The 72089-nt window shown below is 38.7% G+C and overlaps 3 protein-coding genes across 3 annotated transcripts; 1 reads left to right on the top strand and 2 right to left on the bottom strand.

Moving 5' to 3' along the window:
- Positions 1 to 36450: 36450 nt before the first annotated feature.
- Positions 36451 to 36804, bottom strand: LOC138894820 (secreted RxLR effector protein 78-like). The gene has a single exon (XM_070179550.1). The coding sequence runs from the start codon at positions 36802 to 36804 to the stop codon at positions 36451 to 36453; it is 354 nt and encodes a 117-aa protein (XP_070035651.1).
- An 800-nt stretch (positions 36805 to 37604) lies between these two features.
- LOC104101734 (probable serine/threonine protein kinase IREH1) lies at positions 37605 to 64623 on the top strand. Its single transcript, XM_070177865.1, has 18 exons — positions 37605 to 38504; positions 41374 to 41444; positions 41529 to 41711; positions 41801 to 43165; positions 44957 to 45129; positions 45327 to 45570; positions 54944 to 55036; positions 55115 to 55255; positions 55339 to 55431; positions 57009 to 57213; positions 60791 to 60876; positions 61904 to 61992; positions 62576 to 62627; positions 62733 to 62789; positions 63031 to 63204; positions 63360 to 63437; positions 64096 to 64284; positions 64374 to 64623. The coding sequence occupies exons 1-17, from the start codon at positions 37898 to 37900 to the stop codon at positions 64177 to 64179; spliced, it is 3795 nt and encodes a 1264-aa protein (XP_070033966.1). The 5' UTR covers positions 37605 to 37897; the 3' UTR covers positions 64180 to 64284; positions 64374 to 64623.
- Positions 64624 to 65358: 735 nt separating this feature from the next.
- Positions 65359 to 68813, bottom strand: LOC104101735 (probable inactive receptor kinase At1g48480). The gene is made up of 2 exons (XM_009609233.4): positions 67212 to 68813; positions 65359 to 66111 (listed from the first exon to the last, which is right to left on the bottom strand). The coding sequence occupies exons 1-2, from the start codon at positions 68623 to 68625 to the stop codon at positions 65519 to 65521; spliced, it is 2007 nt and encodes a 668-aa protein (XP_009607528.1). The 5' UTR covers positions 68626 to 68813; the 3' UTR covers positions 65359 to 65518.
- Between the last annotated feature and the right edge of the window lie 3276 nt (positions 68814 to 72089).

Genomic DNA, 72089 nt, shown 5'->3' with positions numbered 1-72089 from the left:
CCGGCTGAGGAGCTGAACGTACATGGGCGGGCGCTAGAGTTGGTGCTCCTAAGAGCCCTTCGGGAGAGGGCGGGGTATGTGAAGTATGAGATGGAATCTCACTATGAGACTCTCCCCTATCCATGGTAACTCGTGGAGCTCGACCAGTAGTCTCACCAACCACGGACTTTCCCATCTAGGCAGTTGTAGTCTTCGGAGGCATCGCTGAAAACGTAACATATCATTAGGAACATGAATTCTTATATCGCACGATCTAAGATAAGAAGAGAGGATAACATCCTATATGTCTTGTAGCCTCCTGTTTATAAGTGTGATGCACAACACACCCATAAACAAGACTCTACTAGACACGGTCTGTAGACAACCCTAGGACAGAACTTCTCTGATACCACTTTTGTCATGACCCAAACCGATGGGCCGCGACGGATGCCCGAGTCCTACCTTTCGAACACCCTTAAGCATGCGTCTAAGATATAAACATGATTAGTGTACATGAGGGAAACCTGTCCAAAAGACATATATACATAAACATGCGGAATACAATGGGGCGAGCCCGCAAGGCTGCTATAGACAACTATATATCCAAAACCGGAAGCCGGCGAGGCCACATACTATCCAACTATACATACTATCTACAGACCTCTAATAGAATATACAACTGTACAAGGACGGGATTTGGCCACGTCATACCCATACATGTATACAAGCATATCATACCAAAATCAAAAGCAGCTCCGGATCAAATGGAGCACGCCAACTCTCGCTGACCAAGGATCCTAAGAAGGGGGACCGTCAGCTTGCCTACCTGCACCTGCGGGCATGAAACGCAGGACCAGAGGAAATAGGGCATCAGTACGAATAATGTACTGAGTATGTAAGGCATAAAAATTGGTACATAAAAGACATAGATGAAATATGGAATAAAGAATTCCACCTGTAAGTCTAAATAACTTTGTAAATCCTGAAACATTTATAATGTCATGCACGTTTGTATAAATGTCGTGTCATGCATAGGTATAGGTGTACATAACATCGTCAAGCCTCTAAGGGCATCCCATCATATCAACTCGGCCATTGTGGGCAAAATCATTAACATATACCAGCTGATCAGGTGGTGGTGCATATATAACGTTGTAACCTTTTTTCCATATCCCATATACATATTATATATATATATATATATATATATATATACGCGTATATAATGCTATCTGATCATGGGTCAATGTAAATGAATGCAATGCATGATAAGTACGTCAATAAAATCTTTCGGAGTGTCATAAGACCATTATGCCTCTAATTAATATCATCAAATAGACTTTATCAACTTACGTATTTTCTGAGACCCATGAACAGACGATAGAATAATAAGACTTATGGGAAAACAAGAATATACGCATCTCTAGCGTTTCTACGAATAGAGTAATTTATGAAAGTTGTACATTTGCTCGTTTCGTTTGTGTCGTATAGATCATGCCAAAAGAAAGAAGGGGTAGGCTTAAAATACCTGGAGTAGGGAAAATCAATGTGATATTCTTGAGAAGGGTTACACTATACTTTCTTAAAATTGCAAAATCTCACGTTGCTTAAAATACTATGAAATCTCTATTTAAATATTTGAAGGTCTGTACCCTTCTGCGTTGCTTCAGATTGCCTTCTACGTTGTTATTCTTTTAAATGGTGAAAGATGTGTATCTACTTTGAATTACAATGCTTATCTTTGAATTGTCCAAAGAAATATAGCCTTCTTTGATTTAAAAATTCTTATGCTTGAATTGGTTGCCACCTACCCCTAATGACTAAGAGTCATTTGTTTTGATAGTGGCTTGCTGCCACGTGGGGATGGGGTTTTTAATCTTATCCCATAACTCATTAATTAATTAGGTAATATCCCTTTATTCGATAATTAACCAATTACCCACATAATTAAGAATTATCTCAAATTACTTAAACTACTACTTATTTTTAATACACCTTATACATCATACTATCATGGTCATATGGTACCTTGTATGGTACTAGTTCATAAACACCGGGTATTATGGCTCGGATCGTATTATATCCCAAATTGACTACCTTCGACAAAACTCATTTTCTTTAATTCGTTTACCCATTATCCTTCACGGCACATACTTATCGCTTGTTATAAATAGCATAAATACGTTAACCTCAAGATAATCTCATCCCCGAGTCTACGTCGATTAACTCACGATGAAACTTTTATGTACAAAAACACGAGATGTAACAGCCCGGCCAGCTAGGGGCAGGGGTCAGACAGCTAGAGGTGGAGGTTAGGTTGTTAGAGGTGGAGGCCAGCCAGTTAGAGGTCGTCCCAGAGGTGTAGCTCCGAGTGGTGGGGCCCAGCCCCGATTTTATACTTTTCCAGCTAGGCTTGAGGTCGAGTCATCCGATGCCATGATCACAGGTATTGTTCCAGTTTGCAATAGAGATGCTTCAGTTTTATTTGATCGAGGATCTACTTATTCCTATGTGTCCTCCTACTTTGCTTCATATTCGGTTGTGCCTCTTGATTCTTTGAGTGCTTCTGTGCATGTGTCCACACCGATGGGGGATTCTATCATTGTAGATCATATCTTTCGTTCGTGTGTGGTTACTATTGGGAGTCTTGAGACTAGCGTGGATCTTCTACTTCTTGATATGGTAGATTTTGATGTCATCTTGGGTATGGATTGGCTGTTACCTTATCATGCTATATTGGATTAGCACGCCAAAACAGTAACCTTAGCCATGCCGAGGTTACCTCGATTAGAGTGGAAAAGAACTCCTGGAAATTCTATAAGCGTTATCTCGTATGTAAAATCTCGATGTATGGTCGAGAAAGGGTATCTAGCTTATTTAGCTTATATTCATAATCCTAGTGCGGATGTTCCTTCTATAGATTCAGTCCCAGTCGTTCGTGAGTTTCCAGATGTATTTCCTGCAGATTTGCCGGGGACGACACCCTACAGAGATATTAATTTCTGTATTGATTTGGCTTCGGGCACCCAACCCATTTCTATTCCACCATACAGTATGGCCCCGCCAGAGCTAAAGGAATTGAATGAGCAATTACAAGACTTTCTTGATAAGGGATTCATTAGACCTAGCGTCTCACCTTGGGGTGCACCAGTGTTATTTGTAAAGAATAAAGATGGTTCAATAAGGATGTGTATAGATTATCGGTAGTTGAACAAGGCTACTATCAAGAACACGTATTTGTTGCCAAGAATCTATGACTTATTTGATAACCTTCAGGGTACCAAGGTATTTTCAAAGACTGATTTGAGGTATGGTTACCATCAGTTGAAGATTAGGGCATTTGATGTCCATAAGACAGCTTTTCGAACTCAGTATGGGCATTACGAATTCCTTGTGATGTCATTTGGGCTAACAAATGCCCCAACGACATTTATGGATTTAATGAACCAGGTATTCAAACCCTATTTGGATTATTTTGTGGTTATATTCATTGATAATGTCTTGATTTACTCCGGATATCGAGAGGAGCATGAGCAGCACCTTCAGATTGTACTTCAAACTTTGAAAAATAATTAGTTGTATGCCAAATTTTCGAAATGTGAGTTTTGGTTAAACTCGGTTGCCTTTTATGGGGCATGTAGTATCGGGTGAAGGCATAAAAATGGATCCTAAGAAGATTGAGGCAGTTCAGAATTGGCCTAGACCTACTTCAGTTATAGAGATCCAGAGTTTCCTGGGTTTGGCTGGTTATTATGGCCGGTTTGTGGAGGGGTTTTCATCCATAACATCCCCACTGACCAAATTGACCCGGAAGGGTGTCCCATTCAGATGGTCAAACGAGTGTGAGTTGAGCTTTCAGAAGCTCAAGACTGCTTTGACTACGGCGCCAGTGTTGGTATTGCCCATAGGTTCAGGATCTTATACAGTATATTGTGATGTATCTCGCATTGGGCTTAGTGCAGCATTAATGAAAGATCGCAGGGTGATTGCATATGCGTCGCGACAATTGAAAGTTCACGAGAAGAATTATCTTGTTCATGACTTAGAATTGGCAGCCATTGTTCATGCGCTGAAAATTTGGAGGCATTACCTTTACGGTGTCTCGTGTGAGGTATTTACTGATCATCGTAGCATAGAGTGTCTGTTCAAACAAAACGATCTCAATTTGAGGCAGAGAATATGGTTGGAGCTGTTGAAAGACTATGATATCACCATTTTGTATCACCCCGGAAAGGCCAATGTGGTGGCCGATGCTTTGAGTAGAAAGGTTGTGAGTATGGGTAGCCTAGCATATATTCTGGATGGTGAGAGGCCGTTAGCTGCATATGTTCAGACTTTGGCCAATCAATTCGTGAGGTTAGATATTTCAGAGCCCAGTCGGGTTCTAGCTTGCATAGTTGCTCGATATTCTTTATATGAGTGTATCAGGGAGCGACAGTACGATGATCCTCATTTGCTTGTCCTTAAGGACACGGTGTGGCACGGTAGTGCCAAGCAGGTTGGTGTGGGATATGATGGAGTTCTACGGATGCAGGGTCGTATTTGTGTGCCTAATGTGGATAAGCTTTGTGAACTAATTCTTGAAGAAGCCCATAGTTCTGAGTATTCTATTCATCCAGGTACCGCCAAAATGTATCAAGATTTGCGGCAACATTATTGGTGGGGGAGAATGAAAAAGGATATAGTTGCATATGTAGCTCGGTGTCTAAATTATCAGCAAGTCAAGTACAAGCATCAAAGACCTGGTGGTTTGCTTCAGAAGATAGAAATTCCTGAGTGGAAGTGAGAGCGTATCACTATGGATTTTGTTGTTGGGCTCCCACGGACTCAGAGAAAGTTCGATGCAGTATGGGTCATTGTGGACAGGTTGACCAAGTTAGTACATTTCATTCCAGTAGCAATTACTATTATTCAAAGCGGTTAGCGGAGATTTACATACGCGAGATTGTCCGCCTTCACGGTATGCCTGTGTCTATCATTTCTGATCGAGGTATGCAATTCACCTCGCACTTCTGGAGGGTTGTACAGCCTGAGTTAGGCACGCGGGTTAAGTTGAGTACAGCATTTCATCCACATACAGACAGACAGTCAGAGCGCACTATTCAGATATTGGAAGATATGTTTCGTGCTAGTGTTATAGACTTTGGAGGTTCTTGGGATCAGTTCTTGCCACTTGCGGAGTTTGCCTATAATAATAGCTACCAGTCGAGCATTCTGATGGCTCCATATGAAGCATTATATATGCGATGTCGTTCGCCAGTTGGATGGTTTGAACCGGGAGAGGCTCGGTTGTTGGGTACCGATTTGGTACAAGATGCCTTGGATAAGGTCAATATTATTCAGGATCGACTTCGCACAGCTCAGTCTAGGCAAAACAGTTATGCCGACCAAAAAGTTCGTGATATTGCATTCATGGTTGGAGAAAGAGTATTGCTCCGGGTTTCACCTATGAAAGGTGTAATGAGATTCGGATAGAAAGGCAAGTTGAGCCCTAGGTATATTGGACCCTTTGAAATTCTTGAAAAGGTGGGTGAAGTAGCCTACAAGCTTGCATTTCTACCTAGTTTATCAATAATTCAACCGGTGTTCCATGTGTCTATGCTTTGGAAATATCATGGTGATCCGTCCCATGTGTTAGATTTTAGCTCAGTACAATTGGATAAAGATTTGACTTATGAGGAGGAGCCGGAAGCTATTCTAGCCCGGTAGGTCCGACAGTTAGGGTCTAAGAGTTATTCTTCAGTTCGGGTGCAATGGAAAGGTCAGTCGAAAGAGGCAGCTACCTGGGAGTCTGAGTCGGACATGCGGAGTAGAAATCCACACCTTTTCACCAGCCCAGGTACTTTTCTATTTCTGTTCGAGGACGAATGTTTATTTTAGAGGTGGAGAATGTGATGACCCGATAGATCATCTTTAAATTTAATAATTATTTCTTTGTTCTAAAACCTCAAATAGTACATTTCAGTATTTTTCGACTTACGTGCGCAGTCCATAAATTTTTTCGAAAAGTTTTTATGTGAAAAATTGATTAAAATATGAAATAGAGCTTTAAAACTCAACTGACTTGACTTCGGACAATGTTTTGAGCAAATAGACCGGATCAGTATTTTGACAGTTCCGGTAGGTTCCTATCGTAATTTGGGACTTGGAGTATTTCCGGAATCGAATTCGGAGGTCCCTAACTCAAATCACCGCCATTTAACGGAAACTAAAAATCTAAAGGCTAAAGATTTCTAAAGTTTGACCGTGAATTTGACTTTATTGATATTGGACTCGGATTGAGATTCCGAGAGTTGGAATAGCTCTGTTATGTCATTTGGGACTTACCTGCAAAATTTGAGATTATTCCGGATTGAATTGACATGTTTCGGCGTGAGTCATAGAATTGAAAATTTCATAAACTCATAAGTCTAAATCGAGGTGTGAATTGTAATTTCGATATTGTTTGACGTGAATTGAAACCCCGAGTATGTCTGTATTATGTTACGGGACTTGTTGGTATATTTAAATGGGATCTCGAGTGGCTCGGTGAGTTTCAAGGTGAGTTTTGAGCGAGTCCGGGCATTTCAGCTCTCTCATGTTGTTCTAGAACTTTTGGAAGTGCGGGGGCACAATTTTGAGTGCTGAGGCAAAGGAAAAGTGCGGACCGCAGAGAAAAAGTGAGAACCTCACAACTCTTCTCGCAGTCGCACTTCAGGGGGTCTGCAGGTTCGCTAGTCCGATTTCGGAAGCTTATATCTTTCAATATATAAGGAATTTAGAGATGATTCAAAATTAAAGTTGTAGTCCTTTGAATCTAGTTTCCATAAAGGTATATCATTAATCATTTGGACATTTGTGGAGAAAGTTATGGCTAATTTACTGAAGCCTGGTAGTGCAGCCACTATTGAAGTGTGGCCGCACAAATTGGATCGCGGCCGCAGAACCCAGGATGTGCGGCCGCAAAAGAAAATGTGTGGTCAGCACAATGAGAGGTCAGATTGTGTACTATATAACCGAGAGTTAGGGTATTATTTCACATTTGGATTTTGGGAGCTCAGTTTGTGACGATATTTCGTGAGTTTTTCAAGGAATTTATCGAGGTAAGTGATTCTAATTTCAATTTGCATTTTTGAGATAGAAATTTGGGAGAAATTGTAGGAACTTCATAAACTATAATTTTAGGATTCGAAGGGCAATCCAATGTCGGAATTCGATAATTTTTGTATGGTTGAACTCATATTTGAACGGGTGTTCGGATTTCGTAATTTTTCGTCGGCCCCCGAAAAGTGGGTCCCATGTTGACTTTTGGTTGACTTTTTCCGAAAATGACTTAAATAAAGTCTCTTTCGAATTGTGAATAATTTCTAAAGCTCAAATTAAATCGTTGGTAAATAATTTGTTGGGTTTGATTGGTTTGGAGAATAATTCGAAAAGAAAAGTTGTGGTCGAGTGATCATTTGAAATTGCAGAACAAGGTAAGTGTCGTGGTTAACCTTGACTTGATATAATAGAACCCTTGAATTATTTGTTAAGTGAATTTCACGTGTAATGATGTATAGGCGAGGTGACGAGTGACTATACGTCGTCAAATTGATTATTTGCATATATATCTAAAAATTATAAATTATTTTAAATCGTGAATTAATTATTATATTAATTATTTCTCTCATATTCCTCGTCCAATATTATGTCCTGAATTCATGCTAGAAATGTTACATGCTTATTTGAATTATGTGTCTTAATTGCTACTTGAAATTTAGCACAATAATTATTAAATTGCCTATTTTCTCCCTGATTTTCACAATTAATTGCTACTTGGCACTACTTGTTTCCTAAATAAATCATAATAATTGTATGCTTTGTTGCATAATACTTTCTTATTAAATGTGGTATTTATTGGAGTATTTTTACATTTAAGAGTTGTTTAATTATATTGTTGGAGCGGGTTGCACGCCGCAACAAATTTGTTTAAGTTTATATTGTTGGAGCGAGTTGCACGCCGCAACAGATTTATTGAAAGTTTATAATGTTGGATCGGGTTGCACGCCGCAACGGAATTAAATTGAAAGATTATAGCGTTGGATTGAGTCGCACGCCGCAACGGATTTTATTCTAAGTTTATATTATTGGAGCGGGTTGCATGCCGCAACGAAAATTAATTGAAGGTTTATGACTGTTGGATTGGCTTCAATTATTGATATAATTTACCGGTGTTACTTCTATTCCTGTTATTATTATTATTATTGCGTATAGGTTAATGTAAGTGACATGCCTTAGCCTCGTGACTACTTCGTCAATGTTAGGCTCGGCACTTACAGAGTACATGGGGTCGGTTGTACAAATACTATACTCTGCACTTCTTGTGCAGATACCGGAGTTGGTCCTAGCGGCGTACTGTAGATTTTCTCGGATTCAGCTATCAGAGGAGACTTGAGGTATAGATGTACGGCGTTCGTAGCTTTGAAGTCCCCTTCTGCTTTATCTTAGCTGTGTGATTTCTTTCAGACAACTTTATTTTTATTCAGGCCCTTGTTTATATTATTCTAGAAGCTCGTGCACTTGTGACTCCAGTTCTGGGATGGTATTTAGACATCATTTTCAGTTTGGTTTGTTTACTTTAAATTCAGAAATTATTTTGTTTGTTGGTTTCTTTATTATCTAATTAAAATAAATTGTTAAAAATGGTTTAAATTATTCTAATGTTAGCTTGCCTACCAAGTAAAATGTTAGGCTCCATCACGGTCCCGATGGTGGGAATTTCGGGTCGTGACAATATATTGTAAGGCCCCGTAAAAATTTCCTAATGATTTAAGATTTTAAAGTGCGCCAACGGTATTTGGGAATAATGTATTTGAGTATTAAAGGAGACCTATGGGATAGAGCCACATAATTTTGAATTGATAATGTATGTTTAGGTGTGTTGGAACATACTAAGGAGTTTTGTGAATGGCAAGAACTTGTGTGGAACAAGTTGGATACATTAAGTGGAAAGGATGTTTCAATTGGCACAAGACCCGACTTCAAATGAATAGAACTCCCTCAATATAATGACTTAGGTGATGATATACCTATCAAATTAAAGCCCTTTGAGCCTAGTTTCCAACTCATCAAACCATTTGTCATTTGGATATTGCTATAGAACGTTATAGCCAATTTACTGTACATGTGTCATATGCACGCCCAGATGCGCGGCCGCGCATATTTGAGAGTTTCTGCCTCAGGTGCGCGGCCACTTGCCTAGGTGCGCGTCCGCGCATGTAGGAGCTCATTTAATACCCTCAAGGCCGGGTAGAGAGAGGGGTTAAGTCATTTTTGAGCTAAAACCTAATATTTTTAGAGAGAAATGAAAGTGTTCTAAAGAGAGAAAGAAGCTCAAGTATCTTGTTCATCAAATCTTGCTCAAGCCTTGAAATCCAACAAGAAATCTCTCAAGTTCTTCATCTAAGATGTAAGATTTCATACCGTAGTTTTCAATTTTGGATTAGGGTAGAAGATGGTTGATTAGGAGTATGATTCTTAGGTGTAAGGGTATTAATTATACATATTTGTACCAATAAGGTTTGTGGGAAGATTGTTGAGCTAAAATAAGTAAAGATTGGATTTTTTGAATGAAGGAAATCTTGTAAAAGAACCTTGTAGCCAAATTTTCACACCTAGTGTTTGATAAAATTCTCAAATGAGCTGAAACCATGAATATCTTCCTAATTTGTGTTCAATGTTGTTATGTCTCAAAATAGATTGGGATTACTAGAATTTTCGGAATGTTGTAGTAATTTAAGGAAAGGTAGTCATCATAGGAAGGAAATGAGATGACTTGGTCAGCCTATCCACAATCACCCAAACTGCGTCAAACCTCCGCTGAGTCCATGGGAGTCCAACAACGAAATTCATAGTGATCCGCTCCCATTTCCACTCCGGAATCTCTAACTTTTGAATCAATCCACCTAGCCGCTAATGCTCACACTTTACCTGCTGGCAATTCACACGCCGAGCTACATATTCCACTATGTCCTTTTCATTCTTCTCCACCAGTAATGCTGCCTCAAGTCTTGGTACATCTTTGCGGCACCCGGATGAATGGGGTATCACGAGCTGTGAGCCTCCTGGAGAATCAACTCACGCAAACCATCTACATTGGGCACACATAGCCTGCCCTCCATCCTCAATGCACCATCATGTTACAACCCAAATTCGCATACCTTAGATCATGCCGTAAGTTAGTCGACGTAAATCCAAGAAGAGATTATCTTTGAGATGATAAGAAGTTAATCATTTTGGTCTCAAATGATACAAGGGTGTATAAGAGTGGTTAACAAGTATTAGAAGTTAAACGAATCAAGGATGTTGTAACTCGTATTTTTGGATAAAACTAGAGGTGCTTAATTGTCCCAATAAGTCATGTTTTAATGTATTTGAATCATATAATATCCATATCATAAGTCTTGAAGTCAAGCGAGTTATGAAACAAAAGTCGACAAAAGTTGTCGCAACTTACATTTATAATTTTACTTAAACTTTAGGTCAAATGTTACTATGTTTTTCTCCCAATGTACTTGGAATTACGGGGTGATCTACCCATCAAATTGAATATCTATGAGTCTAGTTTCCAACGCATCAAACCGTTTGTCGATACGATCTTTAAATAGAGAGATATTCGTGTTTTTGTGAGACTGTGCCAAGCAGCTCTCTATGGGGCCCACATACGCGGTTTAAGACATATGGATATATATATGATGACTCAACCCCATTTTAAGTCATTCGTTTTCAGTATAGTCAGACCTTAGAACCCTAAAAATACTCTCAAGGTTCTCTCATGATCCAAGACCCAAACAAAGGGCAAACAACACAAATCAAGTGTCGGGAATCCCATGGCGCTAGTAAGTTTCTTGTTCTTCTTGTTGTTGCTGATTTTTGTGTTGTTCCAGCTCGTGTGGGAGGTTGTTTTAAGTGTTTTATGTTCTGTGAATACTCCCTCAAGTTTTTAATATCAACCTTAGGTGATTTCAAGTTTTCTAAAGTAATTCTAGTGCCGAAAAACCCGAATTGATTGCTAGTTTCGCTTCCTTGTTCTTGTGGAAGAGTTGAAGGGATATTTCATGGACAATTAAGGTCAAATTGGAGTTTTTATTTCCGTTTAAAGGTAAGGAACATCTTACTCTACATGTATTTAAGATTATCCAAGTTGCGGCTAAGTCGTTGAAGCTAGAACTTGTGAAATATATATCGAAAGGCTTGGTAGTAATATTGTTGGTTGGTGGACTATTTTGGGAGGCTCAATATGATTACTGTTGATGTTGTTTGGGCTGTTTGGTGATTGTCTTTACTTGTGGGAAGTCATATAAATAGGGGAGGTGTTGTCCGTTTCATCATAAAATAGGTTGCGGTCGATACATAATAGTTACGACGCTTAAACGATAATGATAGTGTCATTTCTCTTATTGTAGACTAAGGAGTCGTGACATTTGCATAGCTTGAGGTTGGGCAGTATATACAAGGTATGTGAGGCTATTCTCTTCATTCTTTTGCACGATTCTGATTGTACATAATGTAATGAATGAGCTTCCAAAGAATCTCTACTCTTAGAAGCTAGCAGTACTTACATTGCTACCCTTCCTATGGAACGATTGATGTTGATGTTACTTCTCTTATTCTTTTGTTATCAATGTTGTTGGTACTTCCTGATTCTTATACGATTCTTGATGAAAAGTTAATCCTAATAACGTCTACGGAGGATACCGACCTTACGTCACTCACTCACTCCGAAAGGTTCAAAACGTGATTCCAATGAGTCCAGCACGCATCATATATATGTATCTATTTTAATATACCGAGTCGCGCTATAGTCGGCCGGGTACGGCACCTATTGTGTAACCACTGATCAGTTGGATTTTACCGAGCTCCACGTGGCCGGGTACGATTCTACCGAGCCTTATGATGGCCAGGTATGTTTTACTGAGCCTATTACGGCCGGGTACGATATGATGATAATGATGCCCACAGAGGCGTATGTTTTAAGAGTTTATGTGTATATATATATATATATATATATATATATATATCATGTATTTCATGTCAGTAGCCCTCAGAGGTACCCAGATGTCACTGGTTGTATATTTTTTATCCCTGTTTATATTACTATTCTTACTTATGCTTTCGTGCCTTACATACTCAGTACTTTATTCGTACTTACGTCCTTTTTATTTATGGATGCTGTATGTCGTGCTGTAGGTCCTGATAGACAGCTAGACGCAGCTCCCCCACCACAGTAGGCTGTCCAGTTCAGCGGTTATTGGCAAGATCCCTTCTCCGGACTTGCCGTGGTCTTGGTATACATTTTTGTTATAGACATTATGGGTATGTCGGGGCCCTATTCCGGCAATGTTGCAGGACTTATGTTCCTTTAGAGGCTCATAGACAGGTGTCGACTCATGTATGGTTTGGAATGCCTTGTCGGCTGATTTTTGTTGTATAGTCTTTCACGGTAGCGTGGTAGCTCGTACCTTCTATATAGTTTCTTGAGAGTCTTGTCGTCCCATGTTATGTATGTTCATGCCATTATCTTTCATTGTTGGATGTTCATGATCCATGTCTACCATTTATATTGATCTCGTCGACCCTTAAAGATAATAAGGAAGGTTAGATAAAATGTACGTTGGCGCTCGGTAAGTATGGCCCGGGTGCTAGTCATGACCCTCCAGTTGGGTCGTGACACATCATCCCCAATAGTGACCTCCTTAGCATCACCGTGCTGGACCGTGTCCTTAAGGACAAGTAGATGGGGGTCATCATACTGACGCTCCCTGATACGATCATAAAGAGAAGACCGAGAGACCACACAAGCCAATACTCGACTCGGCTCAGAAATATCCAATCTAACAAACTGGCTGGCTAAGGCTTGAACATCCAATGCCAATGGCCTCTCTGCTGCTAGTAGATATTCTAAGCTCCCCAAACTTTTCTCCCTACGACTCAAGGCATCGGCCACCACATTGGCCTTCCCGGGATGATAGAGAATGGTGATATCATAATCTTTAAGCAACTCCAACCACCTCCGCTACTGCAAATTAAGATCCTTCTGTTTAAACAGATGTTGTAGACTCCAGTGATTGGTGTAGATCTCACAAGGGACACCGTACAAATAGTGTCGCCAAATCTTCATGGCATGAACAATAGCTGCTAACTCCAGGTCGTGGACAAGATAGTTCTTTTCATGAACCTTCAACTGTCTGGATGCATAGGCAATCACCCTGCCGTCCTGCATCAACACTGCGCCGAGACCAATCCGCGACGCATCACAATATACAGTATAAGACCCCGAACCTGTAGGCAATACCAATATTGGGGTTGTAGTCAAAACTCTCTTGAGCTTCTGAAAGCTCTCCTCATACTCCTCTATCCACCTGAACGGAGCACCCTTCTGGGTCAGCCTGGTTATAGGTACTGCAATAGACGAGAAACCCTCAATAAATCGACGGTAATACCCCGCCAAACCAAGAAAACTTTGAATCTCCGTAGCTGAGGACGGTCTAGGCCAACTCTACACTGCTTCAATCTTCTTCGGATCCACCTGAATCCCATCACTCGATACTACATGACCCAAGAATGCCACTGAGTCTAGCCAAAACTCACACTTTAATAATTTTGCATATAACCTCTTTTCTCTCAGGGTCTAAGCACAGTCATCAGGTGCTGCTCATGATCCTCCCAAGTCCGGGAGTACACCAGAATATCGTCAATAAACACAACGACGAATGAGTCAAGATAGGGCCGGAACACACTGTGCATCAAGTGCATAAAAGCTGTTGGGGCATTGGTCAGCCTAAATGACATTACAAGGAACTCGTAGTGACCGCACTAAGTGCTGAAAGCAGTCTTCGGGATATCTGGTTTCCGAATCTTCAACTAATGATAGCCTGAACGCAAGTCAATTTTGGAAAACACCCCGGCACCCTATAACTGATCAAACAAGTCATCAATACGAGGCAATAGATACTTGTTCTTCATTGTAACTTTGTTCAACTGACGGTAATCAATACACATCCGCATAGAACCGTCCTTATTCTTTACAAATAAGACATGAGGACCCCAAGGTGACACACTAGGCCGAATGAAGCCCTTATCAAGCAACTCTTGTAACTGTTCCTTCAACTCAGGAGGAGACATACAATATGGAGGAATAGAGATGGGCTGAGTGCCCGACAACAAATCAATGCCAAAATCAATATCTCTATCGGGCGGCATGCCCGGAAGATCAGCTGAAAATACATCTAGAAAATCCCTCACTATTGGGACTGACTCAACTGTAGGGGTATCAATACTGACATCTCTCACATAAGCTAGATACGCGTCACACCCCTTCTCAACCATTTGTTGAGCTTTAAGAAATGAAATAACTCTGTTGGTAGTATACTCTAAGGTACCTCTCCACTCTAATCGCGGTAATCCTGGCATAGCCAGCGTTATGGTTTTAGCGTGACAATCAAGAATAGCATAATGGGGCAACAACCAGTCCATGCCCAAAATAATATCAAAGTCTACCATATTGAGCAATAATAGATCAGATCTGGTCTCAAAACTACTAAGAGCAATCAAACACGACTGATACACGCGGTCCACAACAAGAGAATCTCCCACAGGAGTAGACACATAAACAGGGGAACTCAAAGAATCCTGATATACGCCCAAATTCGAGGCAAAATAAGAGGACACATAGGAATAAGTGGAGCCTGGATCAAATAAGACCGATGCATCTCTATGACAAACCGGAACAATACCTGTAATGACAGAGTCGGAAGCAACTTCCTCTGTACGAGCCGGAAGAGCATAATATCTGGCCTGGCCTCCCCCTCTAGGGCGACCTCGACCTCCCTGACCTCCACCTCGAGCTGGATGAGCAGGTGGGGCGGTAGCTGGTGCTGGAATCATAGCTTGAGGACCCGGTGGAGCATGTTGTGCCTGAGAAGTCTGTGGAGGTGCACCCTCCTAAGTCTGGGGCAATCCCTCACCAGATGGTGAGTGTCGCCACACTCAAAACAAGTACTCGAAGAGCATGACTGATGTGACTGGCTCGGACTAGGTCTGCTAGACTGACCACTAAAAGCACCCCGTGCAGGAGGTGTACTAGATACTGACGGTGCATAATAAGGCTCTTGGGGCCTAGAAGGGACCAGAATACCACTGGCGGCTAGAAGAGCTGAATGACCGGGGCGACTCCCATAGCCCCTACCATGGCAAACTGCAGCTAGGGCACAAGTACCACTATAAGTGCCAGACTCGCGAGACATCTTGGCCTCCCTCTCCTCTATATCCCGAGCAAGCATACCCACCAATCTCCTAGCAATACTCACAACCTGCTGGTAAGAAATATCCATCTCCAACTCTCGGACCACGCTAAGCCTGATACTAGGGTGGAGTCCCTCAATAAACCGACGAACCCTCTCTCGAACTTTGGAAACCAAGGCTGGTGCATGTCGGGCGAAATCACTGAAGTGAATTGCATACTCTGACACAGTCATAGCACCCTGGCGCAACTGCTCAAACTCCGCGCGCCATGCGTCCTTGAGGCTCTAAGGGACATACTCTATCAAAAACAAATCCGAGAACTGAGTCCATGTAAGTGAAGCTGCCTCAGCCGGACTACTCAACTCATAAGCACGCCACCACTGATAGGCTGCTCCTTTAAGCTGGAATACAGTAAAAGAAACCCCACTCGACTCCGCTATACCCATAGTACGGAGAATGCGGTGACACTCCTCTAGAAAATCCCGGGCATCCTCTGACGCCAATCCGCTGAAGGTAGGAGGGTGGTACTTCTTGTACCTCTCAAGTATGAGCTGCTCCGCCTCAGAAATTGCTGCCCTAATCTCGGGCTGAGATGTAGCTACCGGCTACATCGGTAAAATCTATGGAACCTGGTCAACCTGAACCCGCTGCTCTGGAGTACCAGCGACGGGAGTCTGTACTCCTCCCCCTGCTTGAGATGTGGCAGGAGCAAGTGGAATCAATCCAACCTGAGCTAAGGTGCTGAACATGCTCAGAAACTGGGCTAGAGTCTCCTGGAGGGCTGGTGCAGCAACAGGTATCTCAGGTGTTTGCCCTCCAGCTAGAGCTACTGGGGGCTCTTCTGTAGCAGCTCGTGCGGGTGCTCTGGCTGTACCGCATGGAAGTCCTCGGCCTCTACCCCAGTCCTGGTCCCGGCCTCTCGTGGCTCTAGTAGGGAGCGCGGGTGCCTGGTCATCAGATCCACTTGTACGTGTCCTCACCATCTGTGAGAGAATAGAATACAGAAGTTTAGAATTTCGCAGTCAAAAATTTCGCACGACAAGGAATCAAAAAAGTAAAATTTTCCTACAGTTCCATAGCCTCCCGAAGATAAATACAGACGTCTCGGTACCGATCTGCAAGACTCTACTAAATTTTCTTGTGACTCATGACACCTATGAACCTAGAGCCCTGATACCAACTTGTCACGACCCAATTCTCCCCCGTAAGATACCGTGATGGGACCTAGCCTCTACGACTAGGTAAGCCTAACAAAGATGCGGAAATAACAAAAATGGAAACAAAACTTAACAACTAACTATAATAGATAACTAAATAACTGATAACAATGCCGCTCGACATTTATAATAACCAACACTCTAATAATACACAGTATTCCCAAAATCCGGAACATCATAAATCACAAGCTACAGGAGGAAACTAGTATCTCTATACACCAGAGTCTAATAAAAGAAGTAAGGAAGCTAAATGACATAAGAGGGAATTGATGGGGACTCCGAGGTCTACAGACGCGGCAGATATACCTTGAAGTCTCCGTAAAACAGCAAGTACTCTCAACTAGTAGCGGGGCTGATAAGAAGTACCTGGATCTGCACACAAAACATGTGCAGAAGAGTAGCATGAGTACACCACAACGGTACCCAATAAGTGCCAAGCCTAACCTCGGTAGAGTAGTAACGAGGTCAGGTCCGGGCCCTACTGGGATATAATAATAAGACAGATGCTATAATAAAAATGAAGTAAAACAGAGAAGATAACGGCAAGTATTCACAAAGCAATAACAACACCACACAATGATATAACAACAGGGGGTGCTCCCGAGATACCGTCTCGTAGTCCCAGAAGTAAATATACAGGGAGATCTCACGAGGTACCGCCTCGTAGTCTCAAAAGTAAATATGCAAGGAGAAATCCCGAGGAACCACCTCGTAGTCTCAAAAGTAAATGTGCAGGGAGAACTCCTGAGGAACTGCCTCGTAGTCTTAAAAGTAAATGTGCAGGGAGAACTCCCGAGGAACCGCCTCGTAGTCTCAAAAGTAAATGTGCAGGGAGAACTCCCGAGGAACCGCCTCGTAGTCTTAAAAGTAAATATGCAGGGAGAACTCCCGAGAATCGCCTCGTAGTCTCAAAAGTAAACACACAGCTCAAACCGATAAATGCAACTGTTAACAGCAAGAATTCTACAGTTAAGACTGATAAATATCAAGGGAAAACAGGAAATCAATTAGGCATGCTGCATAGAGCTCAAATAAACAGCAAAAGTACGTAGACATGAGATATTAGACTAAACAGGGTTAACTACACATGCTGGTATAACTCAAGTAAAATGAAAAATAGATCACTACTCAGTGAAAAATCCGATTTTACAATAAATAGCATGTGTACGCACTCGTCACCTCAGGTATACGGCGCTCACATATCACAACAATATCAAATCCTAAGGGGATTTTCCCACACAAGGTTAGGCAAGCCACTTACCTCGAACCAAGCTCAATCAATTGGTAACTATGCCTTTTTCCACGAATATCCGACTCCGAATGGCCCAAATCTAGCCAAAATCAATTACATACCATAAATACAACTATAAGAAATTAATCTAATTAATGAAATCAAAGCTAAAGTAAGAAATTAGAAAATCGCCCCAAAAAGTCTCCCCGGGTCCACGTCTCGGAATCAGGCAAAAGTCACAAAATATGAACATACATTCACTCATAAGTTCACTCGTACCAAAATTATCCAAATCCGATGTCAAAACCTCAATCAAAACCCAAAATCTTAGTTGAAGAACTTCTTCCCATTTTTCCCAAAATATCAACCCAAATCCGAAATTAAATGATGAAATCAACCATAGATTAGTGGAATATAACCATAAATGAGTTAAGAATCGTTACCCAAAAGCTTTCTCTGAAAATCCCTCAAATAATCGCCTAATCCGAGATCTCAAAGTCCCAAAATTGGAAATGAGAAATCAACCCTCGAAATCCTATTTTTTGCCCAGCAAACTCGCTTCTGCGAGCCTTCAACCGCACTTGCGGTACCGCACCTACGGAAAACTCATCGCAGGTGCGAAAATGGCTTAAATCGCTAGGACCGCATCTGCGAGCTTTGGGTCGCACCTGCGAGTCCGCTCATGCGGCTTGACTTCCGCACCTGTGCTCACAGACCTTCTTGACCAACAGCGCACCTGCTCCCTTCACTCCGCACGTACGATCCCACACCTGCGGTTTCCCCACCGCAGGTGCGAAAATACCAGAAACCAGAAGCTTCAGCCATTTGCCTAAGTCCAATTCAATCCGTTAAGCATCCGAAACACACACGAATCCCCCGGGACCTCAACCAAATATACCAACAAGTCCAAAAACACCATACAAACTTAGTCGAACCCTCAAATCACATCAAACAAATGCTAAAAACGCGAATCACCCTCCAATTCAAACTTAATGAACTTGAAACTTTAAATTTCTACAACTAATGCCGAAACCTATCAAACCACGTCCGATTGGCCTCAAATTTTGCACATAAGTCATATTCGACATTACGGACCTACTCCAACTTCCGAAATCGGAATCCGACCCCGATATCAAAAAATTCACAACCGGTCAAACTTCCCAAAAATTCAACTTTCGCCATTTCAAGCCTAATTTAGCTAAGACCTCCAATTCACATTCCGGACATGATCCTAAGTCCAAAATCACCCAACGGAGCTAACGGAACCGACAAAACTCCATTCCGGAGTCGTCTTCACACAATTCCAATTACGGTCAAAAATTCTAAGACTTAAGCTTCCGTTTTAGGGACTAAGTGTCCCAATTCACTCCAAAACCACAACAAAAACCTCCCGACAAGTCACATAGGTAGAGAAAGATACGGGAAAAGCAGTAAACATGGGATCAGGTCTAATATACTTAAAACGACCGGTCAGGTCGTTACACTCTATCACAAAGCATAAGTACTCATCACCTCACATATACGTTGTACCCGTACATTAAATCACATAGCAAATAGACAAATAAGTCTTACTCCCTCAAGTCAAGGTTAACCGCGACACTTACCTCGATTTGAAACCAACTCAAGATTCCAATAAACCTTTGCCTCGCGAATTGGTATCTGAATGTCTCGAACCTAGTCACAAACAATTCAATATACTCAACATAAATTATAGAAATCAATTCTATATGAAAATACTAAAATTTTCAATTAATATTCGGAATTTAACTCAAAAATCGTCTGTGGGGCCCACGTCTCGGAACCCGACCAAAGTTACAAGATATGAACGTCCATTCAACCACGAGTCTAACTATATAAATTTTATCAAATTCCGACATCAACTCAATCTTCAAATCCCCAAATCTTATTTTCAAATCCCTAAGACCAAATCCTCGAATTTCGCCTCAAAAATACGTAATCTAGTTGGAATAATCGATGATAATTCAATATTATTGACTAACAATGATCTAAAGTGACTTACCTCAAGTTTTCCCGTGAACTCTCGCTCAAAAATTGCCTCAACCCGTGTTGGAAATGTCCAAAATGACAAAAATGTCGGAATCCTCTGTTTTTGTAATCTGTCCAGTGCTTTCGCACCTGCGGACACTTAACCGCATCTGCAGTTCCGCTTTTGCGGAGATTGTGGTCGCCTATGCAGGCTGACTCGCTTCTACGGACAAGAGTCCGCTTCTGCGAACTCACTTCTACGAAGAAGCGTCCGCTTCTGCGACGAGGCTGTCCATTCCCCTTTTCCGCTTCTGCGATGCATGTGCCGCTTCTGCGGTCGCGCTTCTGCGATGCCCAGTCCGCTTCTGCGGATTATCTGCTTCTGCAATCTCACACTTGTGGTCTAAAATTTGCAGGTGCGATTACACCAGAAGGCCAAAATTTCAGATTTTCCTTAAGTTCAAATTTTGATCCGTTAACCATCCGGAATCCACCTGAGGCCCCCGGGACCTCAACCAAATACACCAACAAGTCCTAAAACATCATACGAACTTAGTCAAAATCATAAATCACATCTAAAATCACGAATCATATCCCAATTTAAGTTTAAGGAACTTAAGAATTTTCAACTTCTACATTCGATGTCGAAATCTATCAAATCAAGTCCGATTGACCTTAAATTTTGCACACAAGTCATAAATGACATAACAGATCTATAAAAAAATTTAAAACTGAATTCCGACCTCGATATCAATAAAAGCCAATTTGTGATCAAGCTTTGGAATCTATAAGCTTTCAAACTTTCAATTTTTAACAAATGGCGATAACTCAAGCTAGGGACTTCCAAATTTGATTACGATCATACATCCAAGTCCCAAATCACGATACGAACCCACCAGGACCATCAGAACACTGATCCGGATCCGTTTGCTCAAAATATTGACCGAAGTCAACTCAGTTGAGTTTTAAAACTCTATTTCATATTTTAATTAATTTTTCATATATAAAAACTTTTCGAAAAATTATACGGACTATGCACACAAGTCAAGGAGTGATGAATAGTGTTTTTCTAGGTCTTAGAACACAGTAATAAATGTTTAAATTAAAGATGACATTTTGGGTCATCACAATGAAAAAGACATGAATTCTGTGGATTAGCTTGTGGAGGATACAATTTTGCTCTCATGCCCTTTTTGATGGTTGAAGTCCTATGCTATAATTTTGTTGTGTAAGCATTCTATCCTTCTTTGTTTTTTGGTAAAGAGACTTTTCAAATGTATTTTTAGTTTTACATATACTTTATTTTCTGTTAGGTATGCATTAAGCTCTTAAAAAACATAACTTTGATGGATCAGTATATACTTCGTTCATATTAAATTATATGGGTAATACAATTCTTCAGGCCAGTGAGGAAAAATGAAGAGGGGGATCGAGGGAGATAAACGTTTGTATATTTACTCTTTGGCTTTCTTTTTCTGTTTTGTTGAAGTTTGATTAATTAACTTTTGTCCAATTATGATTAATATCATATACTAATGATCTTTTTGGTAACTATACTCATTTGCTTCTAAATGACAATGAAGACTTTCATATTTGGGAGAAGTCATTCAATTTCTTTGAAGGACAGAGGTTACTTTATTGTTGACAGCTATTTTTTTTGTTTTTTAATTTTTAGTTTTTAATTTTTGTAATTCGTACAATGGGAATCACAAGGTAAAATCTTAAAAAGATTTAGACCTTATTCAACTACGCTCGAATGTGGAGGATTTGAAGAAGATGGTACAGAAATTTTCATATTGACAAGAGTGTGCTAGAATCATTATTTGTCGAGATAGTAGAGAATTATCATTCTGCCATGTCTTATAGAATTTTACTACTTTAGTAGAATATGTTAAAATTAGTAGACGATCGAGTGGTGTGTCAATAAGAGAAAAATAAACTCGAATTAAGGATTATTTGATTTATAGTCTAAAACTTACGGTGATATCTTGATTCCAACTTATTTATAATAAAGGCATAATAATAAGGTAATATAATATCCTAGGTATGAATATGGAGCACAGCTTACTATTGTGTTTCCCAAAATTATTTTGTTTGAATAGAGAACTGTTTGTGCAGTAGAAATATGAAAATAGCCATATGTCATTTCTTTATTAGCATTACTCATTAGTCAATACAAGTAAACAAATTTTTTGGCCAATTTACGTAGATGGTCTATTGGAAACAGCTTATCTATCCTCGCAAGATAGTGGTAAGGTCTGTGTACACATTACCCTTCCCATACCTTACAGTGTGAAATAATACTAAGTATGTTGTTATTGTTGTTATACGTAGAGTAACATATTGATAAGATACCTGGAAGGATGCTATGTACACACTATTGGTGAAATAGGTGTAGTAGAATATCAGCTTATTCAAAAAAATAGAGAACTTTTTACATTTTCGTGCATCTAATAATTCAAACAAATGCTCTTGGAACATGTATACCATTAAAGATTTACTATTTTTGGTATAAAATTTATAATAATTTACGATATAGAATCACGTGCAACGTACGTGTCTAAAAACTAGTACTATAATTGTGAACATTATCCTTCTATATTTGAACGGCCAAATTACCCTCTATGTAAATGTTAAACTAATTGCCATTAAAGGTTTTTTTTTTAACTACTATGTAGTTTCGTTGGATCAATAATACACAAAATGAAGTTGATGTTCAATTGTTCTTTATATATGTAATGTCTGAGATACGGCTATGAACAATGTAGTCAACACATCATGCTACTCTACCTTAACTTCTAAAGAAAATATTATTCACGTGATTTTATAATTTTTGTACTTATTGATATTGGGTACACGTAATAAGTGTGCGCAGAAACTAGTAAATAAAAAAGAGAATGAGAAAAAATAAACAAAGGAGTAAACCTCCTCCTATGTTTATAGCGGATTAGCGGTCTTAAATGCACCAAACAAAACTTTTACGAAAAGTGTGCTAAGCCGGATTCAAACTCACGCCACTGAGGTGGAAAGATAGTGCATTGCTAGTGGCACCTTTGGTCAATTTGTTAATGAGGGTGCCACTAAAAATATTTGTACCATTTTTTATGTATATACATACTCAATTTCGTTCACTATTGCTCGTCACGTTTTGATTTTTCACGCCCCTTAAGAAATAATAATTGACATGATAATTTTACCACAATAACCCTTTTAATTGATACTCAATAATTGAAACCAAATTCCCGTAAGTATTTATAATAGCCACTATGAAGTTCCAACTTCCAAGTACATTTAATTTTTATAGATAACAACATTTTACATATCCATCTGACCATCTCCTTAGTTTAAAAGCCTGAATTTTTTTTTTTTTGAGCCAAACGATTGAGTAAATTTAGGAGCCAAACCATTCAGAATCCTTCACCAAATTTTGGAACGTCCTTAACTTTTGTCTTCGAATCTTCAATTGCTTCTACTCGATCTCCATCTCTCTTTTTTGAATCTTTAGCTTCAATATTCATGGAATCCTCAACTATTTTAAGTGAATCTTCTACTTTGATATTTGTGGGAATTTCATCTGTTTCCTTTAAAAAAAATTACTTTTTCATCCATTTCTTAAAGGAGATGTGCACAGATTTTTTGGACTAACTAGAGAGTTTAAAAAAAATTGTAGAAAAAAATACTCCAAAGAAGAGAATAAAAGTTTTGTGTTTAACGAAGGGGATAATGAAGAGTTTAATGTGAATTCCAATATTGAGCATTGGAAAGCTACAATTGATCATTAATTATTCAAGAAGTGTAATGAATTAAGGGTAAAATAGAAGAGAGAAAAAATTGACTTCTCTTTTATGCGCAAAGTAACAAATAAAAATGAATCTATTTTTAGTATACCTAACAAGTAAAAGTGAACGGAGAAAATACATGTATGCATACTATTGCATAATTTCGGCCAAAACCTTGGGGTGGCGGTATCACCCCATCCTTTACACATAGACCCCGCCGGTCCTGTGCTGGAGTACTTGAGGATCTCATATTCACACTGAGTTGCATGCATTTGTTTATCTTCTAAAGAATAATAACAATAATAACAATAATAATAATAATAATAATAATAATAATATGTGTAAGAAATAATAATTGCTAGCGGATAATAGACAAGCTTAGGAGGAAGTAATGAGAGTAATTTATCTTCAATTACCTAGCAAATTGAGTCAGAGTTTAATTCAATTCTATTGCAAATCAGATTGTACTAAATTCACTCGGAAATCTATACAGCTGTTTTTTATTACAACATTGAATATATACACGCTATTGATGTTTGGCAAGTGAATCCCTTGTGAAATTATTAAACAATAATTTAACAAAGACTCCAATAAATTATTTTGACGTGAATATAATAGAGTACTAGTTAAATCTGCTTGTTCGCCTAATTGTGAGGTTTTGGACCTAAATACTACATTAGGTCAAAGTAATTGTAAAGTTGTTGGCGAATTTGATGAAAAAGTGGAGAAAGCAAAGCCATTGAAGAAAAAGCAACAAGTTTTGCTATACCCTTACGTGGGGCAACCAAATATATATTTAAAAATTTTCTAATTATTTTATTTTTGGTCCTCAAACTAACTTAGTTGCTCTTTGTCATTTTAGGGAAGTAAAAAAATATTTGTTTTACTGCAAAACGTTAACCATATTACAGCCATTAACTATTACAATGTGTTTCATTATATTTTCTTATGTAACTTTAAAATATAAGAAATTAATAAACAATGAAATTAATAAACTATGTCCCGAACCGCATCGGTAGTTAAATACATTAACCCGGTTAAATCGATTATCGTTGAATTTTCTTATTTTTATTAATCGAAGACATCTTAAAAATTGAAGATATGTAAGATTGAATTTATATGTCTAGCAGCAAACAACAACGACCCAGTAAAATCTACTAGTGGGGTTTGGGAAGGTAGTATGTACGCAGACCTTATCCCTACCCCGAGGGAATAGAGAGGTTGTTTCCGAAAGACCCTCAGGCTCAAGAATACAAAAAGACAAAAAGAGACAATATTAGTATCACCCCATAAATCATAAGAAAAGTAACAACAACATGGGAACAAGAAGATAGATGCAAAACAAAAGCGATAGCCAGTAGATAGACCCGGCACTATGAGAAACGAAAGAGTAGTAAGATACAACATTGCCACTCACGACAAAAACCCTACCAGACTAGCCTCACAAAGGTACGAAGAAAGTAAAGACTCAACTACCTCCTAGCCTACAACCCTAATCCTTGACCTCCACAAATTCCTATCAAGGGTCATGTCCTCAGAGATCTGAAGCCTCGTCATGTCCTACCTAATCACCTCTCCCCAATACTTCTTAGGCCGCCCTCTACCTCTTCTCATGCCCTCCACAATCAGCCGCTCACACCTTCTTACCGGAGCATCTGGGCTTCTCCTATGTACATGCCCGAACCATCTGAACCTCGCTTCCCATCTTGTCATCAATGGGCGCAACACCCACCTTCGCCCGAATATTATCATTCCTAATCGTGTTCATCCTAGTGTGCCCCGCACATCCACCACATCCTCATTTCTGTTACTTTCATCTTCTGGATATGCGAATTCTTAACAGGCCAACACTTAGCCATATACAACAAGGCCGGTCTAACCACTGCTTTATAAAACTTACCTTTAAGTATCGGTGGCACTCTCTTGTCACACAGGACTCCAGATGCTAACCTCCACTTCATCCACCCTACTCCAATACGGTGTGTGACATCCTCGTCGATCTCTTCTCACCTTGGATAACCGACTCAAGGTACTTCAAACTGCCTATACTTGGGACGACCTGTGATCCAAGCCTCACATTCACGCCCACTTCCCTCAACTCAGCGATGAACTTACACTCTGGGTATTCCGTCTTCAGCCTGCTCAGCTTGAAACCCTCAGACTCAAGAGTCTGTGTCTGTCACACCTCCTTTTTCCCGCACGGGGGATAGGGGTAGGGGAGTTTTTCTAATTAAAGTGACATTATTCGAAATATGGGATTATTTATTTCGGTCAGAGTCGCCACTTGGAATAATTTATGGTGTCCCAAGTCATCAGTTTATTTTAAATCTCAAATCGAGGAAATTTGACTCTATTTTTGTGGTCTATGAACACAGAAGACCGGGTAAGGAATTCTGTTAACCCAGGAGAAGGTGTGAGGCACTCCCGAGTTCCGTGGTTTTAGCACGGTAGCTCAACTATTAATGATTGGTCTAATTATCTTATTTAATACATGCTTAAAATTTATTGTGCATTTTTAACTTTTAACCGCTTTTAATTATTTATGAAACTTATTTGAACAAATCGCGATGTCGCACACTCATTTATTTTTGTACATATTGTAAATCGCGTCACGTGAAACGCACCCGCGATTTACAACATGCTTATTTTTATTATTATTCGAAGTTAAAGTCAAGTCGCGTGAAACGCGTACTTGAGTTGGGGTTTACATATCATGACTATGCCACGGGAACCGTACCCATAGTCACGATGATTTATTAATCGGGCCTAAAGCAAGCTACGGATGTTTATGAGTCTATCTTCCTAAACTAATTTGAGATTATTGTGAAGGCCATAGATTATGGAATTTATTTGTGGATGACATGTCTTAATTGCTAATGGATCATTTAGTACTTGATGATTAAAAGGCTCTTTCAATTCATCTTATAATCTATAGAATATGCCCCAAGTGATAGTAATATATTAATTAATCCACAACTACCCCTCTTTGCTTGGAAAGATGAAGAGTTTTCAAGCAAAGACTAGGTGAGCCATGTGACTAATTTTTTATCAAACCATTATTCAAAAGGAAAAGAAATAAAAGATAGGGTGCAACCGAGTCCTGGTTTTGGACAGCCTACATATCCCGGGTTATAGGGGAATCAGGTCGCGTGTAGTTCAAGGAGAATGGTAGAATGATGAGTTGAGGAGTCAGGTGAGGTTCCGTCGAGGCTCCGGTCTGCTATCCTGCTATTATATCAAAATAAAAAAGAAACTAAACAATCCTATCAGTTATGAGTTACAAGATTCCTATCTATGAATCTTCTAAAACTTGATCTTGAGTCCTGACTGGTTCTTCATGCAGACTCTGATCTAAACCTTGATACTCACTAGTTGTGGGTTCCAGTTCATTGTTCTATAGCTTCTTCTAATCAAAACGGGGCTCCAATGCTCGTGGCTTCAATTATGTCTTGAGCATTCCACATCTTTTCAACTGCTTTTGCATTTTGGATTCACTTATTTTTTTTTTCTTTTATTCTGAATTGAGACTTATTCTTTTGGTCATCTCGAACCCTGTGCCTCGAGGTAAAACCTACTCAGACACAAAACAAATAAACGAACGAAATTTTTTTGCCTCAGTTTGCACTGGAAAAATTTCGTGAGTTATTGTAACAAAATTCTACACTACTTCTTTATTGAAAGCGAAAAAAAGCCAGGAGTGGTGTACCCGAAAAAGTCATTTTTTTATGGTGTTCCTTTATTGTCAACAGTATGTCTCAACTAAGGATTGGTGTACCTTATGTTGGGAAAATGTAGCCAGGGAAAGGGATACCCTATATTGGCAAATATATCAGGGAGTCGTGTACCCTGCATTTAAGATCAAATCAACTAGGGAGTGAATACCCTATGTTGGAAGGGAGACTAGGGAGTAGAGACCCTATGTCTAAAATAAAATCAACTAGGGAGTGGAGACCCTATGTTGGAAAAGAAGATTAGGGAGTAGAGATGTTATATCTAAAATAAAAACCAACTAGGGAATAGAGACCCTATGTTGGAAAGGAGATCAGGGAGTGGAGACCCTATGTTGGAAAGGCGACTAGGGAGTGGAGACCCTATGTCTAAAATAACATCAACTAGGGAGTGGAGACCCTATGTTGCAAAAGCAGACTAGGGAGTGGAGGCCCTATGTCTAAAATATTATCAACTAGGGAATGGAGACCCTATGTTAGAAAAGAGACTAGGGAGTGGAGACCCTGTGTCTAAAATAACATCAACTAGGCAGTGGAGACCCTATGTTGGAAAAGAGACTAGGGAGTGGAGACCCTATGTCTAAAATAACATCAACTAGGGAGTGGAGACCCTATGTTGGAAAAAAGACTAGGGAGTGGAGACCCTATGTCCAAAAATCATCAACTAGGGAGTGGAGACCCTATGTTGGAAAAGAGACTAGGGAGTGGAGACCCTATGTCTAAAAACATCAACTAGGGAGTGAAGACCCTATGTTGGAAAAGCGACTAGGCAGTGGAGACCCTATGTCTAAAAATCATCAACTAGGGAGTGGAGACCCTATATTGAAAAGCGACCAGGGAGTGGAGACCCTATGTTGGAAAAGAGACTAGGGAGTGGAGACCCTATGTCTAAAATAATCATCAACTAGGGAGTGGAGACCCTATGTTGCAAAAGCAGACTAGGGAGTGGAGGCCCTATGTCTAAAATATTATCAACTAGGGAGTGGAGACCCTATGTTGGAAAATCACCAACTAGGGAGTGGAGACCCTATGTTAGAAAAGAGACTAGGGAGTGGAGACCCTATGTCTAAATATATCAACTAGGGAGTGGAGACCCTATGTTGGAAAATCATCAACTAGGGAGTGGAGACCCTATGTTGGAAAATCACCAACTAGGGAGTGGAGACCCTATGTCTAAAAAAAATTAACTAGGGAGTGGAGACCCTATGTTTGAAAAGTGACTAGGGAGTGGAGACCCTATGTTTGAAAAATGACTAGGGAGTGGAAACCCTATGTCTAAAATAACTTCAACTAGGGAGTGGAGACCCTATGTTGGAAAATCATCAACTAGGGAGTGGAGACCCTATGTTGTAAAAGTAGACTAGGGAGTGGAGGCCCTATGTCTAAAATATTATCAACTAGGGAGTGGAGACCCTATGTTAGAAAATCATCAACTAGGGAGTGGATACCCTATGTTGGAAAAGAGACTAGGGAGTGGAGGCCCTATGTCTAAATATATCAACTAGGGAGTGGAGACTCTATGTTGGAAAATCATCAACTAGGGAGTGGAGACCCTATGTTGGAAAAGCGACTAGGGAGTGGAGACCGTATGTCTAAAAATCATCAACTAGGGAGTGGAGACCCTATGTTGGAAAAGTGACTAAGGAGTGGAGACCCTATATCTAAAATAACTTCAACTAGGGAGTGGAGACCCTATGTTGGAAAATCACCAACTAGGGAGTGGAGACCCTATGTTGTAAAAGCAGACTAGGGAGTGGAGGCCCTATGTCTAAAATATCATCAACTAGGGAGTGGAGACCCTATGTTAGAAAATCATCAACTAGGGAGTGGAGACCCTATGTTGGAAAAGAGACTAGGAAGTGGAGACCCTATGTCTAAATATATCAACTAGGGAGTGGAGACCCTATGTTGGAAAATCATCAACTAGGGAGTGGAGACCCTATGTTGGAAAAGCGACTAGGAAGTGGAGACCCTATGTCTAAAAATCATCAACTAGGGAGTAGAGACCCTATGTTGGAAAAGTGACTAAGGAGTGGAGACCCTATGTCTAAAATAACTTCAACTAGGGAGTGGAGACCCTATGTTGAAAAAGAGACTAGGGAGTGGAGACATTATATCTAAAATAAAATCAACTAGGGAGTGGAGACCCTATGTTAGAAAAACGCAGCTAGGGGTTGGAGACCCTATACTAGCATGATTTTGAACTTTTTATTCTTTTTTCTTTCTTTTCATCATTTTTATTTTATTTCAGAGAATGAGTAAATACGGGAAATAATTTTTTGGAGGAGACTTCCCTTTTGGAGTGGTTGCTGCAAAACTGTTTCTAGCCTTTGCGCAATTTCTTTTTGGTTGCACCTGCTTCTTGCAAGGTTGCTTTTGGATTGTACTTGTTTCCTATTTTTTCAAACAAAGAACAATTTGTCAGCTTGAAACGGTGGTTGGTTTTGCGGCCTTGAGTGTTTCAGTCACTTGATCTTGGCCGGCTTATTTGATGGTACTTTCAACTGCAACTGGTTGTTCCCTGAACACCGATTTCATTTCTGGCCCCGGAGAACCCTTGGCTTTTCCAAAACTTTACCATGACGGCTAGTCGCGTGGGACTTAACCTTTTTCAGCTTCATTTTGCCTTTGTATGCTTTTCACTTCTTTCCTCTAAATTTAACTTCAGAGCATTGGGGAACCTTTGGCTTTTCAAACTTTGCCAAGATGGTTAGCCACGTGGGACTTAACCTTTTCAACTTCATTTTGCCTTTGTAGGCACTTCAATTTGATTTCCTCCTTCTAAGAGATTTTAATTTTGGAGCATTGGCCGCCATGGCCAGTCGGGATTGACTTGATACCCCTGCCGAGATTGGGTGCCTTTTATTTTGCATAGTGGCTTGTATCAAGTGAGAACCCTATAAATCAGTCCTGCCTTCCCTTCTTTGTCTTAGTTTCGGAACAGAGTTAAACCGAAAAAGATTCAAAGAAAAGCAAATAATGGAATGGACAAATGAATTTAGACAAGAGGTATCCCTTTCGAGGAAAAGAAAGAAGGACTTACCTGGAGTGTATACGGACTTCAATGAACATGACATGCCTCTTGGACTAGATGCCCGATTTGTGTAAACCGTCCAACTCTCAGAAATTCATCACAACTCTTGCCTTGAGACTGAGAAACTTTGCCCCAGGACTGTGTCGATGCCAGTGACTGTGAGGATCCTCTTTTCGATCAGTGGTGCCCTTTGAGGGTTTTCACCAGCTGGCCTCTCTTATTTCTCTTCTCACCATCGCCTTATAGTGCTCTTTATAAGTTTTCACTAATAAGACTCTCTCATTTTCGATTTTTTCTACTTACCATTGCTTTATGGTGCCCGTGAGGTTTTCACTGATAAGACTCTCTCATTTTATTTCTCTCGTTTTGTTGTATCAGATCCGAGTAACTATATCCTCCCTTTTTGAACCTCTCTGCCGATTGATCGGAAGGACTTGAAAAGGATTTGGGTAAAAAGGATTTGGATTGAATTACAACTTTGGAACCTTTGAGACAAAACCATCGCCAAACCATTATAAAATCTGCCCCAGTTTCACTTTTGGGGGAATTTGGGTTTTTGTTTCGGTGTGACTGAACCCCAAAGAGAGGCTGCCTACGTATCCTTTCGGAATCAAGTCGAACGTAGTTCAAGAAACTTTTTATTTTTTATTTTTTTTGTTTTTCTTTTCTTTCTATTTTGCTTTGTTTTCTTTTCACTTTCCTTTTTTTTCTTTTTTTTTTCTTTTTTATTTTTCATTTCTTTTCCTCTTTGTTTAATAATACTTTCAGGTTCCAAAGAGGGTATTCAAAGAAGAGTAACCGGCTCAAAGGGTTTACAAACTGGTTAATGGTGTTTGGGTAGCGAGAATGAAAGCCTTCGTCATCCCAACCGGAGAACATTAATATTTTATGGAGGATCAAACATAGTACCTTTTGACTGCACGTGCATTGACAGTTGTTTCAGGGACATTTCCTTCGATGTTTCCTAGGAGTAACGCACTCTTTTGGCAGTACATCTTGTTATAATGTATGGGCCATTCCAATCTGGAGCCAATTATCTTTAGCTGTACCGATTCTTTATTTTATTTCCTTAAACCTATCTTGATTGCATTCTGATTCTTGATTCATTATTTCAGAGTCTGACAACGTTTTAGGATCTGAGCATGAAATCCACAAGCATGTCATGTTATTGAAATCTGCATTTAACAGAACTGAAGAAAGAATAAGAGAAGTGACAAAATTAAGAAAAGAGACATTCCTGGACAATGAAATATTAATTTCATTTGATTTTTTTTTCGAATTTTTATTTTTTGAATTTTAAAGATAAAAGGGTTTACATCGGAAAGTAAGACAATAAAGTAAAACATCCGGATCACTCCCTGAGATAATCAGGATGCAGAAAGGATAGCAAGGCTGGCTACCGAGACTCCCGTCAGATGGGGAACATTCAAGCTTGGTGACTATTTTTTGGCTTTTCTTCTGTCTCGGCAATGGCTCCAATGGCCTTCAGTGCCGGATCAAATTCCTCATCTTCACAAATCATTCCGACTACTGGCCGATTGTTGTGAGCAGGCAAAGGATTGTTCATCACATTAGGAGCCTTTTCGTCCCGAAGAACGATTCTTTCAGTTTCAATCAAGTCTTCAACTGCCCTTTTGAGAGTCCAATAGTCCTCAGTACTGTGTCTCACTGCTCCAGAGTGGTATTCACCTATAGCATTATCTCGGTGCGAGGGGGACTCGGGGTTCGGCCGGTTCGGGGCCACTGGCTGTAACAGACCTAGCCTGATTAGCTTTTGGAACAAGCCTGAATACGATTCACCAATAGGGGTAAACTGATTCTTTCTGAAAGGCTCTCTTGAGCGAGGATTGTACTGGGGGACATTTGGTTGAGGATTATATGGAGCTTGGTAATGATGGGCATTTCTGGGAGGTGGAGCTCGGTTTTGTGTATAATGATGCGGCCGCGTTTAAGGTTGCGCGTTCATCACCGCATAGGGAGGCGGTGCCACGACATAAGCAGCATCTTGAAAGGGATAATAGTGTGGTGGGACCTTAAGCAATACATATGATTGGCTGAATGACCTGCGGACCCCCTCGAGCTCGAAGCCATCATGGCTCCCTCTTCTCTCTCATTTCTGGTCATCAAACCCTCCGAACCATTCTGAGCAGTCTGTGATGTGGCCTTAAAAGCAGCATGACTCAAGATTCGACCTGTTTTTAAACCGTTTTCAACCATTTCCGCAATTTTGATAGCCTCATCGAACGACTTACCCATAGCGGACATCATGTTCTGGAAGTAATCCGCCTCTTGGGCCTTTAGGAAAACCGTAGCCATTTATGCTTTGTCCATTTGAGGTTTTACCCTGGCGGCTTGCTCGCGCCATTTGACAGCATATTCACAAAAATATTCCGCGGTTTTCTGGACACAGAGTTCTGTTTTTGGATTTTTCACTCTTGTTTTTTTTTTGTCACTCTTTTGTTTTCTTTTTTCTCTTTTTTTTTTTTTTGGTTTCACTCACTTTATTTGATGTCAATGATCAAATCCGATGTGGATTGCCTACGTATCATGACGCCGCATGAATCAGATCTTGCGTAGTTCGGAAAGATAAGGAATAAAATAAATAAACTCACTCTTTTTTTTTTCCAGGATTTTGAATTATTTTTTTAATTTTCGAAAGAAAGACTTATAAAGAAGAAAGAAAATATTTTTTGATTTCGATTTTTTTGTATTTATTTTTTTTGAAAAGAAAGAAAATAGTTTTTTTTTTTTGAACTTTTTGGGAGAAAGACTTATAAAAAAAAGGTAGAAAATATTTTTGGATTTTGATTTGATTTGTTTCTTTTTTTTCAAATGAAAGACTTCTATAAAGAAAGAAATATTTTTTTTGGTTTTAAATTATTTTTTATATTTGGGATTTTCTACGAAAAGACTTCTAAAGAATGAATTAAAGAATTATTTTTGGATTTTTAATTTTTCAATTTCCGAAAGAAAAACTTCTATAAAAGAGCGAAAATATTTTTGGATTTTATGTGTCAAAGAAAGACAGGAACTAAAGGAAAATATTTTTGAATTTTTTTTTTATCGAATGAAAGAATTTGGAAAAGAAAAAAAATATTTTTGGATTTTTTTCCTAAGGAAATAATTCTAAAGAGTTAATTAAGAAAATGGAAAATATTTTTGAATTTTTTGAAAATTGGGGCCGGAACCGATGGGGTTTGCCTATATATCTCACATCCGGTAAGAATTAGACCCGCGTAGTTCGGTAAGTTTTGGCGCAATAGGAAAACACGACTTATTTTGAAAATGACTTTTTTTTTTCAAAATTTCGGCACAGTTTCAGTACTTTTCAAATACCTGAATTTTCAAAATCGGGTAATTTTTTTCTCTCCTACCTCACTCTTTGTTTTTTCTTGATTCCCTTTCCTTATTCTAGAAGCCGGTCAACATACAAGCCGAAACAAACATATGCACAAGTAGCACGTAAAATGCATAAGGATGGTCCTTTATATTGGGTACACCTGTCCTAGACGAACCCAACCCCTGTGTTGAGTCCCCAAAGTCAAATGCACGTGATACAAATAAACGTTCATACTAGGGATCCGGCATGAGGCTATGATATTCTAGGTTTAGATCCTAGGTGTGTTGTTCTAAACCTGGCTTACCCGAGCGGACAACTCGAGCCGAGGGAAGGCAGCATACCGGGAATACAAAAGCTTCACCGGCTTTGCAACTTGTCCGATCCTTATTCTAAAATTAGGGGTATGACTCTAACAGAAAAGAAGTCACGCGAAACGCACGCTTCCCAGAAGATTTAGAAGACTCAAAGAGAAGAGGGTTTCGTAACAGTTTATATACAGTTCAAGCAATATCAAAGCGGTAAAAAGCGGCATTTAGCACATTAGGCTCAAACACGTAAAAATCAGATAATAAATAAAAGCCAAGTATAACAGCTATTCTAAGATCGAATTCTGAACCTTGAACCAGAGATTCTGGGTTCTTTTCCCCAGCAGAGTCGCCAGAGTTGTCACACCTCCTTTTTCCCGCATTGGGAATAGGGGTAGGGGAGTTTTTCCAATTAAAGTGACATTATTCGAAATAGAATTATTTGTTTCAGTCAGAGTCGCCACTTGAAATAATTTATGGTGTCCCAAGTCATCGGTTTATTTTAAATCTTAAATCGAGGAAATTTGACTCTATTTTTGTGGTCTGTGAACACAGAAGATCAGGTAAGGAATTCTGTTAACCCAGGAGAAGGTATGAGGCACTCCCGAGTTTCGTGATTTTAGCACGGTCGCTCAACTATTAATGATTGGCCTAATTATCTTATTTAATACATGCTTAAAACCTATTGTGCATTTTTAACTTTTAATCGCTTTTAATTATTTATGGAACTTATTTGAACAAGTCGCGATGTCGCACACTCATTTGTTTTTGTACATATTGCGAATCGCATCACGTGAAATGCACCCGCGATTTACAACATGCTTATTTTTATTATTATTCGAAGTTGAAGTCAAGTCGCGTGAAACGCGTACTTGAGTTGGGGTTTACATATTGTGACTATGCAACGGGAACCGTATCCATAGTCACGATGATTTATTAATCACGCCTAAAGCAAGCTATGAATGTTTATGAGTCTATCTTCCTAAACTAATTTGAGATTATTGTGAAGGCCATAGATTATGGAATTTATTTGTGGATGACATGTCTTAATTGCTAATGGATTTTAGTACTTGATGATCAAAAGGCTCTTTCAATTCATCTTATAATCTATAGAATATGCCCCAAGTGATAGTAATATATTAATTAATCCAATCGTTCTTATCATTAAAAAGTAATTCCTAAAGCCCAATCATTTCATGTGAATGTCCAACTCATCTTTCAAGATATTAGTGTATGGCCCAATTAGGAAATAATTTATTTACCAATTAAGCTTTGAGCCCATATTCTTAGCACTAACAATCATTCCAAAATAACGACACCGGTGAAGCAAAATTCACGTCTTAACACCAAAAGAATTAACCAAGGACTTCAAGGCATGCTAATTAACTAAAACTAAAAACAGTAAGCAATTAGACTAAAATATCCTTAAAAAATAACAAGTGAAATAGTAAACCAATCGTGAAACAATCTTTAAGCAAAACAGGAAAAAAAAACATTCAAACTTATAGCAAATATAATATGAATTGGAATCCGAAAACTGGAGAATAAGAAATGGACCTTTCAATAGCTAAATATTCTTCGGTACAACATTAACAAAGCTCTGATGGACTTTTGTACGAACTAACCACAACCGGAAACGGTATCGAGAACATCGACGGAGCTTCTAACCTCGACTGAAACTCTTTTGTTTTAGTGTTTGGGTAAGTTTCAGATGGTGGTTCATGGAGGAAGATGAGGTGTTAGGTGTTGGTTTTTTGCTGGAATTTTAGGCTGGATTTTCGAAAGAAAGACGAAGAAAGAATGACACAAGTAGAAATTCCCTTATCCTAGAAGAAGAAAATAAATTTCTCTCAATTCCCTCCTCCCTCTTTTTTTTTTCACATTTATCTTCTATTTATAGAAAAAAATTCGGATTTTTCAGATTTTTTTATTTTTTTAATTAAAAAGAATTTTCACTTCCCATTTTTTTTTATTTTTTTTAAAAAATAATTCTCCACTTTCCTTTACTTTTATTTTTTAATTTCTCACTTTTTTTTTACTTTTAATATATTTAAAATCCCACTTTTTTTACTTTTTTTTTAATTTCCCACTTATTTTACTTTTATTTTTTTTAATTTTCACTTACTTTTACTTTTATTAAAAAAAAATCAGATACCCTTACTTTTATTTTTTAATTTCAACTTTATTTTATTTTTCATTTTTTTAAATTTCCACATTCTTTTACTTTTATTTTTTTTACTTTTTCACTTTCATTTACTTTTTTATTAAATAATTTTCACCTACTTTTACTTTTACTTTTTAATTTTATATTTCTACTTTTTTTATTTTTTAATTCCCATCCGAAATTTTAAAAAAAATAATTAATTTTTAATTTTTTTCGTTTTTGTAATTCATTTTATTTAAAACTAAAGATAAAAATAAAAAATAAAAATAATACTAATAGTAATAATTGATATTTTAAATTATTATTAATTTTTACACTATATAAAAAAAATATAACAAAGCTAAAAGAATATATATTAAATTTATGAAAATATTTACATAATAGAATGTGATAAAAATTCAAATATAGTCAAAAATTAGGTGCTCACAGTGTCCAAACCTCCAGCTTCTCGTTAACGCCGGCTCGCGACTCATCAATCAGAACTATGCCATCAACGAATAGCATATACCATGTCACCTCCCCTTGAATATGGTGTGTTAACGCGTCCATCACCAGGGCAAACAAGAACGGACTGAGCGCAGAACCTTGGTGTAATCCCATAACAATCGAAAAATCTTTAGAGTCGCCTCCTATTGTCCTAACCCGAGTCTTAGCCCCATCATACATGTCCTTAATCGCCCTAATATAGGCAACCGACACACATTTCGCCTCCAAGCAACTCCAGAAAACTTCTCTAGGAATCTTGTCATATGCTTTCTCTAGGTCAATAAACACCATGTGCAAATCCTTCTTCTTTTCCCTATATTGTTCCACCAATAGTCTAACAAGGTGTATAGCTTCCGAAGTAAAACGACATGGCATGAACCCGAACTAGTTGTCTGATATTGACACCGTCCTCTTCGCCCTCACTTCAACCACCCTCTCCCAAATTTTAACGGTATGAATGAGTAATTTGATACCCCTGTAGTTGTTACAACTCTGGATATCGCCTTTGTTCTTATACAACGGTATCACTGTACTCCACCTCCACTCATCCGGCATCTTCTTTGTCCTAAAAATAACATTAAACAACACAGTCAGCCACTTCAAGCCTGCTCAACCCACACACTTCCAAAAATCAACCGTAATTTTGTCTAGCCCGGACGCTCTGCCCCTACTCATCTTACACATAGCTCCCACGACCTGCTCAACCTCGATGGGCCCGCAGTCCCCAAAGTATCCATTTTCTCTAATTTAATATTGTAAAGGTATTGATTTAGTATCTTACGTATCAAACGTTTCAATACAACGATAAGTATTCCTTTATACTTGGTAAATAATACTTACCCTCAAAGTTAGACTTTCTAGTTAGAATCTAGATGAGTTTGGAGTACCGAAGTGGAAAACCAAAATAAAATTCTTTATCATTTTTTTTGTTGTTATTTTTCTATTGCGTGGTAAGTTATTTGAAAAAAATAGATGGACATGTATTTTTTTTCATCTTTTAATTTTTGTTTATTTATATTTTTGTTGTGGAGTAATTGAAATTTGAAACTCAAAAACTTCATATAAATAGAGAAATGGAAGACAGTCGAGTCTTTTCTTTTCCTGGTTGTTCCATTTCATCCCCCATTACTTTCTCAATCTGTCTCCAAAACTTCCATCGGACGCAGTCACCGTCACCATTTCCGATTCAACAGAGAAAAACAGTAGTAAACCTCGAAAACTACAGAGTCTTCCCTCAGTCCAAACTCTGCATCAGTAGTCAAATCTCCATTCTCATGTTCTAGTCCAACTTCACAGCCCCTCATGCTTCTACAGCTGGGGCTGTAATTCACTTCAACAAGAAATAACAAGTAATCAATTAATTATTAATCACTAAACCCTAGCTATGGTATTCAAAGGCCGATTTTTCTCATCTAAGAAATCCGACCCATCAAGCCCAGATGGATCCTCCAACAACAGTCCACGATCCCTTGGGTCCAATTCCCCGATCCGATCCGACAAGAAGAAGTCTAAGTCCACTTCTACTTCTTCTTCCAACTCTCCTATTACCCCATCTTCCATTTCAACCTTTGCTACTAAGAAAAAAGATGTTAAAGGTAAAGAAAGTCCCAGCCCGAGTCCGACTTCCACTAAGAATCCGGCTAAGGAAGTGGGGCCTACGTCTGTATCAGTGTCGCCGATTGTGGCATCATCGTTGGGCTTAAATAAGATAAAGACTCGATCTGGGCCGTTGCCACAGGAGAGCTTTTTTGGGTATGCTAGTAGAGATAAGGGAAATTCACTGGGTGCTAGCAATCTGTCAAAGAATGTAGTGGGCCCGTCGAGTTCTGTTTCGGGTAAGAAGAGTGTTGAGAAGAAGTCAGTGATGGGTTCCGCAGATAATGTGAGAAATTCAGATAGTATGTCTTCTGAGAGTGGTCATTCCAGGGAGCAAAGTCCACGTGTACCTGGTCCATCGAGGCTGCAGAATGGTGAATCATCTACTGAAGCAGGTAAAGTCCTTGCCTTTGCTATTACAAAAGCTACATGAATTACAATGAATTACACACATACATATGTATATATCTGTATGAAGCACGTAAATATTAGTGAGTGAGTGTGGTACTTCACATCCACTGGCTTAAAATGTGAATACTAGTTGCTGTGTTTGAAAGGCTAATTCTATTATCACACAAGGGAAGTAGAAAAGTAGCAAATGCTGATGCAACTAGAAACTCTGATACAACTTTCAACTTGTGTATTTCAACAATACAAGGATCTTAGTTCCAAATCAGTTGATTCTTGGCATACGGTGATCCAACACTCGAACACTAAGACAGATGCCCTTGACGGTGTGATTTACTAGGTTAGGAAACTGAATCATGCAGTACATGGTTTTTCATGGTGATCTTGATTGTTAGAATAGTAAGTTTCTAGACAAAATGAATTATACACTATTTGACAAGGAGGTAGAAGCTAAGGCTTAGTGTAATTCTCAGAAGGTTTTACTTTTGAATGAAATATCTAGTTATGCAGAGGGCTGTCTGCTATTTTCCAAATGAGCAAATGTTCAATTGGAGTCAAATGGAAGAAAGATGGAACATTTTGGTTTGCGGGGAAAAATTGGTTTTGGTATAGAATTCCACATTGTCCTCGGTCACAGTTTAGTTGAAGTGCTTTCTGTGAATCCATTGATACGTCAGATGATAGTGACAGGCGGAGTGCCGGAGGTTTTTCTTTTGGGTGGGTTTTCTTCAGGGACAGGGAGCAGATGGTGGTTGCAGTGTTTCTCATCTTGCAACTTTTCATAGTGCCTTAGATGTTGAAGGAAAATTATGGAGGAAATAAGACTTTGTTGATAATTAAGTCTGATACTACGAACTAAGTTTTGAGGGCTGCTAATACAAAAGCATTGATACTTTTGATTTCTACTAGAAAACATAACGGGATTCTTAGTTGGCCCTGTTTCTTTCTGGTTCACAAAGAAATATTAAGAATGGGGTATGGCAAGATCTATTCCTCCAGGGATGATCCTCATTGTCCTAAGCTATCACAATAAGTGACTAAGATGAAGTGGGTGGGTTGGCTTGCTGCGCACCATCAAAGCCATGTCATGGTTTATCGCTCAGGCTGCTCTGCCCTTGTTGGTACGTGGTTGAGGTGCTGCATGCCCATGTGTTCCACCTTGCCCTATGCTGTCACTTTCATGTGCAGCACTGGGCTCTCCCATGCGTGTCTCGTTGCTGATATTCACCTAAACTGTGCGGTTGACATAGCTGTCCTGCCCACATCCTTGACATTCTAATTGGGTAACGTGGTGCACCACCCCTGTGCCACCATATAATGATAACACCTACAAAACTGTACGGCAGAATTAAAGACTGATGCATATGAAATTCTTTTGGCTTCTGTTTTGGCATTTTTTTCAAGTTTTCTGAAAAAAGGAAATAAAGAACCAAATACACCTGTACTGATAGTTTTAGAAATTTAGCGTACATAATGTTTATTTAAAAATATGACGCATATAAAAATAAGGAAACAGAACAGTTAGCCCTGGAGATCTCAATTGGCCCCATAAAAGGATAACACAATCAAAGATGTTTGACATAGTTAGTGGTGAAACTTTGGCCGAGCAACGATACTAGATAATTTTTTTTTTTTGATGAAATAAATTGTTGTATTAAAAGGCATCAAGAAGATGCAAGAGTACAAGGAGCTACTTACAAGAAGCAGATATACAAAAAAAACAAAAGTGAGTTGCTAGCCCCTATACAATGTCTCAATCTAGGACAAGAGAGCTAATAAACTCCAAAAAGTGTTCAGTACTAACTATTGGGGACAACTTTGTCCAGCACGATACTAGATAAATTTCCCTTTTAGGCTCATGAAATTATCATCCACAAGCAAGAACTGCATATTGAGTTTAGATTATTCAGTGGTACATTATTATTTTTAATTTTCAGGTTTGATTTCTTGTTACACTATTTTGCATGTTCATCCATATTTGGTGTTTTTCCTAGTCTTCTGTGATTCCCAAAGAAGGTGGAAGTATTGGATTTTTTCATTTCCATGATTAAGCAATGCTAAAAGCTTCTGCAATAATTTTATTGTGATTTTATTGTCTTAAGTAGGCTCCATCGACTACTAAAAAAAGAATCTCTTAGGCTCCCAAGGACTACCCTTTCGCTTTGCGGCAGACTGAATCCTATTAGCGGGCTTTGTTTATAAAGTTCGTAAAAGTCCGATGCAAAGTTACATTTGTTTCCTATAGTTTCAGATAAAAATGCACTAGTTTGCGACTCTGATAGGAAATTGGCATTGGTCCGATAAAGGACAAACATGGCTGGTTTCCGATCTTTCTTCCTTCCTTTCTTTCTTTCTTTCTTTCTTTCTTTTGTTTTGTTTCCTTGACAAGTCTGGTAATCCCATGTTTCTGGTCCATACAGTATCATGGAAGTAGTTCTTCTTCACTACTTCAACCAGTTGTACCTTATGCCTCTGGGCTCCCTTTCTTTGCTGCTTGAATGTTGATTACCTCTATCCGACTAAGGATTAGACGTTAGGTGCATATATGGACAGAGATATAAATTGATCATTAGGCATTTTAACAACTGAAGTCCAGTAAGAGCTAGTTCTCCTCCATTGCAGTAAGCATTCTAGGGAATTGTATGAATGGCTTTGTTCTTACTACATGCAACGTTTTGTGTTGTAATCTGGCCAACAAGTGTTCTTCCTTTTCTTTTATTCGACTTAAAAAAGAAAGCTATTCATATGACTGCTGAAAAGTCACTGAATTAGTAATATGTTCTGGGATAGGAAGTTCACGTAGTTGCTTGAGGTTAAAGTTATGCTCTAGTTTCTTATGTTTTGATCCTTATGCAGGCCGATTCAGTTCATCTTGCGGCTATTCTGGAGGTCTGAGGAGCTCAGATGTTTATACTCCAGAATTGAAGGTAAAGAGGATTAACCTGTTGCATTAATTGATTCTTTTGTTGCTATTGTATTATTCTTATTCTAATGTAATTTGTACTTTCTAGGCATCTTATGAATGTGACAACCCAAAGGAGTCTGAATCACCACGCTTTCAAGCTTTACTCCGGGTGACTAGTGCTCCTAGGAAAAGGTTTCCTGCAGATATAAAAAGTTTTTCGCATGAACTAAATTCCAAAGGTGTACGGCCTTTTCCATTCTGGAAACCTCGAGGTTTAAACAACTTGGAGGTAATTCAACTGTTTTGCAAGGTTCTTGAAGTTTGTAAATGATCAGCATACTTTTTCAAATGTTGATCAGTATATTGCAATTTCAACAGGAGGTTTTAACAATGATCAGGGCAAAGTTTGACAAAGCAAAGGAGGAAGTCGATACTGATTTGCGTGTTTTCGCAGCAGATCTGGTTGGAGTTCTAGAAAAAAATGCCGAAACTCATCCAGAATGGCAGGAAACTATTGAAGATTTACTGGTTTTGGCTCGGAGATGTGCAATGACATCTCCTGGGGAATTTTGGCTTCAGTGTGAGGGCATCGTTCAGGAACTTGATGATAGACGCCAGGAACTCCCCATGGGTACGCTAAAGCAGCTGCACACTAGAATGCTTTTTATACTTACAAGGTGCACAAGATTGCTTCAGTTTCACAAGGAAAGTGGATTTGCTGAGGATGAATCTCTATTTCAGCTTCGTCAATCGTTGCAACCTGTAGAGAAACGAAGAGATGGAAAGATATCTGGTCCTCTGAAGTTCCCAAAGTTGCCTCCTACAAAAAAATCTTACAGTCAGGAACAACATGGCTCTGAATGGAAGAGAGATCAAGCTGTACAGCCAGGTAACTTTCAGACCTCAGAAGCTGAAACTGCAAAAAAACTGGATTCTCCAGGCAGTAGGAATCGAATGGCATCTTGGAAGAAATTTCCAACTCCAGCAGGAAAAAGTCCCAAAGAAGCTTCTCCAATCAAAGAGGAGAACACTGATAGCAATATTGAATCTACGAAGCTATTAATGGATAAAAGAGGCCCTTCTGATGATCTAGCTACTGCTAAGCATCCTGATCTTTCTTCTGCTAGGGATTCTCATGCACACTCCTCAGTTCCTTCCAAACACCATCGTAAAGTTTCCTGGGGTTACTGGGGTGATCAACCAGGTGTTTCTGATGAGAGTTCAATAATATGTCGTATTTGTGAGGAGGAGGTCCCCACATTACATGTAGAAGACCACTCCAGAATTTGTGCAATTGCCGATCGTTGTGATCAAAAGGGTCTAAGTCTTAATGAACGCTTGATAAGGGTTGCAGATACTCTTGAGAAGCTCATGGAGTCATTTGCACAGAAGGACATTCAGCATGCTGTTGGAAGCCCAGACGGTGCAAAAGTATCAAACTCTAGTGTAACGGAGGAATCTGAACTTCTTTCTCCAAAGCTTAGTGACTGGTCTCGCAGAGGTTCAGAGGATATGCTCGACTGTCTTCCTGAAGTGGATAACTCTGTTTTCATGGATGAACTTAAAGGTTTACCTTCTATGTCGTGTAAAACCCGGTTTGGACCCAAGTCTGATCAAGGAATGACAACATCATCTGCTGGCAGCATGACACCTAGGTCCCCATTACTGACACCAAAGACCAGCCCAATCGACCTGCTATTGACAGGAAAAGGTTGTTTCTCTGAGCATGATGATCTCCCTCAGGTAGACACTACTATGATTCTTCAGCCTGTAGTTGTTTCACTTTTTTTTGGTGATACGACTATAAAAATTTTATTGCTGCCAGCAGAGTCTGCATGCACTTGCATGTATTTTCTCTGGTTGTGGATATGTTAGTAGATGTAGCCTGTCTTAGAAATTGTTATCTAACCTGAAAATTTCAATTTTGTGCTCTTTTCTCGAGATGCAGTCACGGTGCTTCTTGTGGAAAGTTGGATATCCTTATAGGTTATAATTGATCCAGCTGCCACGAAATTGTTCATCATTTTGGCAATTTTTGCATGAAACTGTTTTTGGTGGCATCCTCTCCATTGAAGTTTCTAGAAGTTGCAGCTTTTCTGTTAGGTCCATTAACGGAGTTGTCAAATCCCTTTCTCCCCTTTTTTCTTTTTCTCTCGCGCATCAAAACCTTGGCCCGAAATGATTTTGCTGCTGCTAGTTTTTCTTCTTCTCCTTTTCCTCCACCTCCTATCCCCTCAACCATTAGTCATATTCTTATTCTTGCCCTCCCATGCTTCGCTGGATGAGACAATAGAGAGAGATGCAACAACAACTACGCCTTAGTCCCAAACAAGTTGGGGTCGGCTATGAACCCTCACTTCTTTCTTTAAGCTCAATTCATATCATCATCATGCCAAAATAAAATCAGAGTGAAAGTGAAAAGGAAGTTTTATATATTATAATAATAAAAGAAATTCTATAACACGTCTAAACCTATATCCAACCAGGAGATATCACCTATATGGATCATTACAATAGAGAGATGAAAGGGAGAAAAAGAAAGTAAAATAGAAAAGAAAATAAAGAGAGAAACACGAACATAAAAGTACTTCGGCTAACAGTTCTGGGCTCAAAAGCACACTCCTTCCTGTGCTGCTCTGGATGAGAGCATAAAAGGAAGATGAATGGGGAAAAAGAAACAAGAATAGAGAAAAAAAACAACGATTAAAATGAACAAGAAAGCAGTCTGCTTATTCGTACTGGGCTTGCTGCCGGCTATCTATGGGTTTGACCATCCTTTCACCGGTTGGTCAGTTATAGGATGCTTTCATTTTCCTACTCTGCTAAGGTGCATAAGTCGAAAGAAATGCTAGTTCATTCCTTCTCCATACACGAATTCTTTTAGTAACTGGAATTACAAAAGTACTTTAGCTTTTGCAATGTGATCATGATAAGCAACAGGCATATTTTCACTGTCCGAGCAATGGAGATGGAGATACAAAGCAATAATCTCTGCCATTGTGCTTTTCCTTCACCTGGCTATTCCCCCCCCCCCCCCCCCCTCAAAAAAAAAAAAAAAAAAAAACTTAGGAAATTAGAGGAGAATAAGAAAGTGAAGGTAGGCAGGGAGGAGAGAAGTGGTCTATCTTATTTACTTTTTCTTTTTGGAAAGAAAGAACCCATAATTTTTTAAATTCCCACTTTGCTCACGGAGTTCCCCACTTTTTTTAAAAACTAACGAAAGAGGATTTCGTACAATGGTTTAAATTTAAAGAGGTTAATACCAAAAAAATCTGTTTGATGGGTGAATTTCCAAAAGGTGAAAAGGTTAGTGTTCTCTGGAGCACTGCTTTCTGTTTCCCAGTGTGAATATACATTTAATTATTGTCGTGGATGGTTTTAATTCTACGGGTGATAAGCTGCCTAACTGTTGACTTCAATAGGTGCAGGATAACTTGTATCGACTTCTTTTATAATGCATCTTTCTTCTTCTCTTTTGTTTATTCGCCTGGAGGATTTTTTTGACAGCTTCATGTTACTTTTTAAATTTTGCAGATGAATGAACTTGCCGATATTGCTCGATGTGTGGCAAATACGCCTATAGATGATGATCGCTCTTTACCTTATTTGCTCTCTTGCCTTGAAGATTTAAAAGTTGTGACGGAACGCAGAAAGTTGGATGCACTTACTGTTGAAACATTTGGAACTCGCATTGAAAAGCTGATTCGGTAATTTGACCTTTCCTGTGTTTTATCCATATACTGCTTGTACTCTCAAAAAACAAATGATAAATAGTAAGAACCATGAAGTGGAGAGGGGGCTCGGAGATAAAACAAAGGAATCTTGCCATCCTTTTTCTTCTTCTTTTTCCTTCTACTCCATCTTTCAAGAAGTTTGTCTTTATCTTGAGTTCACAAATATCCAGGGAGAAGTATTTGCAACTATGTGAGCTGGTCGATGATGACAAAGTGGATCTAACTAGCACTGTCATTGATGAAGATGCTCCCTTGGAAGATGATGTTGTACGTAGCTTGAGAACCAGCCCAATTCATTCTAAAGATCGTACGTCTATTGATGACTTTGAGATTATCAAACCAATTAGCCGTGGGGCATTTGGTCGGGTTTTCTTGGCGAAAAAGAGAACAACTGGGGATCTCTTTGCAATTAAGGTACTATGGTGGTTTGCTGCTTGTGTTTTATTGATCAACATTTCTTGAATCATTCAGTATTTCATTTTTGAAGTGATTTTTGCGTGACCTGTGATCAAGCACATGTGGAATCCCCTTCCGCAATCGTGGTCCCAGGCCAAGGGAAAACCAAAAACAATATCTCTGTCTGTAAGGGATAGCGTCTTGTCCCATGTCTTTAACATCTGTTTTTATGCATGTCTCATCTCTAGCAAACAAATATATGGTGAAATTTTTGGGAGTTTATATATAAGGATTGTGTTACAATTGCATGTTGTCTTGCAACGTTACTTATAAAAGATAAACAACTAAAGGATCTTATGAAACCTCCATCTCCAATTGCTATTGGTGATTAATGGAAAAATTGTCTTGTTATAAATTTACTATTTTCGATATCTACATGTGTATTACATGTATCTCTCTGAAAGGGATGTTACGTGTGTTTACAAAGGGAGGGTTAGGATTCCTCCCTTTCTAACTGTGGGTTTCCCAGTTTTATTTTTCATGGTATATGCTTCTTTTGTTATGTCTGTTGGTTTCTCTGATGACATCATCTACTTCATGGATGTTTCTGGTGTCTGATACCAAGTGAGAAACCAAACTGTTAGTTTATAGATATGTATAGTGTAGTCTTGTCCCACATTGGAAGAGGAGTAATATCTCCTTGTAGTGTATAGCTATAAATAGGGACATCTTGTATTGAATTTATCATCTAATATCAATAACATATTTTCTCCCGTGCCTTCTCACATGGTATCAGAGCATTAGTGAGAAAAGATCGATGTGCGTCATTCCAGCGTTAACCGAGAAGAAAGAACTTAGTCATCGTGTAATTTTTCCGGTGACCTAAGGCTTGTCTAAGTGAAAGTCACTTTCTGTCGGTGTTGTGCTAAAACCAACACCACCACGAGGTAGATCACCCTCCGACTACCAACCCCTGAAATTTTATCCGGCAGAAAAGCCGCCACGCTTCTCCACGCGCCGGCAACAACTTTTCCGGCGAGGGTTCCGGCCACTTTCCGGCCATTTTTTCGCGAAGCTTCTTCAGGACAGTGTGCTCTCCTCAAAATTCCGAGCCTGCCCATCTAATTCAAATCAAATTCCGGCCACTTTTATATTTTTCCGGCGTGAACAGTGACCTTTCTGGCCATTTTTTGAAAATATTTCTTCAGGACAGCTTGCTCGCAAAGGAATTCCGAGTCTATCCATCCTGGTTACAACAAATTCCGACAACTTTGGAATTTTCCGGCGAGCTACAGTGGTCCCCGCGTGAACAGTGTTTCCGGCACAGAACAATGTTCTGTTTTCCTGCTGTAAATAGTGTTTTTCAAGCTATTTTTTCAGTTTTCTCACAGGAGTTACTTATTTCCACTATTTCAAGTTAACCATACTACTACAAATTGTAGCGACATGGGAACCGATGCTTTGAATAGTCGGATGGTTTCTTTAGCAGAGTATATTGAGTTCCTTCAGTATAAAGCATGTAAGCAGACATCTTCTGAGATAGCTTCTGTTGTTCAAACAGGTAATAGCGTGACTTGTTTCTCCCAATCTTCATCCTCTGAGTCTTGGGTCATTGATTCAGGTGCATCAGATCATATTTCTGGTAACAAATCTCTTTTCACTACTATTTCGTATTCTCAATCTCTTCCAAAAGTCACAATGGCCAATGGGTCTCAAACCATGGCAACTGCAATAGGTCAAGCAAGCCCACTTCCTTCCTTACCTTTAGATTCAGTCCTTTATGTTCCCAATAGTCCTTTTAATCTCATAGCTGTTAGTCGCTTAGCCAAATCACTTAAATGCGCTGTTTTATTTCTTGACGACCATGTTTTTATACAGGAACGCAGTACGGGGCGGATCATTGGTACCGAGCGTGAATCAAACGGACTTTATTATCTTATCCTTGCTAAATCACATGGACTCACATCTTGTCTTCCTTCTACAACTTGTCTTGTTACTGATTCACCAGATTTATTATATAAACGGTTGGGACATCCCAGTTTGTCAAAACTTCAGAAAATGGTATCTGGTTTATCTCACTTGTCAGCTCTAGAGTGTGAGTCATGTCAGCTCGGTAAGCATACCCGCTCCCATTTCCCTCGGCGTCTTGATAATCGAGCAGAGTCACCTTTTACTTTAGTCCATTCAGATGTTTGGGGTCCTAGTCGGGTCAGTTCCACCTTAGGATTCCGCTACTTTGTCAGTTTCATTGATGATTATTCCAGGTGCACTTGGATATTTTTGATAAAAAATCGATCTGAGCTATTTTCTATTTTCCAGACCTTCCACGCTGAAATTCAAAATCAATTTGGGGTTTCTATTCGCACATTTCGTAGTGATAATGCCCGAGAGTATTTGTCTTCCCCATTTCAGCAGTTTATGAAATCTCATGGGATTATTCATCAAACATCTTGTCCGTACACATCTCAACAAAATGGGTAGCTGAAAGAAAGAATAGACATCTTTTTGAAACTGCTCGTACCCTACTCATACAATCTCATGCTCCGTTGCGTTTTTGGGGGATGCCGTTCTTACATCTTGCTATCTTATTAATCGTATGCCATCTTCAGCTATCCAGAACCAAGTTCCATTCTCTGTCATGTTTCCCCATTTACCTTTGTTCTCTTTTTCACCCCGTATCTTTGGAAGCACTTGTTTTGTCCATAACCTTACTCCAGGAACAGATTAGTTAGCTCCTCGTGCTCTTAAGTGCGTATTTCTGGGTTTCTCGAGAACACAAAAGGGGTATCGATGCTACTCTCCTGACCTCCGGCGGTACCTTATGTCCGCTGATGTTACCTTCTTTGAAACCCAATCATACTTCACAGGTTCGGGTCATCACTTAGATATTTCTGAGGTACTACCAGTTTCATCTTTTGGAGATTCAGCACTCCAGCTCCACCACCTACAGCTCCAGTTGTAGCTCCACCACCTATAGCTCCAGTTGTAGCTCTACCACCTATAGCTCCAGTTCCACTACCTACAGCTCCGGTTGTAGCTCCACCACCTATAGCTCCAGTGCCTCCACATAATCCAGTTCAACCTTCTGCAGCTCCACCACTCTTGACTTATCATCGTCGTCCACATCCAGCATCAGGCCCAGGTGATTCACGCCCCGCATCAGATTCTGCACCTACTGCGGACTTGTCTCCTCTTAGTCAACCAATTGCACTCCGCAAAGGTGTACGATCCACACTTAATCCTAATCCCCACTATGTCGGTTTAAGTTATCATCGTCTGTCGTCACCACATTATGCTTTTATATCTTCTTTGTCCACTGTTTCTATCCCTAAGTCTACAGGTGAGGCACTATCTCATCCAGGATGGCGACATGCTATGATTGACGAGATGTCTGCTTTACATGCGAGTGACACTTGGGAGCTTGTTCCTCTTCCTGCAGGTAAGTCTACTGTTGGTTGTCGTTGGGTTTATGCAGTCAAAGTCGACCCGGATGGCCAGGTTGATCGGCTTAAGGCTCGTCTTGTTGCAAAAGGATATAATCAGATTTTTGGGCTTGATTATAGTGATACTTTCTCTCGTGTGGCTAAAGTAGCATATGTTCGTCTCTTTTTGTCCATGGCTGCTGTACGTCATTGGCCTCTTTATCAGTTAGACATTAAGAATGCTTTTCTCCAAGGTGATCTTGAGGAAGAAGTTTATATGGAGCAACCACCTGGTTTTGTTGCTCAGGGGGAGTTTAATGGTTGTGTGTGCAGATTGCGCAAGTCACTATATGGTTTGAAACAGTTCCCTCGAGCTTGGTTTGGTAAGTTCAGCACAATTCAGTGTTGTGAAGAGCGTGAAGCGAGAAAAAGCGACAAACCCCATTTCGCTTAAAGCGAGAAGCGAAGCGCTCGCTTTTTTGAAGTGAAGCGAAATTTTAAAAAATAAAATAAAAAAATATTGCATAGACAACACATGTAATTGTAAGCAAATGTTCAATACTTCAATGTAAAAACTAAATAGTAGCATCAATTAAAGCACAAAATGAGCATCCTATTCTTCTACAAGATTGTCAAATTCTTGTATTCCACTATCATTATTATATTGCTCGTCATCTTCTTCAACTTCTTCTTCTTCATCAACTAGGGACAAAGTAGCTGCCTCTTTTCCCTTCCTCTGTGAACTTGAAGTTGAGGTACTCCCCCTCAAACCATAAATCCTCTCCCCAATTCCACGCGCCTCCGCAACATCACCCCAAGTGAAATCAGAAGTTTCCTCAAATACTTCTTCATCTGCATGATCTTCCGGGACTCCAGTTAGCCATTCATTAGCATCATCGATGTTGTCCAAACTAATTGGATCAATTACATTGCGAGCGTTGTAACGACGCCTCAATGTTCTATTGTACTTAATGAATACTAGATCATTGAGACGCTTCAAGGTTAGTTTGTTTCTTTTTTTGGTATGAATCTGCAAATAATAAGTAATTAGTAAGTTTAGGACAATTGAGATATAATTTAATTATCTCAATATACTAAATCTTTCTTCTTAGTTCTTTCATGTTCAAACACGCTCCAATTCCTTTCACACCCGGATGAGCTACATGTTAGACTTAGAACCTTGATGGAAAACTTTTGTAAATCCGGAGTGGAATGGCCATATTGCTTCCACCATTCAACTGTAGAAGTAGAACAAATTTTCAAAACATAATATTGATAAAGAAATAACTTATTAACTATAAAACAACATATAACTTATTAACTATAAAACAACATATAAGCACTCGCTCACCTGGTGACTTCGTCTTTCTTTGTCTAATCGTCATGTTTTTTCCAAAAAGTTGCTCAGCGTTCCTATAAATACTAAATTGCTCTGTTATTTTATCTTGCACGGATTCTTCAGGTATCAACTTCTCAATACATTCATAGTATCCATTCCACAAAGGTTCATCTCCTAGAATCCTTTCTTCATTGTCATAAAACAGTTCTGGGTTCAAAACAAGTCCAGCTGCATGCAAAGGGCTATGAAGCTTACTATCCCACCTTTTATCTATGATCTCAAAGACTCTTTTGTATTTTCTTTGATGACTAAACGAGACTTGAATAGCCTCCTTTGCCCTATCCATTGCTTCGTACAGGTAGCCCATTGGTGGCCTTTGCTCCCCATCCACCAAACGAAGCACTTTAACTATAGGACCACCAATCTTCAATGCATGAACCACATTGTTCCAGAATGAAGGAGAAAGTATAATATCTGCAGATTCTCTCCTCGAGCTTCCCTTCCATAGGCACTGTTAGTGTACTCATCTGAAACAAACAACTTCTTCAAATTGCTTTTTTGCTCATACATCCTATGCAAAGTCAAGAAAGCAGTAGCAAATCTTGTCTTTGCGGGTTTCACCAAGCTTCTTTGTTTAGTGAATCTCTTTATCATATTCAATAACAAAGGCCTTTGAACAATATAGGAATGCACTCTAATTGCCTGATTAAAGATTGAACTAAAGGGTCTTTCCTTGAAAATGTCACCGAAGATCAAATTAATGGAATGTGCTGCACACGGGGTCCAATAAATATGCGGGTACCCAGCAGACATCAAATCGCCAGCTTTAACATTTTCACTGGCGTTGTCCGTGACAACTTGAACAACATTTTCTGCTCCAATAGAGTCTATTGTACTCTTGAACAAGGAGTACATTTTGGTTGAATCAGTCGAAGAGTCGCTTGCATCAACGGACTCAAGAAACAGGCTTCCCTTAGGAGAATTCACCAAGATATTGATGATCATTTTTCCATTTCTCGCCGTCCACTTATCCATCATAATGGAACAACCAAACTTGTTCCATTCTACTTTGTGCTCTTCCACGATTTTGTTCACCTCTGCTACTTCTTTTTTTAGATATGGCCCTCTAACTTCATGATATGTTGGAGGCTTCATTCCTGGACCATATTGGCCTACGGCCTCAATAAAAGCAGAAAAAGTGTCAGTATAATTAACACAATTAAAAGGAAGACCTGCATCATACATCCACCGCGCAAACATTGTAATTGCACGATCCCTCAAAATCGTTTTGGCATCAATTTGAGGATTACCACTTTTTCCTTCCTTATCTCCAGATTTTTGCGAGAAGTAACAATCCATAGGACCTTTGGTCTTGCCAGTAGATCCACAACTAGAAGACATTGGTTGCATCCTTCCCCGCTTTTGTGATTTTGGTGGAAGCGACGAAGCATCGTCACCTTCTTCTGTTTCATCATCGTCATCAAGATTATACAGTTCTTGTTCATGAATCAGTTGAGTCTTTAACTCTCTCTTTTTATGAAGGAATGCTTTCAAATCTTCCTTCACATGCGACGGAACTTTAGGACAAGATGCGACATTTGGATCACCGCCGATTAGATGCGCTTTTTGACGATAGATTCCTCCATTTGAAATCTTGTCACAAAAAAGACATCTAATTGCCATCTTGTTGGTATCGCAAACTCTTTCAGAGTAAGCCCAAGCCGGATCTTTTCTATCTTCTTTTGGCGCCATTAAAAGAACAACTACATAACACATAAGAAAGGCAATAAGAACTAAGAATAAACTATAAAGGATATAAAAAATCATAGGAATTCTCTGTTAATAACTGGAAAAATTGGGCAGTAAAATTCTGGAAAAAATTCGCCAGCATTTCGCTGCTTTTTGGACGTTTAGAAAGAAAAAGAATAAGAAGAAGAAGAAGAAGAATGGAAATCAGAAGTTCAGAACATACCTGTTGAAGTCTTGAACTTGAAGTTGAAGAAGAAGAAGAACAACCCTAGTTGATGATTTGAGATTCTTTCAGAAATCAGAAGTAGATGAAGAAGAAGTCGCTGCTGTTGGAAGTTGAAGAATACGAGTCGCTGTTGTTGAAGATCAGTGTTTAATCCAAAAAACTTGTTTTTAATAAAATAGGGTTGGGTATTTTAATACAGAGAAGCGGACGCTTCTTCTCTTCGCTTCTCTTTCCCCGCTTCTCGCTTTTTACAGAGAAGCGGTCGCTTTTACTGACCTGAGTCGCTTCAGCAAGATGAAGCGCTCGCTTCTCGCTTAAAGCGATGAAGCGAGCGCTTTTTTAAACACTGGCACAATTATTCAGGAATTCGGCATGACTCGTGGTGAGGCTGATCACTCTGTGTTTTATCGGCATTCTGCTCCTAATCTGTGTATTTATTTAGTGGTTTATGTTGATAATATTGTTATTACTGGTAATGATCAGGATGGTATTACTAATCTGAAGCAACATCTCTTTCAGCACTTCCAGACTAAGGATCTGGGCAGATTGAAGTATTTTATAGGTATTGAGGTCGCTCAATCTAGCTCAGGTATTGTTATTTCACAGCGGAAGTATGCCTTAGACATTCTTGAGGAGACTGGAATGATGGGTTGCAAACCTATTGACTCTCCTATGGATCCGAATGCTAAGCTTCTGCTTGGACAGGGGGAGCCTCTTAGAGACCCTACGAGATATAGGAGGTTGGTTGGCAAATTGAATTACCTCACAGTGACTAGACCTGGCATTTCTTTTCCGGTGAGTGTTGTAAGTCAGTTTATGGATTCTCCCTGTGATAGTCACTGGGATGCATTCCATTTTTGCAATATAAGAATTTGACATTAGAGGGATAGCCTAGTGATAAGGACCACCCCCACCTTATTAAATAAGAAAAAAGGACCACCTTCCACCTTGGTTTGAGTCACCAAGGGAATAAATGCGGGAACGGTCACTGGCGGATCCTGAGAAGGACGGTTTGAGTGTGGGGTTTTGTCATATATATATATAATAGCTTCTTGCTATTATATACATTCTTTAATACTCTTTCTTTTGGATAAGGTATACTCCAGTTTTGCTTTTCCTCAAGTTGGAGTGTACATATTGTTTCCACCTAGCTTGTGTGTAAATATATGATTAGGTAGGTCCTAGAAACGATTTTGTAAGTGCTAACTGATTGTTTGAATTGACAGAACAAGTAGTAATACATCTTTACTCGATGTCTAACATGAGCTGTCAGAGGGTTAGATATTAATGTCTAACTTGTTTATACCAAGAGTAAAATACATAAAGGTGGGGGATATGCTACCTTTTCTCCTTGAATCCTTGTTCGTTAAAGATAACATGCCTTGTATTTTTATGAGGTTCACTTTAGTTCTAATAGAGGCACTAATATGTGGCCCTATGGGGAACTAAAAAAACCAGTGTGAGTATTACCAGGTTTGGGAGTACTTTTTCTCCTTTACAAAAGATTGTGTACAATAAAGAATTACATTTAATGACATATACCAAAAGTGCTTCTAGAACTTGTATTATAAGGCAAAAACTGTACTAAAGTACTTTTAAAACTTGTAGTCTTAGATATACCATGACATTTGGCCCTAGGCCTTTGGGACCTTGGTCTAGTGATAAGAGCGCACCACGTGATATGCGGGTTAGGCGCATGTCACGAGTTTGAACCATGTCACAGACAAAAGCGTAGTATTTAAATGGAGAATGGTGGAGGGGCAGACCCATGTTTGCCGAGTTTCGAACCATGCCTCAATGACTCTCGGGGATTTCTCGGTTGTAAAAAAGATGTAATATGCGGTGACACTTCTATGGCTACAACAGTATGCCATTAAGGGTTTTCATGATCTTATACAAAAATAGTATTAAAGGTAAAATGAAAGTTTAAAGCTAAAGAGTTCCCAAATATAAAGTGTCATTCTTTTTGGAACAAACTACTATACTTTCCTCTTCCTAGTATTAAGGGGATGGTAGAGAGTGTAAACCGCAGAATTTGCGGTGACAAGTCAAATCCCTTTTGAAGATGTGTTCTCACTTTTCATTGCTGTGGAGGGACAATTGCAAAACAATCAAAAGCGTGAAGTCAAAAACGTCAAGACATCTCATGGCCATGCACACGAACAAAAAGAAATTTAAGGTTGTCAGACTAAATAAAATGATTTAAAGCACATCCTCACAGCATGAAGTTTCTTTGTATGATGAAAACACATCCCTAACAGTCACGATCATGGTCTTTAAGCTGCTTCCATATCTGCAAGGAAACAAAACGAAAATTTGAAACCATCAAGTGGTATCTTTAGGCAATATATTTTGTCAGAGACACACATCTACAAAGTAGGTATAAAGACATGGAGATGATTGGGCAGCTTTCTGCTTGATTCTATCAGCTCAAGAAACCGAGATTTGATTACTCTGACAGGCGTGGTTTTCTCTTTCTTTCTACTGTATTTCTTATGAGTAAACATATTTTGACTCATAATTATCGAATTTTCAAATTTTGTTCATCATTGGGAAGGACCCTTTGTTGCCATTATCCTAATGGGTAAAGTTCTAATCCTGGGTATGCTATAGCATATTTCTTTGTGGCACTTCAACTTACAAGTTTAGTTACAGGTCCTGAAGAAGGCAGATATGATACGCAAGAATGCCGTTGAGAGTATTTTGGCAGAACGTGATATCTTAATATCAGTTCGAAATCCCTTTGTGGTGAGCATGCTGAAGTGGAAAAGCATTTTACTAAAGAAATGATTATACCTTTTTTTTACTGATTGTATTATGGATTAGGTTCGCTTCTTCTATTCATTTACTTGCCGTGAAAACTTGTACCTTGTGATGGAGTACTTGAATGGTGGGGACCTATATTCATTGCTGAGAAATCTAGGCTGCTTAGATGAAGATGTCGCTCGTGTTTATATAGCTGAAGTTGTGAGTATCTAGGTCTCTGTCTTGCTCTCAAAAGTTTTGCACATATGGTGAAACACCTAAATCTGAAGTTGTGAGGTGCCCAGGTGCTTGCCCTGGAATACTTGCACTCTCTGCATGTGGTTCATCGGGATCTGAAGCCTGACAATTTGTTGATTGCACATGATGGTCATATCAAGGTAAAACTTGCGCCTGAAACGAACCTTTCTTGATAATTATATGTATTATCATGTTCCTTGTCTTAGGTGGGCTTATTTCATCTATCAGGCTTAGATATAAAGCTTAATAGGTAAAATTTGGTGGCTTTTTTTTTTAAATCCACCTGGTTTGCTCTTACCCTATATCAGTAACTATATGTCTGAAATCCAAGTTGTCAGCATCAGCTTTCTTAGCCATGGACGTTATTTGTAATCCTTTGTTTAATTATGGAATTTCAAAATTGGACTTGGGCCGGGCTTGTAACCATGTTCATATTTTGACCACATATGAGAAAATGAAGGCCACATTTTTTTAGAAGCACCATCATTGGTTCTTTTTTGTGAGAACTAAAAGCACCCTCATTAGTTTGGCATTTTGACGTCCATATTGAGCGAATGATGGCCAAAATATTAGCCCTTCCGTCCCAATTTATGTGATGGTGATTGATTGGGCATGGAGGTTGAGAAAGATAGATTTCTTTTTTGAAACTTGTAGTCTAAAACATGCCATGAATATTTCTTTGGCTATAAATCATTTCATTAAGGGTAAAATGGGAAGCGTAAAATAAGTTGTTTCTAAATCTAGGAAGACAAACTAAAAAAGTATTTCACATAATATGGGAGAAAGGGAGTAAAAAAATGAAAAAGGAAAAGCCTAACTTTTTATTTGGATAATAGTTACAGCAATGTAGAGAAATGCTAGAGCTTCAGTACACCAATGCAGGTTCAGATAATTTTGTTGCAGTAAACATAGCTATTTATTCAAATAAATCTAACTGCAATTCTGAGATGATTACAACAGTGATCCAGATGCCAAAGGAAACCCTGCACTACGACATCAAGAGTTTATATTTGCACAAAAAGGTCAACAGTTTAATGTAAAATAGTTTGGAAAATACTGCAATAGAGAAATTAGATGGACATCTAGTGTTTAAGTCAAGATGTTCCTTGAGGCCTCTGTTAGGGGTTTGCAAATCATTCTGCCATTGCTATGTGCCTACTTGTACCCTTATTTTTGTTCCATCGTTTGTTTGCTTATTTATCTTGGGGATGATGATCGGTGTGCTGATGCTAATGTGTTCCCCCTTAAGTGTAAATCATAGAAGTGTTTCTCATGGTTCATATTGGCATAATGACAGAAGTGCAACTTGTTAAATCATGTTGCACATTGTTAATTGCCATTGTTGTATAGCAAGCTCATACAAAAACAACTATGCCTCAATCCCAAGCAGCTCATCATGGGATAAAATTACTCTTATAGTATCCCTTGATTTCTCCACATGCCGTTGATGTTCTTTTCTAGCATTATTATCTATGTTGCTCGGACTCTCCAATAATGTTGTTTTACCAGTGTCGGATCCTCCAAAATGCATTATTTTTGGAGGATCCGACACGCACCCGACGACATTTTTGAAGAGTCTGAGCAACATAGATTATTAGGGTGTTGTTAAAGCTCGCAGTGGTAAACACGTTGATGACCTATTTGTTTGTGCTTTATGCTTTAAATGACATTAGTTTCACGCTGATGAGTTAGTTTTAATTGGTGTAATTTTTTTCAGTTGACAGACTTTGGGCTTTCTAGAGTTGGTCTTATCAATAGCACAGATGACTTGTCTGGTCCAGCAGTCAGTGTGGCATCCATGATGGAAGATGATGAATCTCACCTATCTGCATCTGAACATCAGCAGGAGAGGCGGAACAAACGTTCTGCCGTAGGTACACCAGACTATTTGGCGCCAGAGATCCTTCTGGGAACAGGGCATGGTTTGTATCTATGTTTTTTCAGTCTGTCTTCTTTGACAATGAATAGCTGATTATCCTTGAACATGGCAAATATGCAGTCATTTTAAGTGATCAACTTGATAATGTTGTTGAATAAAGTCCCTTTTCCCTTTTCTTCACAAGTCCCAGTAAAGAAGGTTTGCAGTAGGTTGAGTGTCAGTGTCGAAACTATTCTAATGGTGATGAATTGTCTAAATACTGAATTTATTGGGACGTGTCTACCTAGGCACATTTTGGCATGATAATGATATGAGTTGAGTTTAAAAGAAGAAGTGAGGATTCATATCACCAACCCCAACTTTGAGTGGGACTGAGGTTTAGTTGTTGTTGTGTGTACCTAGGCACGTACGACTCGGCACTTGGGTGTAAACTTAAATATACGAGGAGTTCATTGTGCGAAGGAGCAGAGGCAAGGGTTCTCGCACCATTGAAAGGTGAGGGTGCAAAAAGAGTTAGTCCCGCCTTATCAACACGTAGATGTGGTGCTATATATAGGAAACCTTTTGCCTCATAAAGAATGGCGTAGGAAACTAACATGACTTTGATTCAAATAAGTAGTTGGAACTCGTTGACAAAAAAGTCAATAAAATTGGTGGTTACATTAAAAAGATAAAAGAGTAGATATTGCGTGTCTGCAAGAGACTAAATGGACATGAAAAAAATGTTTGGGAGATTGGTTATAAATAATGTTTTTATGGGATAGATAAGAATAGGAATGTAGGCAGGAACCAAGACTTACGGATAAAACTACATAAGTAAAGAGAATAGATGATAAGTCTATTCCATTAAGAGTGATTTGGAGAGATGAGACAATCAACATCAATAGTGGCTATGCTCAGCAAATAGAATTAGATGGGAAAACTGGGATTAAATTCTTGGAGGATGCAGTTATCTTTGTCAGGATACGTGTGGGTAGATGTAGTTGTGACTAAGTTCACGGAGAGGAAGTCATACTTGTCATTGTTCAAGATTGGAGATAATCATAGCCAAATAGACTTTATATCTTCTGCAAAAAGTGATCGCAAGGATTGTAAGGTTATACCAGGAGAAGTCCTAACCGTTCCACATGGCTTGATGGTCTTAGATGTGAAGTGAACGAGTGGACAAAAAGAGGTGAAGAGTTACATGGAACCAAAAATTCTATAATGGACACTTTAGTCCAATACCCGATATTAATCGTTTGATTAGCTGATGAAGGGAGCATGAGATTTAAAAGTTAATGCAGATATCTTGTTGAAGGTTTAATCTTTACCTTATCAAAAAAAATATCTTGTTGAAGGTGATAATAGGTTGCAGTAAGAAAGTAGAAAGTGAAGTTCTACGTGTGTAAAGACATAGGACTCTTAGCCACAAGAATATTCATGGTGAAAAGAGGATGCACAAAGAATTATCAAAGCAGAAAGAGAGCGGTATGGGAAGTTACCACGACAGGAGTTAGAGAAGCCTCCGGAGAATGTGAGATAGCTAAAAGAGATGCTAAGAGGGCAATTGTCGAAGCCTTAGACAACTTGTACCGGAAGTTAGGGATGCGGAGTGCGGAAGAAGAAATGTTATACGCTAGCATGACTGAGATAGAATGTACTTAAGGACTTGAACCAAGTTGAGTATATTAAAGAGAATTTCTAGCCAAAGTTTTGACCGGAACACACTAATAACTATGCCTCAGTCCTAAACAAGTTGGGTCAGCTATATGAGGCATTATTGCTATCTTAAAAAAGAGAGGTAAAGATGTTATTGCAATCAACTTCTCATCACAAATCACGAGAATAACTTTTGAAATATTTTTACATCCGTGATTAGAAGAGACCTTAGTTAACTTATAGAATTAGGTCAATTGAAATAAAAGATGCCTTGAAAAATATGAGGATTAGGAAAACCTGATGTCTAAATGGTATCTTTGTAGAGGTTTGGAAGTTCAGCGGAGAGGTTGGAGTAGTATACGCCAAGCTATTTAATGTTACATTAAGTAACAAGATGTCAAACGAATGGAGAAAAAGTACCTAGGTTTCGATATATAAAAACAGAGGAGATATTCAAAGTTATACGAGCTATCGTAGTGTTAAACTTATGAGTCATACAATACAACTAAGGAAAAAAAGGTAGAGCAAAGAGTTTGTGAAATTACAAGGGTGACGTTAACAATTTTGGATTTATACCAGGTAATTTTACAGTAGAGTATTTTTTCTCTGAAGGAAGTAACAGTAGACATCATTGTGGTGCCTAAACATTGATGATTTAGATATCTAGACTTAATCTTATGGGATATGATAGACGAACATGTAAGACAATAAAAGTAGGATGACAGAAATAGAGGAATAATACAAAAGTGACATGTGATAGGACATGTCTGGCGAAGTGAAGTGCAATTTAGAACAGTTGTTGAGACCGACAATTAGTGCAACAAATTCATAAGATGAATTTCGTAAAAACGTGAATGTTACGATTGACGTGCAGTTCTCGTACAAGTTTGAACGAGATTAGAAATGATCAAATATGATGGAAGCTGCAAGTAGACACACCTAGAAGTAAAACGAGAGGTCATTTATGCATCAGTTTATAGTAACAACATGATGGTGGAAAACAATAAAAGAAAATAAGGTAGACTAAAAGGAGGGTAGTTGTCTGAAAAAGGATTTGCAATCTCTTGAAATCTATATGGACTTGACAAAATCACAATGGAAGTAAAAGATTCATATAGGCGATACAGACTTGTTGTGTTAACACTTAATTGTTGTTACATCTACATTACATTTGATTTTTGTCAGGAGTATGTTTCCTTCTATATTGATTAGAAACTTGTATGCTAGAGATAGGCGTGTTTCATAATATCTGGCTCTAAAGAATCCTTAATTTGTCTCAAAAGACAAATTACTTAGTATTGGATGCATTTACATGATTAGAGCAGATACAGATAGATAATTGATCCAAGTAACTTGGGTTTGATTGATTACTAAAATTGGATATTGTACTACATAGTTGGGCCTCTAGAAGAAGGCAGAGACGATATAGAACATGAGACTTTTGGTCCCTCTAGCCCTCATGTGTGTACTATGGAAGGAGAGAAGTGGAGAGCTTTTTGAAAGGATAAGAATGACTTTGTACATTTGCATAATAGTCTTTCCTTTTGTTTGTTGTTAATTATGGTGCACCATGAGAACCCTGATTGGGTGTGTTGTGGAGAGGACCATATTTTTTGTATAAGCTCTACTTTTTGGTAGACTGCTTGTATGCAAGAGCTTTTCTCACATCAATAAAATTATTTACCTTGTAAAAGAAAGTAGATATGGTACTATGCACTCATGCATGCCATAGAGGTTAAAATTCTTGGAGAGTAACGAGGATGAGTTGGTGGACAGCAGGACAGGTTTGAAGTTTCTTCCAAATTATTGCTTTTTTATGGAAATCTGGACATTGAACCTTTGTCGACAGTCTCATGTTAGAAGTTTGAATATATGTCTAACCTGGCATTCTTATAAAACAATTGGATTTGACAGCATTCTTTTTTTTTTTGCGCCTTTCTGTTTGCTATTTAGTTCTTAGGCTACATAATTCTTTTCAGGTTTCACGGCTGATTGGTGGTCTGTGGGTGTTATTCTCTTTGAGTTGATTGTCGGTGTTCCTCCTTTTAATGCAGAGCATCCTCAGGTTAATATGTTGTCTTCTTATTTGTATCTTTAGTCCTTATTCTTCCATGTAGTTTTTTAACCCTTAGGTCTGAAGGAGTAGTACTACACTACCCATTTAGCTTTGGATTAGTTTATATATTAAAGGGAAGAAAAAAGGCCCCGAATGTTGCTTATGCTTTATATTATGGTGCGTTTAAGTCAACATAATTTGGGAAGAATCAAGGAAAAGATATAGACTCAAATCCTGTATTTCGATGAAAGTTCGAAAAAGAAAAAAGAAATGGGTTAAGAGTTAAGAAATTTTAGCTCTTTTATCTGATGTCGAGCAGTTCGTTGTATGTAACTAGGAATGGCAATGATGCAGGACAAGACCTTAGCGGGGCAGGGAAGGGCAAGACCTTAACAGGGCAGGGAGGTTAAAATTTAGTTTGAAAATCCGTAGCAGGGCAGGACGGGTCACAGGACCCGCTAAGATTCTGGGCGAGATGCACTGGTTTTAGACTTGGAAGATGCACTGGTTCTGCAATTGCTCTAGGCAGCCAACATGCCCTATTGGCCTCCGTATAATTAGGCTAGTTTCATAATTCATTTAATTGATGTTAGAACTAGAAGAAGGAGCCATAGAGTTTAAATCCTGCCCTGCTCCATTAATATAAGGAGTTCAATACTAAGAATCTTAAAGGCAACCTATAGAGTTTAAATCCTGGATCCGCTTCTGGTTAACATTTTAGCCAGTTGAGGCTTGACCTGCGCTTGTCAAAAAATGTATGTAACACTTGATATGCGTAGTTTAGTATTTGCAATTCTGATACCTTTATGCTTTTATCGCTTACCGTAGAAATTCTGTGAGCAGTTCTTTTTTTGATAACATACTCTGAGCAGTTTCTTTTTTGATAACGTACTATGTGATTTTTTTGTTTTTTTGTTTTGATAACGTACTCGGTGAGCATTTTCTCACCTGTGATGTACTATATTGATGAGGTTACTGTTTTATGAAGCACTTCTGATGTATTGCTCTTTCTCTTTTTACTTTTTGTCATTTGCAGAAAATATTCGATAATATTCTCAATCGTAAGGTACCTTGGCCAGGGGTTCCTGATGAAATGAGCGCTGAAGCACAAGATCTGATTGACCAGTAAGAGAATCATTCTGGTTATTGTTTTAATATCCCATTTTTGTCTTCCTAGTTTTGAGTTTACTAAGTTCTTTTTCCAAGAGCCTTCATCTTGTAGCCAGTTCTCATTTTAACTTCTGGGATAAGGACATGTAGATGTAAGCTCTATGTTATGTGGCGTGCATGAATTATGAGGAAATAGTTTTATTGACTTGAGAGAGGGCGTGGATCATTAGAATTTAGTCGACTTTTGACTAAAAAGCATCATCGGGGATTATTTATGAAAAGATTGTCTATAAATACTCTGAAATCGGTCAACAATCATGACCCTGGAACAGAAGAAGAATCTTACTATGAAAAGGATAATAGTGATAAATATACATTTGGAGTAATCTATTCTGCCAAAAATGAGAACAGGCTGGGTTTTGAACCTATAATTGATGGAGAGTTTATTCTGTAATTTTCAGGTGCAGCTTCTAAGATTAGCATCATTGGGCTTTAGTAATTATAAGCTTAGCGTTCTTCTTTTTGTAACTTATCTATTATAGAACTAGTTTGTTTCTGCCTCTCAACTTATGAATGCTGCTATCGTGTTAAATTTCAGGTTACTAACAGAAGATCCTAATGTCAGACTTGGGGCCAGCGGAGCATCAGAGGTGATGTTCTTTTTTCCATCAAACTTTGATATTGGCCCTTGTTACCTCTGTCCATTTGAAATCTTGAGAATAAATCTAGAATGACTATGATTCTTTCTTATGCAGGTGAAGCAGCATCCATATTTTAGAGATATTAACTGGGACACACTGGCTAGACAGAAGGTTTGACTGCAATTATTCATAGAAGTGATTTGTCTTCATTTAACTGTATCTGTACTAGCAAATGAGCCCTAGTGCCGAAAGGGCCATGAAAACCATAGCCAACCCCACCTAGTTTTGAATTGAAGCATACTAACCCCACCTAGTTTTGAATTGAGGTGTAGTTGTATTGTTGTTGTATTAGCAGGTGGTCAATCGTATTAGTTCTACTGATTAGTGTTGAATCTATTCATGTACTTCTCAGGCTGCGTTTGTGCCTGAATCAGAAGGTGCACTGGATACTAGTTACTTCACAAGTCGCTTCTCTTGGAATCCTTCAGATGAACATGTGTATGCAGCCAGTGAGTATGAGGATTCTAGCGATGATGGTAGTGTTAGTGGTAGTAGCAGCTGTCTAGATAATCGCCAAGATGAACCGGTATGTTGATAACAGCCACACACACACACACACACACCCCCCAAAAAAAAAAGGGACTGGTGTGTTACAACCCTTCATGTATTTAAATTAATTTTTATGGTTGACTCTGTTGATTTTTCATTAAATAGATGTAACTTAGTTGCAATAATGTGCAGGGTGATGAGTATGCTGGTATTGCAGAATATGAGTCAGGCTCTTCTGTCAACTATCCTTTCAATAACTTCTCATTTAAGGTAATTTCTTGTTTAACAACACTCCGTTCATGATTTGGCTGCTTTTTGATGGCTGGGTGTTTTCTGGATGAGGGAATACATGACAGGGTATGGCTGGCTGCAGCTGTTGGATGCATTCTTAAATCGCTTTAAGAGGATGACATACTGTTTTAATGTTATCTGGATCTTTTTTGATCTTTCTTTCTACCTTTATGCTGCTGTTTGTTGCTTATGATCAGGAGATTACTCAGAGACGGAGCCAGGATTTGAGATTAATGCGTTCTGAACTTTCCACTAAACCCATAACTCGTTTTAGTAATTAGGTTTTCAATTAAATATTTATACATATTTAATGGATTTCCTAATACAAACATAGGGTCTAATCGAAAGCTACTGGATTCGTCCGAGCCCGTGTACCTTATTACTCTATCTCCGCTCCTGAGATTACTAAGCTTGTTTGACTAGTAAACAACACCTGGCATTCAGCAACCTCGGACTTTGTTCTCTCATTTGTTCTAACAATATACTCTCTACTTTGATTGACCAAATTTTACTTCTCTTTAATTACATGTGATACTTTGTCTGGTACTTAACAAGAGTTGATGTAAAAAGCCATTCAGCTCATAAATTAGTCCTAACAACTGATACCACACTATTTCTTTTCACTTTCTTCCAACAGAACCTCTCCCAGCTTGCATCAATCAATTATGATTTGCTTACAAAGGGTTGGAAAGACGATCATCCGTCAAATCATAATGCATAGCCACTGGGAACAGTGGCTGTGGAGTATTCAAACCTCGGTCTCTTGGGCTGATAGAATCAAACAGAACGTGGGCCAATCATCTCCCTGTCTTTACACCTTGTAAATGTATGTATATGACTAAGTTTAATGAAATAATTCTAAAGATACTACTTTTCTCTTCATTGTTACAGTTTTACATTTTTGTTCCATTGCAGATATAGAAGCAGCTTAAAGATCACGATGGGGACGACTGGGGATGTGTTTTTGTCATACAGAGAAATCTCATGCTGTGAGGTTGTGCTTTGAATCGTTTTATTTGTAGTTTGGCAACCTTGTGTTCTCATGCATGGCCATGAGATGCCTTGTGGTTTTTGACTTCAGGCTTTTGAGTGTTTTGTAAATGTCCCTCCACAGCAATGAGAACACATCTCCTGTTTCGAAAGGGATTGGACTTGTTGCCTCAAATTTTGCTTTTTGCAGCCTCTTCCATTCCTTTGATTCTTCTCTCTTGTGCAAGTATCTGCTAAATCTGCTGTGCTCTCTTGGTGTTGGCTAATTTCTGAGAAGAGATTAGTCAAAGGTCTAATAGAACGACTATTTTGCCTTTGACAGTGTAAAATAAAAAGATTTGAAAAGAAAAAAAGGTGTCCTAACACAGCTAAAATCATTTAACAAGAATCATAAATGATATTGCTACAAAGAGTTGGTACCATAATGTGGTTTTGTTGAGGATGCCATATTTCTTTTTTGGATGATATAAATTTTATCAAATTGTACTACAAAGTGTAGGTTACTATTCTAATAATTGGTTTGTCCCATTTTGTGTAAGATGCAACACTGCTTCCTTTTATGACATTAAATAACTATATGATTTCACCATTATTATATTAAGCTTATTTCTAAGCTGTTAAAATCAGTTGTGCCAAGATCCAAGGAAGACGAGATTTTGACATGTTTCAAAATGTTTGCAATGGTTTGGTCTATCTTCCAAGAAGTGATAGAACTGAATTTTTCTTACTTTAATCGGAAAATTGTGAAAACTTCACATGTCCCACTTTGTAGCTGAAAACAACTCTACATCACTGTAATCTTCCTGCTGGCTTCAGCATATCCAGAGTCACATGCACGCATGCCTCTTATATTCAGATAACTGTCACTGACAATTAGAAAAAGAAAAGGCAAAAGTAAAAGCTGAAGTACTAAAATGAAACAAGTTTGGTTTGGATATATGAACTCACTGACCATGTTTCTCAAGTTAAATTCATTTCAGGCAACAAACAACAAACTCGATATGCTTAAAAGTTGGCCTCTGTATCTGATTTTAGTTTAGTTACTGCACTTCTCAAGACTAAGGACCAATTTAATCTGTTGCATTGACAAGATCAGAGTGTTCATGCAAGGTTGAACGTCGAAGTTCTTCAATCCTCTTAGAAACCTCGGACATTGAAGGCCGATTATCAGGATATTGAGCAGTACAATCTATTGCTAGCTGCAATAGTTGAACCATCTCTTCTTCAGCAGTATGGTATCTGAGGAGTTCTATATCGAATACTTCAGAAGGCCATTCCTCGCGAACTACAGATTCAACCCACCTTGGTAAATCAACACCTTCTTCATTCATAGTAGGTGCCTTTCCAGTAAGAAGCTCTAATAGTAATACTCCAAAGCTATAGACATCTGCTTTTTGGGAAACCTTACGAGAATCAGTTACTTCTGGAGCACGATATCCTGCTACTCGAGTAGGGGACGATGGCGGTCCAACTAAGTTAGCTAGGCCAAAATCTGAGACTCGTGCTTCGTATGATTTGGTGAGAAGAACATTACATGATTTAATATTCGCGTGGGATACATTAGGACCTTGGGAGTGTAGGTAATCTATGCCATGAGCAATTCCCAGGGCTATACTCGACCTGATTTCCCAATTCAACGGCGTTCTGCCTGTCCCCTTGCTTCCTAGCAAATTAAAGAAATTATAGTGAATAGAAAGAAGGTTACAATACATTAAAAAAAACCTCTCTTTGCGTACACATTACACTTACACTGTGTTTGTTGTTATTGTTGTTGTAAAGAAGGTTACAGTAAGCAAACAGCTCATTTCAGCTTCTAAGCTCACTTTAACAAGTTTCAAGTGTTCCAGAGGCAAAAAAATCTACAAGTTCATACAAGATTCACATGGCAGAAAACTAGTCTCCAGTATTCAAAATTCTACTCCTGCTCTAGATAGTAAAAAGAACATATAATTGTAGACCCTATTTTTGTAGGGTTAAGTGAAAGATTATATTGTGCTTCTGCAACTTTCCTCTGTATATGGACAGGTGACCTACAAAATGACAAAAGGTCCTTTGGCTATAATGACATCAACTAAATCAAATAAGTACTACTTATAGCTTTTAATTACAAACAACTTTAGATTTAACATACTTCCTTATATTAGAAGCATGCTTTACGTGATGAAGAGTGAGGGAAATGATAATAAAGAATGCTTAATTCTAGGATCACATTTTCATTGAGTTGAGGGCCCCAGTACAAACACTGCAGGTAACACAGTATGCAACATGTCAAACTAACTAGTAACATTTTACCTTTGACACACTCATTAAAAAAAAAAAATACGAACTTCTAGGAAAAAAAAATGTATTCACTAAATTAACCTTAATTAATTATTAGCTTGACACATTGGAATATGTAAAGAAGGGCAAATTTTAAAAAAATAAAATTAATTCCTTCTTGATTATGTAAATGAACATTTATTTTGGACCAAAATAAAAAGATAAAATGATTACTTATTAAGGGTATTTTAGTCAAAAACCCCTCTAAATTTCTAGGAGCAAGTAACTTTCTTAATCAATGTGCCCGAGCCTAGAACAACAATTATTTTGGACCGGAGGGAGTACCGATGAAGGCAGAAGAATAGAGATTGAACTCTGGTAAGTAGCATGGCTCCAACAAAATATCAAAAGCTGGAATTAAGAACATAGTGTATCTTCAAAAATTAATGGAAATGAAGTAAAAGCACCAGATTTTGGCATTAGTGAATTGTAACTCTAACTTACCATGAAGAAATGCAGACAAGCTCCCCATTGGCATATAATCATACACAAGAAGTTTCTCCTCTCCACTGTAATAATATGCCCTAAGAGGCACCAAATTCTCATGATTCATTGCTCCAACTGTTTCAATTTTATCCCTGAACTCCTTTTCAGATATAGCCACATCTTTCAATCTCTTAACAGCAACAATTGTACCTATCTCCAAAACTGCCTTATAAGCTGTTCCAAATGTTCCTTTCCCAAGAACCTCAGCAGATGCTTTCAACAAATCCTCCAAATCAAATGCTTTATAATAATCTCCAAAAAACACAAGTTTTTTAGCCCCATTTTCACTAGTACTCAATGCTGCTGCCACAGAATACCCATTATTTCCACCTCCATTCTCTGATTCCACAATTTGCTTCTCCACTGAAACTTCTGTTTCTGTTTGCTTAATTACTGAAGTCTCAAAAGACCTTTTTTTATCACTTGTAGTCCTACATAATACAAACAAAATTAACAACAAAACAAGAAACCCCACAACAGAACCAATTACAACCCCAGCAACAGCTCCACTGGACAACTTATTTTTCTTAGTTGAATTCCCAATTTCAATTCCAGCAGTAGCTATAGCAGGCTGGGCCCCACCTCCTGGACAAATACCAAGTGGCTTTCCACATAGTGAATTCCCAAGAAAAGCATCCACAGGCATTGACTCCAAACTTCTCGGAACAGACCCATTTAATTTATTAAAAGACACATTAAACTGTTCTAGATTGGTAAACTTTAGATCAGGTAGAGACCCAGAAAAATGATTCCTTTCAAGAAGAAGTGTTCTCAATCGGGTCAAATTGTTAAACCCGGATGGTATTTCACCAGAAAAGTTGTTATGAGCAAGATTTAACCGAACTAAAGAGCGAAGCCCAAAGAGAAAAGAAACTGGGCTGGTAAAAAAGTTACCCTGAAGATAAAGGTTACGAAGCTCAACATTTTTGGAAAGGTCATAAGGGAGAGGACCCGAAAGGTTGTTGAGACGAAGGCTGAGTGTACGGAGGCTCGTGAGGTTGGAGATGATGTTCACCGGAAGTTTACCGGAGAGAGCGGAGGCCGGTAGCCGGAGAACGGTAACACGGTTGTTTTCGCATTGTACACCAGCCCAGTTGCATGGGGAGGTGGTGTTGGAAATGTTCCAGAGGAATGTACGGCCACCTACGGCCGAACGAAAGGCTAAAAGGGCGGCGCGGTCGGTGGTCAGGTCCGAGGATGTTGAGGAGAAGATGAGAGCATGAATGAGGAGGATTAGTAGTAGCATTTTCAGCTTTGGCTGTAGAACTAAGGTAGAATAATTAGGCAGCATTTTGTAGGAGAGTGATGAAAAATTATGTAGTTGTAGTACAAGAAAAAGAGAGTGTAAATTAAGAAAGAAAGAAAAAACCATAGCTGTTAAATCAGCTAGTGATTATGGTCAACTACCAGTTGATGGATTTCATGATTAAATTCAAAAAGACAAAGCGGAGTGTACTGTCTCTGCTCGTGGGTCAGTCTGCCGCTTTTTCTCAGACTTTCTTTTGCTTTTTCTAGTGTGGTTTTGTTTTTCCCCTTTTCTTTTTGTTGTTTTACTCCATCCATTTCAGTTTAGGACTAAACATAACAAACGAGAGATAACAGTTAATATACCATCTTCTAGAGCAGAAAATGAATCTATAAATCAACATTAAATATCAAATAACGGTGACATTGTTACTCAGAAAAAGAGAATACACGGTGGCGTGATTAGTGAATAACCACATTTTTCTTAGTCATTTTCTTGGTTAAATTAGAACTTCAAGAAACCCTTCTCTCTTCCATTAATTAGCAATTACAAAGATTTTTTTCCCATCTTTCCTGTTGAGTAATTCTCTTTTTTCTCTTCTTTTATTGGTTGATCAAAAGCCATTGTCAATGAGCTAACAAAAGTACGTTCTCACATGGATTGCAGAAGGGTACCATTCTGTCTCTCCAAAAAAAGGGATTAAGAGAATTTACTATATAACCACTCCTCGTTTCTTTCCAATTTTTCCTTTAGCCCCTTTTGATAAATACTCGTCAATGGGGACTCCTAAAGTGGCTGCATCCAGAGTCCGGACGGTAAAGATCCGATCGGTCGTTTTGAGTATTATAATTTTGTTTTTTCATTTACTGCTCAATTTATGCTTTACATTTGTTATGTGACTTGTCGGGGGTAATTGGTTCGGGTCCGGTGAGATTTTTGAATGATTTGGAACACTTAGTTCCAAGATTTCGAAATTCAGTTGAAAAGGTTGACCAGGTATTGACGTATGTGTAGTGACCCAGAAAATTTTGCTAAGGAAATTATTAATAATCAAAAAACAAATGCGGAAGCAAAGTTTGAAATATGGTGGAATAATCCATAAAAATGACGATGTCCAAATACCATCCCAGAATTGGTGTCACAAGTGCACGAACTTCTAGAATAAATACAAAAAAAGTTCTGAATAAAATATAGCTATATGGAAATAAACACACATCTAAAGTAAAATAGATGGGAACTTCAGAACTGCAAACGCCATGCAGTTATACCTCAAGTCTCCTGTGGTAGCTGAAATCCGAGCAAGTCTATGGTACGCCGCTGGGACCAACTCCAAAATCTGCACAAGAAGTGCAGAATGTAGTATCAGTACAACCGACTCCATGTACTGGTAAGTGCTGAGCCTAACCTCGACGAAATAGTGACGAGGCTAAGGCGGTTCACTTACATTAACCTGTACCGCAATATTAATAACAACAACAAATAATAGAAATAAATCAGGTAACTCATTTATAATAATTGAAGCCAACTCAGCAGTCATAATCCATTATTATTTCAACCAATTCTGTTGCAGCGTGCAACCCGCTCTCACAATATATTCCTTTGAATCAAGTCTGTCATGTATTTATTTCATTCAAGTATATATATAGACTTTTAAATAAGTCTGTTGCGGCGTGCAATCCGATCCCCCAATATTGACTTTTTTAAATAAGTCTGTTGCGGCGTGCAACCCGATCCTCCAGTATGGACTTTTTAATAAGTTTGTTGCGGCGTGCAACCCGATCCTCTAATATATATCCATTTCAATCAATTCTGTTGCGGCGTGCAACCCGATCCTCCAATATATATCCATTTCAATCAATTCTGTTGCGGCATGCAACCCGCTCCTCCAACATATTCATTTACCAATTCTTATAGAAGAAATTTTTCCCATAATTGCAACAATTAATATAAATCTATAAGACAACAAGCATACAGTAATTATGATTTAATTATGAAACGAACAATGACAAATAACAAATTATTATAAAAATCAGGGAGAAAATACACAGTTTAATATTTAATATGCTAAATGTCAAATAACAATTAAGACACATAATTCAAATAACATGAAATAATTAATGCAAGAATTCAAGGATTAATGTTTGACAAAGAATAGGAGAGAAACAATTATTATAATAATTAATTCATGATTTAAAATAATTATGATTTTCAAGTAAGTAGGCAAACAATCAATTTGACGACGTATAGACACTCGTCACCTCGCCTATATGTCGTTCACATGCATTTCACATAACAAATAATTTAAGGGTTCTATTCTCTCAAGTCAAAGTTAACCCCGACACTTACCTCGCTTTGAAAATTCCAAATCAATTATTCAACCACAGCTTTTCCTTTTAAATTTGCCTCTGAAAGCTTCGAATCTATCTCACCACCTTCTTTTGAACTATATCTATTTCTTTTAGCACTCTAGACACACCGACGGGAGCAAACAAATTTAGAAGTCCCGCGGAGCTGATGACCGCGGGTGGAGAATTACTCGATAAATAGAAGACCATGCTACTGTTTTGGGCCAACAAAGTCAAAATCTTCGTCAACGCAAGGAAAGGACATGACAGGGGTGGCTAGTTCGAGTAAGAGAGACAGATACAGATAAGGTTCTTTTTTCTGAGAGACCCACTCTTGACTTTAATCATACCCACTAGTAAGCGCAGTGGATGCTCCTTCATATAGTCTTCTTGATATATCAAGTCAAGAGGGCGAGGCTCCTAGCAATGGAGGGAAAGGGGAGTGGGTAAGCGGGCTCCTTTCACTTGACTGGTTAGTTAGGAGTGATCTTTTTTCGCACATCTCAACTCTTTTTCTCTTTACCTATTATTCCTACATGTTCCATTAGTAACATTCCCTTGAGATGTTACTGCAGATTTTGCTTGTGTTTAATTCACAAACAATTCAATATATTCAATACTAATCATAGGAATTAATTCCTTATGAATTTAAAAAACTTTCGGATAAAAATCCGAAATTCATTAAAATATTCGGCAGTGGGACCCACGTCTCAAATCCCGGAAAAACTCATGAAATCCGAACACCCGTTCCGATACGAGTTCAACCATACAAAATTTGTCCAATTCCGATATCAAATGGACCTTCAAATCTTAATTTTTCGTTTTTGGAAGATTTTATAAAAATCTGATTTTTCTTCCAAAAATTTTACGGATTCATGATAAAAATGAGTATGAAATCATGAAATATAATAAATATAGAATAAGGAACACTTACCCCAATATTTTCCCGTGAAAATCGCCCAAATATCGCCTTACCCGCGCTCAAAAATGGGAAAGAGTTGAAAATGGGTTGAAACCCCATTTCCAAAACTTAAGTACTGTTTTTGGGATTTTTACCCTTCGCGAACGCGGTCAGTGACTCGCGTTCGCGAAGCACAATTATGTGCTGTCAAATTTTACTATTTGCGAACGCGAGGGCTACCTTGCGAACGCGGTGCATGCCTGGCTTGGCCTTCGCGAACGCGAGATGCCCTTCGCGAATGCGAAGGCTAATTTTTCCTGGCCAGTCTCTTTCCCTTCGCGAAC

The sequence above is a fragment of the Nicotiana tomentosiformis genome, chromosome 6 (genome assembly GCF_000390325.3).
Source record: "Nicotiana tomentosiformis chromosome 6, ASM39032v3, whole genome shotgun sequence".
Classification (NCBI taxonomy): domain Eukaryota; kingdom Viridiplantae; phylum Streptophyta; class Magnoliopsida; order Solanales; family Solanaceae; genus Nicotiana; species Nicotiana tomentosiformis.
The sequence above is the reverse complement of the archived record's forward strand: the minus strand, read 5'-3'. Positions and strand labels throughout refer to the sequence as shown.

Bases quoted from the DNA above. Each gene is read 5' to 3' on its own strand.
- LOC104101734 (XM_070177865.1), top strand. From the start codon at position 37,898: ATGGTATTCAAAGGCCGATTTTTCTCATCTAAGAAATCCGACCCATCA. The intron at 55,256-55,338 runs GTGAGTATCTAG...TGAGGTGCCCAG, and splicing joins GTGTTTATATAGCTGAAGTT to GTGCTTGCCCTGGAATACTT. The intron at 60,877-61,903 runs GTTAATATGTTG...TGTCATTTGCAG, and splicing joins TTAATGCAGAGCATCCTCAG to AAAATATTCGATAATATTCT.
- LOC104101735 (XM_009609233.4), bottom strand. From the start codon at position 68,625: ATGGTTTTTTCTTTCTTTCTTAATTTACACTCTCTTTTTCTTGTACTA. The intron at 66,112-67,211 runs GTAAGTTAGAGT...TTAATTTGCTAG, and splicing joins CTTGTCTGCATTTCTTCATG to GAAGCAAGGGGACAGGCAGA.
- LOC138894820 (XM_070179550.1), bottom strand. From the start codon at position 36,804: ATGGTGTTTATTGACCTAGAGAAAGCATATGACAAGATTCCTAGAGAA.